Below are 70,177 nucleotides of genomic sequence, written 5' to 3'. Positions count from 1 at the left end.
TGCGTTTTCTTCCCTTTTGTGTGCAAACACACACGTACACACACATACACACACGCACACACACGCATGCATGCACCATCAACACTGAAATACGATATGCTTTTCACCGCACAGACAGTTTTCCATCTGGATAGAGAAACATTCAGTGCGCAGAGTCCTAAAACACCAGATTATGAACAGACAGGGGTCACGCAGCCCTTCCCAATTCCCAGCGCGGAAACCAGCCTCCCCCAGCTCGAGTGCAAGGCACGTGAGCTGGAGTCCGGGGCCACAGTCAGAGTGTGCGCCACCCGCGAGGACAGCTGCTGGGAGCCCAGCGATCCCGTCCAAACCCATGACCCTTGTGAAGTCACTGACGCGCGGCCACGTCGGAAACGCACTAAAAGCTCACACCGACCTTCGGAGAGAAGCAGGAGGCGTCAGGGTGCACATCCGCCCGCCCGCCCGCCAGGCCAGCTGCAGGGAGATGGCGGGACAGCTGCCAGAAACCGGGAGCACGGGACAGATCCGCGGGACAAAGTCCATCCCGAATCCACACGCACGTTTCCAAGTCCGGAAGGTGGCCCCCAAACCAGCTCAGAGAGAGGAGCCCTGAACCCGAGGGTCCGCCCAGCTGACAGCCTCAACAGGACACTTGCTCTTTCCAGAGTTTCGTGCTCCGTGAGCCAGCGCCCGCGGAGGGAGTCATCACCCCCTTGCTGGCGGCACCTCCCAGGAAGGCCACAGGGGCCAGAAGAGGCCAGGCGGGGGCACATCGCGCTCAGCGGCTCTCTGAGCCCGGCCGGACCGTGTGGGCCCACGCAGCAGAAGCCCACAGGCGGGGGCTGTGCACCAGACAGGAGCGGGTCTGGGCACAAGCACGCACACACACGCATACACCGCACAGGCACACATGTGCACGCACATCACACCGGTCACAGGCACACACGTCGCTCAGGCGCGCACACACTCCCTGCAGAGCCTGGAACCTTTCCCTCCACGCTCTCAGCAGCCAGGGCAAGGACAGGAGTGCACAGATCTTGGCTGTAAACACGCATCCGCCCGGGCCCTGGGGACCCCTGGGTCCTCCGAGTCGGACGACAACAATGAGCAGACCCTGTCCCGCCGCCACCGTCTTATCTGAGGCCGACTCCCTGGGGCCCCCGAAGGCTCAGTCTGCAGCACGGGGCATTTCCAGGCCCTCCAAGGTTCAACTCTCCTCCCTGTGGCCCCGAGTCTCTCTGAGTAACACCGAGCCTGTGCGGCAGGAGCAGCTCCCCAAAGTCCGCGGGAGATCACAGAAGGAGCACACTTTCCTTCAGCGCCTGAGGAGCTCGACTGGGGCCGCTCTCTGGCCGCTGTCTCTGCTGCGGGCCGTCCGTGTCTCACCTTCCGTTAGAAAGACAGCCGTCCTCTGGACACATCGGAGCCCTGAGTCCAACTTGCCGAGTCGCTCCTTTGCCACGTTCCTTGCCACCGTCGGTCCCCAGACCCACCACGGACCCTCCTGTCGGGCTCAGGAGCAGGTCACACGCTCGTCTGTGGAAATGTGAGTCATCCGCACACACGCATGTAGGACCCGGGAAGGAAAAGCTCCAGCCCCGAAGCCCAGGGTCTGCGAGCGCCCCCACCGCTGCACCAGCATGGGCCGCGCGCGCCCGTGGTGGACCGTGGAGGCTCCAGGCTCTGCACCGACCGACGGCGCCGGCCTTGGTTGTGCTGGGTCTCCCCGGCTTCAGAACCCAGCCTGAGGCTTTCCTCAGATTCTTACAGCCAGCTTATTAAAAGTCAGTTAATAATTAATACTCCCGACAATTATAATCTTATTGTCTAACTTATAAACCAGGAAGCATTGAATAGTTGGGGGAAAAGTATGTTTTTAAAATGTACCTGTGGGGTGCCTGGGTGGCTCAGTGGGTTAAAGCCTCTGCCTTCGGCTCAGGTCATGATCCCAGGGTCCTGGGATCGAGCCCCGCATCGGGCTCTCTGCTCAGCGGGGAGCCTGCTTCCTCCTCTCTCTCTGCCTGCCTCTCTGCCTGCTTGTGATCTCTGTCTGTTGAATAAATAAATAAAATCTTTAAAAAAACACAATATACCTGTGAAGGGTGAGGTGCGCATAAGCGACATGACACTGAGTGGCCACTGCTGGCTGCACGGTGGCCTCCCAGGACAGGAGGGGACCCTGAAGACACCTCGACCCCGCGGGTGTGGTTCTTCTCTACGTCCTGGTGTAAAAGGAGCGAGAGAAGTCCTCCCAAACCCACGTTTCCCCCAAAACTCTCCAGCAGCTCTGCCTTCGTGTGCCCCCAAAGGCGGCAGGAGTGGGGGACGGCCCCCCCCTGCACCCCAGAGGGCTGGTGCCCGAGGCGTCACGCGGACAGCCCACCATGATCGCCCCACGCCACAGACGACAGTGGCTGCCCGTTGTGGATGCGGACTTCGACGTAAATGACACAAAACATTCTGTGTCTTCCCTGGAGAAGGAAAAAAGAAGTCGCCCGTGTTACATTTATGCGTTCACAGACCTCTCCCCAGCTGTGCTCAGTCGGGAACGCAGTGTGGCCAGAGAGAAGCCTGAAATCGAAATAATTTGGTTCCCCAGCATTTACTCAGACATCCCTCAGAACTCCATGCGCCGGGGCCCGAGAGCTCGGATTCTAGGGCTCACGTTTCCTAAAGGGTGGTTTTCCTGTTCCAGGAAAGGAAGGAATTCCTGGTGAGAGCGGCCGCCGTCCACTCCACGGACAGGGAGGCGGGCGTGCAGGGACAGGGTCCGCATTGCCGCCGGACTCGGTATCCAGGTCCCGCGGACCTTCGGCCTCCGCCGATATTAACAAGTTAGTTTGACGTCATAAACCCCTTCCAGATCACATTTGGAAACTTATGCTAAAATGGCTGTTTTTATAAAACTCGTGAATGGCATTGCCGGTTTTATTTTGCAAATATATATGCTTCCTTCTGTTGCTTCCGTTTGTAAAGATGTACTCATTCTCGGTATATGAATTTATTTTGATCCGACCATTGCAAAAAGAAAGAAAGAAAGAAAGAAAGAAAGAAAGAAAGAAAGAAAGAAAGAAAGAAAGAAAGAAAGAAAGAAAGAAGGAAAGAAGGAAGGAAAGAAGGAAAGAAAAGGAACAAGAAGAGGCTGTTTCTAATACAAACAGAGCGTCATTCCATCCCCTCTGTGAGGTTCTGGACGCCTAAGGCCTTTCTGCAAACGACCTCCTCCTTCTTCACGCCATGCGACTCCGGAGCCCTGAGGACGGTCCGGCTGCCGTAAGGACAGAACGAGAGAGCGTCGTCTTTGGTTTAGAACTCTCCCAGAGTCTGTGGGCACGCCAGCCTCCCCGGGCCTGCGGGGCTCGCCTGGGTAAGCGAGGTCTGTCTGATGACGGGGCTGGGAAACCGTGGGACACCAGCAAGAGCAACGGCTCGGGTCGACCCAGAGGCCGCAGCGCCCCGCGGGGGAAGGGGAGCGCGCTGCGCGAAACACCATCGCCGTCGCCGTCGCCGGCTGGCACAGCCTCTGAGACCACTTCTGCCCCTCCGCTTCCAATAGAGCATGACGCCACATCCAAAACGTCTACATGAAAATTTTTTAATGTTTCAGGGTGTTCTCATTCTCTCGGGTTTTTTTAAAGGTTTTTTTTTTTTTAGATTTTTATTTACTATTTATTTGACATGGAGAGAGATCACAAGTCGGCAGAGAGAGGCAGAGAGAGGGGAGGAAGCAGGCTCCCCGCTGAGCAGAGAGCCCGATGCGGGGCTCCATCCCAGGACCTCAAGATCATGACCTGAGCTGAAGGCAGAGGCTTTAACCCACTGAGCCCCTCAGGCGCCCCTCATTCTCTCATTTTTAGCAGAATTAAGATCTACCTCTGTGATGTCTAAATATTCTGGACGCCCATGTCCCTCAGGGCCGTACTCTGCGCAGAGGCACGGGGACAACTTCGTTTGCTTACGTGTCTTCTCGCTGTAGTCTTGCCAGCTGCTTTGCTGCAGTGCATCTCCTGACACACCAATATCTACGGCCCTCTGATTGTTTTCTTAGGATCGAGACCTAGAGGTGGAATTATTAGGTCAAAATGTGGGATGTGGTTGGCATTTGAGACCATATGGCTCTAGTAAGTGAAAACCTAATCATCCCCTAATTCCTCAATGACCCAGCTTTTTCCTAGTGAGCCTAAAGCCTGGTGTCTGCGCTCCTTGCCCAGTGACCCTGGCTTGGCCGCGTCCCCACTTTGGAAGACTCCACCGGGACTTTGGTGGAAACCTGAGGGTTAGAGCTACTGGTGGTCCCTGAACCCGATTTCCCCATGACCCCTCACCCCCAGATGACAAGCCCATTAACTTCTACTAAAAGAAAATTTAATTTGTTCATGGCTGTTGACCTTAACATACGATAGGGTCTCTTAGTTCCCAAAGCAAAGGCCGGTGTTCAGAAAAGACCTGGAAACTCCGAATTGTCCCATGCCCCCAGGGACATAAGAGTCTCTGGACACTTTTTCCTATGTCTGTGTGGTTCATCTGTGCCTCACCAGGAGCCTGTAGCTTGAAGAAACCGTTCCCAGCTGAGGAGAGTGGACACGTTCTCACTCATGAGCCTCTGTCTTGCTAAAATCCTCAAAATACAGCTTCATGGGTCGACTCTGCTTGGGTGTCACAGAGACGCAACCCCCGCACCCCAGCGGTCCTGCCGAGTTTCCTCTGGTGTCTCCCTGTCTGTCCACCCCCTGTAAGACAGACACCGTAGTCACTTTCCATGCATCCGTCTCTCTGACTGGCACCAAATTCAACAGGGAACCGCAAGTAGCTAGGACATGACCAGGATAAGGATCGGGCCCTCTTTAAGATATCAGGGAGGGGCCAACTCGGAGGCTGGCTCTTCTCTCAACACCCATCCACGCGGCCCACACAGGCACAATTTCCAGGATTTGGACTTGCTGCATAGACAGGTCTGCCCGAAGAACGCTGTAGAGAGAAAGATTCAGCTGAAGGTTACACATCACTGTCGGGGAGCGGAAGAGAGAATCAAATGGAATAATGCCCCAAGAAGAAGGGACAGGACACCCAGTGACCGAACAGATTCAGAAGAAAAGTGTAGGGGCTCCTGCAGGGCTCAGTCAGGTAAGCGTCCAACTCTGGGTTTCGGCTCCGGTCATGATCTCAGGGACGTGGGATCGAGCCCCGCATTGGGCTCCGCACTGGCCTGGAGTCTGCTCGGGGCTCTCTTGACCTCCCTCTGCCCCTCCCCTCCCGTGGGTGAGCACCTCTCTCTCTCTGTCTTCCTCTCTCAAAAAAATAAATGAATGCATGAAAGAATAGACAAATAAATAAGAATACTGTAAAAAGCCACATTAGGTCCTCCCCAAAGGGCAAGCTAGCATCTTCTCAGATTCTCCAAGAAACCCCAGAAAATCGTGGGCCCTCCTCCCTGCCTCCCTGTGTTTCACATGAGCTGCTGCATCCGCTTGCTCGAGAGCCTGGTGAGCCTCGAGGGTCGAGGGCAGCCAGAGAGCCGTCGCGTCCTCAGGCGTGGGCTTCGCAAGCCACAGTGCCGAGAACCCTAGAGGACCGGGCAAGGAAGGGCGGCCGTGGCGGCCGGAGGAAGCGCGGGCTGTAAACAGAATTTCGGGAATGGACTGCTCCCCTTCAGAGCTTTGGGAAGGAAAATCTCTGCATCTTACAGCCTCGGTTTTGACAGTTTGTGTCGTTCACACGTCAAGGGGAACGCAGGAAATCTCAAGTACGACCAAGGCCTGCAGGGACCCACCACCGCTAGACCCCGCACACTCGTCATCGCCGAGAGAAGCTTTCGCCCCAAACTGCAATCCGCAGGACAAGGAGAGTGACGGCAGCGGCCGGCGCGGGACGTGGGAGCTGCGGGGCTTCTAGGCGGCGACTGGGTCCCTGGGTCCCGTGCGTCGTGCGCCCGCTGGAGGGGGTCGCTCGCCCCACGGGCAGCCCAGCTGGACGTGCTCGCTTTCCCTGCGCCCTGGGCCGCCAGCTTCCCGGACGGAGATGCCTACGACATTCTCTTCTCGGTTCAATCTGTTTTACCCTCTTGTCTGGTATTTTCCAGGCCTTTTAATCACAGGGCCAACGGATTGATCAGTGACGGATATGAGCAACGACTTTTGCATGCTAACAGTGCTGGATTTTTTATCTGAGATAATATTTCTCTCTTAAAAAGCCTCTGCACGGCTATGTATTAATTAAAATCTAAATACTAAATATTGATTGATGCGTTATCAGGCCATAGCAGTTGGGCCCTGCCACATTGATTTTTTGCTGTGATTTATTATCATATTTAAGAAAAATCATTTTGTGTGATTATACGAGGAAATAGACTTTAGCGAGGGTGTAATTCTTTTGTATCACTGCTGTTGTGGGGGTCGGACCAGCCCCTCAGTGCGGCTGTGATAGCTGATATCCTCCACCGCTCGCCGCGCGGCCTCCGCCGGCTAATGCTTTAAGCCTGCTTGGTCTTGTCATTAGAAATAATGGGTATTAGGATTTCCTCCTTAATCACAACCGAGATTAACAGACGGATGAACCCACGTTCTTGAAATTATCTGGTTATTAACAAGTATTTCTTTTTATCACATTAATAACATTGTTGCAGAGGGTTTTTCTTTAACAAGTAGAACGAAGCAGAGCCGCAGAGCAGTGTTCAGCCTGGCCCGACGGGGAGCCGTCCGCCGCTCCGTCTCTCCTCTCAGTGCAGAAGCCAGGGGTGTGGGACGACCCCCAGCCATGAAGAAGAACGGAGCGTGTGTCTGGGGCGGACGAGGGCTGTCTCTTACAGAGCACGCCTGCCGTCCCTCGGCCCCTCGTACAGGAGCGACACGGACGACTCCGGGGGCCTCTGGCCGCCTCGGGCGCCGACTGTTTGCATGATTCCCAAACAGCAAAGGCAGAGACGCAAAATTGACCATATGAGAATATTTGCACTTCAAATCACAGACTAAAGTATTGATGGAAATATAATCACTCTGGGTCATTGGAATTATTGAGTCTAAATGTTCCTCATATTTTATTTTCTTCACATTTATTTGTATATTCATCTTGGGAGAATAAAATTACTTTTGTATTCACTGAAACCAAAGACCACTCATTGTTTTCTCACTCACCATCTCTTACCGAGGGGTAAAAACTAAAGAAAACAAACATGTTGCCTTTAACTTTGTGCTGGTGATTTTTTTTATTATATTCAGTGATCCTTACATTATACAGAATTTCAGCAGTAAGGAAGGACACACAGAGAGGGACAGAGGAAGGACAGGGAGAGGCGAGGAGAGGGCAGGAGAGAGGCGGGAGGAGGCCGGCGCTGGCAGTGAGGGTTCGTGTCAGGGCTGTGCACTGCCAGCCTCCAAGCCCGAGGCCGGACCCAGAAATGGGCCCAACACCAGCCCCCGAGCTGCCCGCCGCGTCGTGAGGGGCCGTCCTGCGGACAACCCGAGGCCCCCACGCACGCTACGGGGACACGGACAGTTGCCATCACAGCCACGGCAGCCGGCGTCCCCGTGATGAAAAGGCACTTGAGCGGCGTGTGGAAGAAGTGGTGGAGGGGAGGCCGCTGGGCAGGGGCCGCCGAGCGCAGGGCTGGAACCTCGCTAGGGGCGTTTTGTGGGTCATGAGGCGTGTGCGTTCCACGGAGTCCAAAAATGTATTCGGGATCCGGCCTCCTACATCAGAGAAGGGAGCCTGAAGCTAAATCTGTGGAAATTATTTTATAGGAAAAGCACTAAATTCAGTCCCACCTATAAAACCCTGTTTTCATCCCTTGGCGTCTGTGGCTGAATTATGAGACAGGAAGTAACAGTCGGTGACCCGCCCGTCGACTCGTCAGCTCCGCACACGCCCGAGGACGGAAGGCACAACGTGAGGAGTGGCCTTTAGTGGCCTTTAGTGGCCTTACGGGCCTCTCACGATGCTCACGCCTTTTCCCGGACAAAACCCGGAAAAGCGGCTTCACCGCACGACTGCCTGGCCCTCGAGCTCACATAGCCTCTGCCAGGAGGTGCGTTTGCCTTCGGTCGCCTTCCTCATACTTGGGCAAACACCGTCATCTGTGCCGTGTGGCAGGAACGGTTTGGCTGCGAACGTCCCCACTTGGGGGACGGCCGGTACCTGCAGTGCAGGACGAACGGACGGATCGCGCGCCCCCCCACCCCGCGGAGGTCAGTGACCTCACACGCAGAGGCAGGGGTCACCCTGAAGGACAGGTGACGGGTCTGGGCCCCGGGACTCGAGGTGAAGAAAGATGGGGACTGAGAGGAAGAGGCTGGCTCTGACTCAGCCTGGACTTCATTCTGCTCCGCGGCCACAGGGCCGGGCACCGGCGTCACACACGCAGCGCTCCCAGTGGAGGGCCACTCGAGCCACAGCTGACCTGACGGTGGGGAAGAGGCGCTGCCTACAGCAGGGCCGGGTGGGCGGAGATCCCACCGATTCTCGGAATCACGGCCGCTGCCACGGATGGCGCAGAGACCCGCGTCGGGACATTGCCGCGCAGGAGTCACCATGCCACCCGTGAGACGCACGGTCTCACAGGGTCATGCGACACGCGTATGGGACCAGCCCCGTGTAAACGGCTTTGCGGAAAGTCAGCTCTGCGGATACGGGAACTTACTACGACGTGACGCCTGCCCCGTCGCATATCCCATTGCCACGTGAACGTGGCAGAACGTCGCGTGGGCGAATCCTCATGTCACAGGAACAAGCAGGACGCACCTTCGTGGCTCCCTGCCCGCGCCAGCCAGCTTCACCCCTGCACAGACACAGGTTCCTGTGCGGGGCGGTTTCCGCTCCCCCCGATCGACATCGGCCCCAGTATTGTTTGTTACTTTCTCCGTCTTTGTGAGTCACGGTCACCACCCCTTGCTGATCCAGTTTTCCAGTCACCCGGAGGGACCGCACGCAGCCCCGGCACCCTCAACGCCCAGCCTGGTGGCTGCCCAGTAATAGCCTGGTGACCGGCGTCCCCCGCTGTGCGGGACCGACAGTCCCGGCAGGAACAGGTGGTGCCCATGAGAGTTGCACGACATGGTCACTCATGACCGCGGGTCCCTGCGTGCACATTATCTTCCCGTTATTGAAAAATTTTGCCCCCAAGTGAGAAATCGCTGATTTCCTCAACCGCAGCTCAGCGTTACATACAGAATCCTGCGTTTGCACATCCAAACCGACTCGTGGGCTCACAAGCGTGAGTACGTGTGTCATGTTCTTTCTTTTTCTTGGGGTGCGGGCATGATCACAGTGGGCTGAACGGTGACCCCCAGAAAGATCTAGTGAAGCCCTAAACCCCGCTCACCGTGAATGCAATCTCCAGAGGCAGGGTCTGCAGGTGGGCAAATTGGGAGGAGGTGACTGGGAGGCCCATTCCGTACGGCCAAGACCCTCGGAAGGAGAGGAGTCAGACGTGCAGGGGAAAGACAGGAACACGGGCCAAACACAGATCGCCACGGACCGCTAGCCACCACCAGAAGCGGGGAGCAGGGCGAGATCCCAACAGGTCTCTATGAGAGGCGGTCCCACACACACGTGGATCCTGGACTTGTCCTGCAGAACCTGGCAGGGGAAATGCGGTGTTCCACTGGGGGTCTCAGGAAATAACCTCGGGGCACAGGTCTGCCACAGGGATGCTGAGGGGAGACCCAAGGCCATCCTGTGAAATGCCTGCACCCTCAGCCGAGCCTTTCCTCTCTCCTGCTAGGACCGCCTTCTTCTTGTCAAAGTCTGCTCTGAAGCAGACTTTCACCTTGCTTTTGTATTTTTGTATTAAAGACTTTATTTATTTATTGGGCAGAGAGAGAGAGATCACAAGTAGGCAGAGAGGCAGGCAGAGAGAGAGAGAGGAGGAAGCAGGCTCCCCGCTGAGCAGAGAGCCTGATGCGGGACTCAGTCCCAGGACCCTGGGATCATGACCTGAGCCGAAGGCAGAGGCTCAACCCACTGAGCCACCCAGGCGCCCTTGTTTTTGTTTTTAAGTAGGGCTCCATGTCCAGTGCAAAGCCCAGGGTGGGAACTCATAACCCTGAGATCCTGACCTGAGCTGAGAACAAGAGGTGAGTGGCCAGGTGACTGAGCCACCCAGGTGCCCTTGGAGCCGACCTTCCAAGCCTGTCATCATCACCGTCCACAGCAGCAAAAGGACGACACTAATTGCCACCGTGAGCAGACACCCTCTCTGGTTTCCTGGTGAGCACAGGAGGCTGGCGTGTTCTTCATTACTGGTGGCCCCTGAGATCTGCTCTCTACGTGGTCAGTTCTGAATTGGGTATGAGAGTCCAAATTATGTCCTCCATTCCACTAAGTCACGATTTTAGTGGGGACCACGTAGCGTGGAGCTAACCTGTTAACAGGCAGAACAGAAGTGGCGAGTGTGTGGGTTTGCAGGTGCTGCAGCGCCCACACGGACTGGACCCGTCACACAGTGCGGCTTGCCTGTCCCATCTGCCCTTGTGTGTCCCAGGCGGACAAAATCGGGCTGTGAGCCGGCAAGGTAGATTAGAATTGCACTCTGAAAAGTTTCCCACGTTTGCAGGATTTAAAACATCAGCTGCAAAGTAAAGATAAAACATCATCATTACTTTGACTTCCCAAAGAAACCGGACAAGGTCCTCACTCAGACAGAAAGATTCCAGTGTGGGGGACCAGTTCTGTCCCAGCGTCCGTCCCTGCCGCTCACTGAGTTACGCTGACATCCCCAGTGCCACGGCACTGCTGATCAAGGGCAGCCAAGGTCAGCGGACATGGCATTCTGAGAACGGGCTCACCGTTTTTGTCCCTTCCCTTTGCTGCCCTGAGATGGGGAGGCGGTGTGGCATATCTGACGGATCCTCCCGTCTATGGCGACATCTGTAATGTATCGACCCGCTGCCACGCCCCCAAACTGTCCTCTAAGCACGTCCCGTCTGCTGTTCTCCGGCCTCAGCTAAGTGCAGAATTCCTATGCTGCGCGCATGGAAAGGAAGACCGTCCATCTGTATGGACGGTCCCCGTGAGCCCGAATCTCATCACGGATTTTTCCACTATAGCGGAGCAATGGTGACCCGGCTCAGACCCCGTGGACACGCCCGCGAAGAGCAAACAAAACCACACGGCTGCCGTGGACCCACAGTCCTGACTTCGTCACCTGCCACGGTTCCACGTTGCCCAGCGTGGCTGAGTCTTGCACACTTCATTGCGTAGCCGCTAAGAACACCCACCCAGTACGGGTGTCACGGGCTTCAATTCACACATCGAACACCCCCCGACAGAGAAGGCTGCCTGTCCCCCAGGTCCACGTCACTGAACGCAGAATCCCGTGGGACATCTAACAGACAGGTCCCACAGAAAAGCCGTCACTCTGAGAACCCAGGGCTTGCGTGGGCTCTCCCTCCTCACCCAAATCAAGAAAGCTCTGCCTTCACACTTCCCTTCTGACCCTGCCAGGCCAGGAGCCAAAGGACACACACCTCCGTCCACAGCGCCCAGCCTCCCTAGCTGGCGTGCTGGTGCCACCGCCAGCAGGCACGGGGGGCGGGTCCAGCCATGCGGAGAACCCGGAGAGGGGCAGTGGCCATATCGGCCTCTAGTACGGGGTCCACAGGGAGCTCCTGCTGTGACACGAACCGTGCCAAGGAAGGAAACCCATGCGCGGAGAGCCGGGAACACAAACACCCCATTACACGAGGTCCCCCCCCCAAAGACCGGCTTGCTCTGGAAAAAGATGCCTTTCTTGGAATAATGACCAAACTAACAGACATAGGAAAAGTCTTAAAAACTGCTAAGATGAGAAAAAGTTACAAGCTATAGCATTTTCAAACACCCTGACCCACAGATCCCGGACAAGGCCACGTGAGAACAGCTCTCCAGACGTGGAAAGTGCAAAGTGTCTCTGTGGCATGACTGTCCCTAAAGTGTCTGTGTCCAGAGAGACGACCCTGCACCCACCCCCGCCGCCGCCCTGCCTGTCCCCGCCAGCATGTGGTTTCCCAATTCACCAGGGCACCGTCCTCCGCTTGCTGTGGAGGAGAGACAGGGCGGAAGACCAGGCACACGGCCCCCCACTCCCACGTTCACTAGACGTTCTTCCCGTGGCCGGCGTCCCCGATCAGCCCCCGCAGACCTCTCCCCAGGATTTCATGTCCTTAGACTGCGGGACGCACGGCTGTGAAACCCTGGCCGTGCAAAACACAGAGGAACTTCGCTAACTGAGAAGAGCACAGCAAAGTCTTTGTGACCAGGTGGGAATCTGATCATGTTGTTTTTTCCTATTAAACACAAAGAAAGAAAAGAAGAGAAAAAGATAGAAGAAAGCTCTGTAGCATTCCCAAATACAGTACGACCGGAAACGTGATGTCTACGCGCGGTGGTAGCTGACATCTGGCTACTCCCTCCCCAGTGTCCCGGAACTTGTATCCAGTGAAACACTAAGACGTGTGTGACCTTCTCAAGCCTACAAGGAAATGACCAAGTTGGAAAAGAAAATATGTTTTTTGAAAAAACGTAAATACTTACTGCTTCCAGGAATTTCTCCTAAAATTGGTGCCTACGTGTGCCACGCAGCAGGGCCCCAGCCGCTCGGTCTCCGGGCTTCTGGGTGGGCTGGGCCCCGGGTACCGAGCTGCCCCGAAGCCCCGGAAGAACCCCACCATGTGCTCACAGACCTGCGCGCCTCACGGGCGAGTTACGACACCATCATCGCTGTAACCGTGAGCTCAGGGGGACGAGAACGTCATTCCCCCCAACCCCACCCCCCGCCGCCATGTAAGCCCCCAGCGAGCAGGTGCCGCCTCTCAGCCTGGAGGAACACGCCCAGCCATGGCGCAGCCCACTTACCCAAACCAGTGACCAGAAATCCCAGGGGAGAAGCTGTTTAGTTAGGAGTCAAGTCGACACTTACGGTGCGTGCTCCACGCTTCCGCGGCAACCTGGGAGGTGCGGTTGCCCGGCTTGGTTCTTCCACACACCACAGCCCCAAGACGCCAGCACCAGAGAGACCGGAGCTGTGTGCTTGCGGGGAACACCTGCTGTAGCAGAAGACATAGAGCAGACAAGACGAGAGGCTGCAGACGTAGCTCGCTCGCCGGGCAGCATTGAATTTGGTAAATCTGGAGGCCCGACCCCTTCCTCTGAGTGGCCAGTGTCCTGGGGACACGCTGCGGGTCGGGTGCTGCCTGGGTCCCCTAAAGGATCCGATTGTCACCGTAAAACATCCTGGGCCATTGGGCTCGCTCTGTGGTCACGGTTTTGCTGTTACTCCCTAAAAGTAACACGTTGGCGTCGGACGTCTCCAGCCGCCTGTGGGTGACGAAGCGCTCCTGGCACAGAGACCTGGTGAGGTTTGCGAGCCGTCGCCAAGGGGAGACGCCCGTGACGGCAACTCCAGACCTTGGCGTGGGGCCTGCCCAGCAACAGAGGCAACATGGCCTGGCGACAGCAAGCTCGGGCCACACTGTGGACCTAAAAAGAGACAAAAAGGCCATGGCTGTGGGCAATGTGGGGTCATGTTTCTTCTGCTCACCGGCTGCCCTCACTCCTCCCCGCTTCTTCGGGACAATGCCTGTTTCCTCCCAACCCGGGGGCCAGCAGTGGGCGCGACGGGCTCAGTCAGAACACCAACACACTGTCAGCAGCTGGACATCCTTCTGTGAATGTCGGGGCGGGGGGTCTGGCCCAGAGGGCTGGGGTCCAGCAGGACGGACAGCTGGAGCCTCGAACAGCGTGTGTCCATGAGCGCATGGGAGGAGCTCCCAGGAAGGGGACCAGCACTCGGACCAGCACTCGGGACCAGCACTCGGGACCAGCGCTCGCGACCAGCCCTCGGGACCAGCGCTCGCGACCAGCCCTCGGGACCAGCGCTCGCGACCAGCGCTCGGGACCAGCACTCGCGACCAGCACTCGGGACCAGCACTCGGGACCAGCACTCGCGACCAGCACTCGCGACCAGCACTCGGACCAGCACTCGCGACCAGCACTCAGAGCTCTCTCCAAGCTGCAGCAGAGCTCCCAGCTCGGGGCCGGCATCGCTGTCCTCACCACACACCGTGTTCAGTCTGACTTAGAAAAAGCGTCGCCGGCACTCAGGTGCCCTTTGGCTGGGATGTCTGGCCCGGCACATGTGCTCATAGAAGGACCAGTCAGGCAGGAACAAGCCCCCCCGGGGACTGCCCACAGGGGCCGCCTAAGGCCTGTGCTGGGCAAGTAACCTGCCTGGGCCCCAGCACTTCCACTTCCAAGGGCACAGCCTTCAGCCGGGGACAATCCAGGAGCACTGTCCCCGCTCCGTTCAGTAGGCCGGCACAGCAAGGAACGCGCTCGTCCAGGCCACAGGCTCCTCTGGGCTTACTGACGCCCCACATTAAATCACAGTAATTCCACTCACCTCCAGCTGAAGCCCCAGCCCCAAGTCTCACATTGGGCCACCATCGGCTGAGCACAGAGCAGCAGGGGACACTCGGAACCCACCCCCCACTCAGGCTTGCTTTTCTGCAGATGACAGAGGCCAGTGACCCACAAAGGAAAAGTTTAAACAAAATTTCCGCTGGTGAATTCAGGTCACCCTCCCTGGACGGGGAGACACGCAGGGCAGACTTCGCACCTGTTACCCCCAAGCGGGGAGTCCTGACCTGACAGGGGGTCAGAAAAGAAGCACCCGTGTGCACCTGTGGTCATTGCAGACCCTGACAGACCCTGGAAAGTGGGGCCGTTTGCTGTATGTCCATGTCCACTCAGCACACCTGAAGGCAGAAAAGTCAGCCAGGTTGACCCCGTTCACTCTCATAAGTGACATTTGTGTCACATGTGGCAATGCACACCTCAGCCTTTTCCGGTAATGTGAAGGTCGTATATTCACTCTACAATGAGCTCATGACAACCAAGGATAAACGTGCTTTCGACCTTTCAAGAAAGTCAGAGTATAGAATAAAACCAGCTTTGTCCAATTAGCTCCAAACAGACCAACAGCTTGTGTTCCGATCAGCAGGGCTGCCGTTTACCTTCGCGGCTTGTTCCTCCATCTCGGGGCCCTCTAGGAGGCAACTCTCTGGCCGTGGCCACACGCACTGTCCCAGGGACCAGGAGACCAGGGCCACTTCCAAGGCCGGCAAACCCTGGGAGCCTAGTGATGTTGACATGTGACTCAAGGCAACCCAGATTCTCAGGACGCGCCTCACAGAAAGCAAAGCCCCCGCGTGTCAACCTTTCTCTCCGGATTTTGGGAAGATTTCTCCCGCAACGGAAGCGTGCCGTGAGGGTTATGAGAAAGACATCTGGCCCGGGACCTTTGAACTCTCGGAGGGGGTTTATGATATGAAAGGCACACACGTCCTGCTCTACCCCGAGTGCAGGAAACACGGCCATCCAGCGAGAAGAAAGCTCTAGACGTCATCTCCCCTTGGTTGCTGCGTCCTGGCCCTTTGGGGGAGCATCTCCGGGGCACACCCAGGCCAGGCCACGGGGAGTCAAGTGCTCCCTCCATGAATGTGGCCCAGCGATTAACACCGGCTCCCCGAAAGTAAGACGCGGGAGAGAGAAAGCGGGACTGTTAGCAAAACAAGCCCAGAAGCAGCCGTTCAAAAAATGCCCTGGCTGATTCTTTGCACAAACACATTTAAGGTTTGGTGGAGTTTTTTAAAAATCACAATGTGATATCGCGTTAATTCTCCTTGAAATTGGTGCATTGTGACAAAATAATAGCAACTAAATTATCTCTCTGCGTTGATATGACTACAATGTGTGTTTAACGGGGAATATGAGGGGCTGATACACTCCAGAGCCACGTGACCCGGAGGAGAACAATCCCAACTAATTCCGGGATGAATTATAATGACGGTTCCCAGCAAGAAGCTGGAATTTGCAGGCATGTGTGCGGAGCCACGCACGCGGACCGTGGGCGCACTGCACAGGCGACCCTGCGGATCGAGCCCCGGAAAGGGCCCCGCGAGGGGGAGCGATTAGTTACTTTCACAGCAATTACAGCACGTTTTTAGATGGTTCCGCTCTTAATCAAACACAAAAATGCAGAGAACGCCCGAAACACGTGTGTACGTTACGTACCTCACACTACGGGCGTTTCGTATCACACTTTCCACACTGAGGTTTCCAGCCACGATCTGATGCAGAGGAAATGGTCAAAGCCAACGGAGACAGCAAAAGCCATCAACAAAGTGGAAGACAGACCGCGCGCGCTGACGTCTCCGGTGGCGACGGGAGGCGCGTGTCTGTCAGGCAAGCAATGGCCTCTGACGTGACTTGGTGCACGCATGTGGGCCCGACCGGCTCTCTGCGCACCGCGCGGCGGCAGGGTCAGAAGCACGCTGGGGACGGAGGCGTGTCGGCGAGCCTGTCCACCAACCACCAACGCCGCGTGCAGCCGCGTCAGCATCTGCCTGTGTGGGAGAAACCAGTTTCCTGCCTCTGAAAAGTTCGAAGACTAAAGAAACGGACCAAAAACTGAATTACAAGGGCTTATCCTCTGCAGAAAACGCTGGTATATGAAATTAGCTTTTCATAAGAACATGCCAAATTGGCCAAATTTCTAAAAATATATATACCAATGTCATAAGAAATGTGGTTAGGCCAACGGAAAAAAGACGTGGAAAGTTGAGCCCACGTGAAAGGCGTGCAGGATTCTGCTGGCTTGTCGCGCCACACTCAGCCACTCGACCCCTGTTGGCGCCTCACGCACCCGCCCGCCCTCCCCTGCCGACTCCCAAGCAGGCAGCGTGGGGGTATTGGGCGAGTTCTTACGAATGTGACAATATCTGGTTTTCTGGCATAATTCTAAATCCATCCGTCCTTTTAATAGTTTACGGTTCCCCACATGTTGTTTGATAACTGCTGAACTCGGGGACTTGGTCCCAATGCTGGGGAACAAGCTCCTACAACGTAAGACACTTGGGTTCACAATATTAGATGAGTATGTTGTGTGTTAACAGAAGGACACACCAGCTCAGACAAAGGTCGGACAACAGGAACCTTATTTCTCCATCGGAAAGCTAATCTGGAGTTTGAATACGGGTGAGAAGACACTTACTGTCGTGTGAAAGTAAAACATGACATGGATTCGAGTTGTAGTCTTAATTTTAAGAAACCATATCATTTGGGGTGGCCACTATACAAATAGTATGGAGAAGCCTCAAAAAATTAAATGGACCCACCATGCGACCCAGCAATCCCACTTCTGGGAATCTATCCGACGGAAACAGAGACTCCTGCCGCCGTGCGCGATGCACGTCATGCAGTAGCCTCAGCATGGGAACGTCACGCGTGTCTGTCGACGGACGGAGAGGGGAAGAAATGTGATCTCCTGCGGTATTATTTAGGCATAGAAACGGAGCACAGTCCAGGGAGCACAGGACCCTTGATCTCGGGGTTATGGGCTCGAGCCCCCATCAGATGTAGAAACTACTTAAAGACAAAATATTAAAAAAAAAAAAGAAAGAAAGAAAGAAAAGGAAATCCTGCTATTTTTGTTTAAAGATTTTATTTATTTATTTGTCAGAGAGAGAGAGAACAAGCAGGGGGAGTGGCAGAGGGAGACGCTCCCCTCGAGCAGGGAGTCCCACACGGCGGGACTCGAATCACGACCCGAGCCAAAGGTAGACGCTTCACCGACGGAGTCACCTGGACATCCTGGAAATCTTGCCATCTGGGACTTGGGTAAACCCAAGGGCATTCTGTGTGACATTAAATACATTGGACAGAAAAAGACAAATACTGTATAGCCTCACTTACATATGGAATCTTAAAAAAAAAAAAAAGTCTGACTCAGTGGAAACACAGCAGAATGGTGGCTGCAAGGGGCCAGTGGTGACGGGGAGATGGCGGCTGCAGGGTACCAACCCCCCATCAGAAGACAAATAAGTTCTGGGGGGGTCACGTCAAGCATGGTGAATAACGTCTCATAACTGTATTTTCTAAAACAGGAACCAAGCAGCCTCCTCCGTGAGGCTGGTATCGTGCTCCCCGAACAGTGAACACGGACTTGCACTGCCCCGCTTCGACGCTGGGCGCACCTCGGAGGCCACCCACGGCAGGACCCACGTGTCCCGGGTGGGGAGCTTCTCCTTTAACCGAGATTTGGCTGTTACACAGATTCCAGGATTGCTTTAAGTCGAGTCCTCGAAATTCAGTTTTCAAATGGTGCACATTTTAATGAATTATAATTTTTAAAAACTTCCGAACTCTGGGATACATCATAACAAATGTCATTCCCGATCACTGGTGCTCGGGCATAGCGCCATGCGCCATCCCTGCCGACCACTGCTGACGGGCCTGGGCCTCCCGTCCTGGGCCTTCCGTCACTGCTGTGTCTACCTACAGACTTTCCCAAGTCAGCTATGAAAACAAGGTATTGGTTATTTCCACCCTCAAAAGCACCCGTGAGACTGGAGAACAAAATAATATTTGGTCGGATGCCTCAAGTGCGCTATAATTGAAGAGGGGAAGGGTGACCGCAGGCACCGAATTGTGGAGCAGAAAACCACGCCCAGATGCAAGGGCTTGGCCAGAGACACAGTCTGTCAGAGCAGAAGTTGAGCTGCTCCAACTGCAGTGTGGGCCCTGGCCACAGAGCTTCCCAGCCACGGAGAGTCCCGGCCACAGAGCGTCCTGGTCACGGAGTATCCCTGCCACAGAGCGTCCCCGCCAGTTCTCAAGGGAGACACGCCACAGGTTGGCCAGGTCTGCTTGTCCATTCATCTGCCATCTAATCCACCTCCTCACCCCTGGGGCCACCAGGCATCTTTGAAGGGCACCTGCAGACCCCAGCGGCCAGCCCCGTCAGCTGGTTCATCATGGCACCTCGCCATCTCTCCTGGCACAGACGCCCCAAACGAATGTGTCCTGCACCGCACACCTGTTCACAGCTTGGGCCAGTGCTGCCGAGCCCACGAGGCAGAGTCCCACGGGCCCCAGCCCTCGCCTCCCGTGCCCGCCCTGGACAGCATCCGAGGGGCCCCTCCACGCGAAGTAGCAACGTCACCACGGCAGCTTCCTCTCAGTTCAAAAAACCAAAACAAAACTGTTTTTCAAGAGTTACACAGAGACACCATCCGTCCCCAAGGTCCCTTTATTCCGCCTCCGGAATGTCCCTGGGTTCTGGAGCGCAGCCCCGCGGACGGTGTTTCTCCTGATGCTTCCCCGTTGCTCTCATCTACCCAGACCGTAACCCTCTTCGCGCTGTGAGTTTTAGAGATCGGTATCTTCACCTGGACACCAGGCGTGAGGCCTGCGGGTGGGCGATGGCCTCCTGGTCTGGATCCTCGGCTCCCATGTCAGCTTGTGGAGCCGGGTCCTGCACACGCGTCCCCTCAGGAAAGGACAGCCCCCCCCCAACCAGGGCGCTGCTCTGCGGGAGCCCTGAAGCCAGGCCCTGGCACAGCTCCAACCTACCAGGCCACCCCCTCTCAGGCTCCTTCAGCCCCGCCAGGCCCCCCAGGCCACCTTCCTTCTGCGCTGACTCGCCCTGGGCACGTGAAGTCCAAGTCGGCCAGCTCCCAGGGCCTCGGACACCTGCCTCTGCCTCCCGGGCTGTCCTGCTGTGCTCAGCCTGCCCTCCACATGCTGCCTTCCTCCTCACTCAGCCCACCTCTGCGGTGCCCACCCGAGTCTTTACCCACATAATGTCCCCTGGACGCCCCCTCCAGCCAGGATCTTCAGTCCTGGAGGGACCCCCGCCCTGGGAAAGGGGCCCCCCACGGGCAGAAGCCAGGGCCCTGCCAACACCCAGGATGCATAGGAGGGTCCACGGTCAGCAGGGCGAGGAGAGAGCCCAGCACTCAGGGCCTGTTGGGGCCATTGCCGGGGGCCAGCAGGGATTTTCTGCAGATACATTCAAGAGGCTCTTCCACAACCACAGAAATGCTCCTCAGCCCAAACTTTCTGCAGGATTTGGAAGGAACAAGCTCAGCCGGCAGAACAAAGCAGCTTGCCTGACAACGCTGCCGAAGCCAGACGTCCTGGGAAAATACGGAGTCACACTCACGAGAGGCTTCCTGAACAGCAGGACTTATCAGGGCTTTAGAACGCTATACTACGGTGTGGGAATTCTCAGAGAGGTAGAGAACAGGCAGAACTCCAGCTTCTCTCCCTGACCCTGAGTGCCCTGTGTTTCAGATCTGTGGGCAGCACTGTGGCCCGTGGCTGGAGGTCAGCAGGTGGTCGGCTGCCACACTCCGGGCATCAAGACCATCACTGCTGGACATGTTCACTCGGTCCCGCAGCCCTCACCACACCCACAATTTGTCTTCAATCATTTCCTCAAAAATACTCATATGAGGGTAAGAAATGAACTGAACTGAGTCTCGTCCCCCGTCCTAGGTCGTGAGGGAAGCTGGTGGGCTTCTCCAGAAATACAGAAACGACACGCAGACACAAGCACGCGGATGGATGGGGGAGGGGTGGCCGCAGCTCACAAGCCCTTTCCCGCGCGAACAGAAGCCAGAGGCACCGAGGGGCTCCGGACGCCAGACGGCCACAGTGACACAAAGACGGAGCCGGGATGTCCCGGGCACCTCTTTTCTGGGCCCTGTCTGGTTCTCCTAGCAGTCCCTCTGTCCCTACAGGCCGCACGCGGGCTGGGTCTCCACCAGCCCCGGGAGCCAGCCGGTTCAGCGAGAAACGCACCCACAGCGGTTCCTCCGGCCCCTGGGTAAAACCGTGGGCGGCCTCCAGGCCCCCTGGGAGCGAACCTCCACGAGTGGTGGTCAGCCAGGCGAGCGCCTCCAGCCGACCCCCTACTGGCTGACAAGTGCATTCAGACTCCCCCAACAGTGGCCCTTTCAAATACATATTTGTGTCGTGAAAGCTTTCTCCTTAGATAAAGTGACGCCTGTTTCTAGAAACAACGGTCACGAAACGTCATTCCGCCTACACTCCGCAGCGTCTCTGCCTCTGACAAAGCCGCCGGGGGAAGTCGCAGCCGACACCCGCCATCCCGCACGGTGCAGGAGTACTGGGGGACATCGATGTGCACGTCACGACGCACCCGTCAGCGGAGAAGACAGGCCTTCCCGGAACAGGGACGCGGAGGCTCCCCGTAAACCGCACGCGGCTCCGGCCAGCAGAGCTCCTTCCTGCGTCGTCCCCGTGGAGGACCCTCTCGGCCCAGGCTGTGCATCTGCTTCCACGTGCGTCTGCCACTACGGCCCCCACCTCCACACACGTTGCTTCTGCACTAACCCTTCCTTTGAAACGTGTATCTCCTCTGATTCAGCACGGAGAAGGGAAGGCTCTAATGACCAGACGAGAGTTCTTATATAAGTGGAGGCAATTTTCTTAATTCGAAATCCTGCAAAGGTTCAGAGACTAAGGAAGGAGCTTGGTCCTTGGAGATGCCTGGGTGTGGCCTGTGTGAGCTCAAAGAAGGGGCTGAGCTCATGGCCACAGGTGCGTCTTTGTCCATGGTGACCCCTCCATCCACAGAACTCTAGCACTGTGGCCCTGGACAAGGGACAAGAGCTCAGGGGCCTCAAGCCCCTCCCTGTAGAGTGGGGAGACAGAAAGTACCTACTGTGAGGACCCAAGCATACAATGAAAACCCTTAGCACAGAACGGTAGATTATATAGTGCATGATCTTACTTAAGGACACACATGACTGAATCACGTAGTATCCATGATGGCTAAAAAATACACAAAAGCAGGGGCACCTGGGTGACTCAGTGGGTTAAGCTCTGCCATCGGCTCAGGTCATGATCTCAGGATCCTGGGATCGAGCCCCGCATCGGGCTCTCTGCTCAGCGGGGAGCCTGCTTCTCCCTCTCCTTCTGCCTCTCTGCCTGCTTGTGATCTCTCTCTCTCTCTCTGACAAATGAATAAATAAAATATTTTAAAAAGAAAAGAAAAGAAAAGCAGAACCAGAGAGTGAAATACATGTAATCTTGAAACACTTCCTCAAAGGAAAATGTCAAATTGGATCCAAAAGTGAGTTAAGAAAATGAAAGCAGAGATATTTCAGATATGTTAGATGTTCGAAGAACGGAAGGTAAGCGGGAGCCAACAGGGAAGTTGGCTTAGGTGGGACAGAGCAAGAGGGAGGGTAAGAACTGAGCTCATCAGCTCATCTGAACAAATCCATCCGCAGAAGAAAATGATACACTCTGCCCCCCAAACCCAACCAAACAATAGCAACCATGACAGGAAGGACGAGCGCAAAGTGCTTCCGGGGAGGGCGACATGCTGCTTACAGAGACGGATCGCCAAGAAAGCTACACCGCACAGACTGTGAATGTCAGCCTTGCCAGAGAAGACATCAGCAGTAAAAGGAACTTTGCACCATCATCAGGACAGGCGACGCTCACTGGTGATTGTTTCCAAGGAAGACCAAAGTGTGGGCAGCTTCCGCTACTAACGTGGACCCTTGGGATGTCCTAAATATCAGTGAACTGACATCAATGCATCTGTAAAGTGGGTTAATGAGCAAAACAGGTGGAGAAACCAAGGAGCTTCCAACAAGACGCCTGGCCCCATGGATGTTGGGCAAAGGTGCCTTGGTGTTGAGGCACTCTGAGAAACCACAGAACACATTCTTCCCTCGAATTAGCTTAGGAAACCTGACAGGGAGCAAAGTGAGAACTTTACCCCGGGGGCACGTGGATGTGTTCGTGCACGTCAGAGAACCCCTTCCCCTTCAGCTGCCGCAGAAGCACTCACGGGGCTGAAGTTCTGGAGAGGACGGACGCAGAAGCTGGCTCTGAAATGAATTTGAGAACAACATAAAATGAAGTCTAACCAGAGCTCGATTCTACGGGAAGGACCGTAATCTTTCAGAGTGAGTCCCGAGAAGATGGGATGAAATCTGAGCTCGGAAGCTAGCACAATTTCTTGTTCTCCAATTCGCCGTAACAAATAAGCGGCTCCCACCGCGTTCCCGTTTACCAAACGGAGGCGCGCTGTGCTCTCAACGCCGTGGAACGCCTTCGAGCAGAGGACAGGTGTGCCAGAGGGACTCGGTAATGGAGGTGCCATCAGTAGCTTGAACACTCGTAGTGTGGATGCCGTGGGGACAGGCGCATGGGAGACCCATCCTGTCACATGTGACTCTGAGTGCTGACATGCAACTCTCCAACCTCAGCTGTCCCTCCAGGCTCCGGGCAAGCTCACTGCTCTGAGCCCCGATGCCAACCACCTTCTCTCCTGGCTCTGCCCTTGCTCCTTCTGAGACCACAGGCCCTCCAGGCCTGCACCCTCACACCCCCTTCTCTGGTTTTGGGATCAAAGATCACAGCCGTCCCTTCTCTTCTTGCTTTCCTGGGCCTCCGATTTCTCTTGCCCTCTGCTGCCATAAAAGTGCCCCCACACGCAGGTAAACACGCCCTCTTTATTAGTGTCTGATTTTCTCTCCTGCCTGGACCCCTTCTTTCAGCCTAACATTTTCTCTCTCAGCCTCAGAGCACGCTTTTCCTTCCATGTGCTGTGACCAGGCCTGGTGCCTTTGCTGCCCAAGGGGCCAGGTCAGAGCTGACGTGGGTGAGCAAAGCTGTCCTTTCGGCGAGCAGAGCGGAGTAATGAAACATACGGCAGCACGGGCACATCCAGCTGAAGGACACCGTTCGGAAACTTCCCGGTGCTGAAGTTACCTTCAGTGATGCAGTGAGCCTGGACTCTGAAATCAGTGTGCCCCCATAGACACGGGCTAATTTACAGTATTACTGTGGCACTGCCTCCTTAAAAGGAATCTGCGTTGAATTCTGAAAAGTGAAAAACTACCTGTAAGGCAAATTATGACCCTTTGCACCCTCAATCCTACAAATCCAGTCCAATAGGTTTTCTTAAAGCGGAGCACGCATGTGGAGAAGCCGACATTTCCAGACTTTGGGCAAAGCCACTTTGTACCCAGTGATCAAATTGTTATTAAGGCTTTTTTTTTTTAACTTTCCAATTCCAAGAAAATCCATGTCTTTGGGGGACGGAGTATCCCCGTCTCTGGAGAACAGGGACCCGTCCTTTCGTGCAGGAGCTCTGCAGCACCTCCTGCATTCTGACTGCAAACAGAAAAGTCTGGAAGAATCAAACACATACAGTTGAAGGCCCAAAAGACAGTCAGTGCCGATGGCCAGCATGCCGGTCTGACACCGTTGCGGCGCATATAAGCTCCTGAATCCAGAGTGCTGTCCTTCTTTCCCCAACGGGGTCTCACTACGGCAGAGGGATCACCTCCCCCTCAGCAATCCTGCCCGGGAGGCCAGGCCGCGGGCCCAAGTGTGGGACATCCCTGCTTATCTATTTAGCTCATCAAATCAGGCTGCAGGTTTGAGTAGGAGAATGTTCCTTCTGCTGTCCAGATGTTTTCCTTTTCCTTTTTTTTTTTTTCCTGGGGAATGAAAACTGACTCTACTCCGTGTGATACTTGTTCCTCCTCTGGGGCGGCCCGCCTGCCAGGACGGCCTGAAAGATCTGTTCTGCTAATAGCCCAGCGCGTCGGCGCACAGTGAAGACATTTATCCCGGAGCAAGAGCAGGACCCCAGCACCTGACCACCTTTGTCCCCATCCCAGTGGTTCAAGACCCGGAGTGAGCGCCTGTCCCCAGGCAGGTCTTCTGCAGAATGTCAGTCCTGCGCTTTCACAGAGCTCGAAGCCAAAGCAAATGACATTTGTGATAATGAGAAAGCCAAAACTACTGGGAACCGTCACATCAAAGTTGTGCCCACTTTTTAAAAACTTCTTTGAACATGTTAGGAAGAGCGGGTGTGCACTCCAGCCAGGGACGTGGGGAGGGGGTGCCCCACGCAGTCAGGGCGCCAGACGCACAGCCCCCCCCCCCCAGCAGGGTTGTCCCGCAGCTCTCACGCCCCAGCAGTTCGGCCGCCCGCAGCCCCCAGCGAGCAGGAAAGCAGGAGGAGGAGACTGCTTGGAGCTGCTCCGGGTGTGACACCCGCAACCCCCCACCCCCCGCCCGCCCCTGGCCTGGCCAGCACTCCTCTCAGGGACCCAGGACGACTGTGGGGCGGCGCGAGGTCACGAAATCACTCGTGGGGTTTCATCCAAGAGGCCCCCAGACAGCGATCAAGCAAAGTGGCCCACGTGGAGGGGTGGGCGCCAAAGGGGGCGGTGGGAGACGCCCCTGAGCCTGGGCCTCTGGGGTCCATGAGAAGGCGGGCGGCGCGCGCCCAGGGGAGTGAGCCGGGACCGCCCCCAGCTAGACGCCGAAGGCGCCCCGCCCCACCTGGCGGGACCCCCGCCCCGCCCGCGCCGCCTCCCCCCACCCCCGCCCCACCCCGCGCCTACCCTCGGGACCTCCCCCGGGCCGGCTAGCGCGGGAGGGGCCGCAGCGTGGCTTTGTCCTACAGTCAGGGTGGAATCCAGGCCCGAGGGTCCCCCTCGGCCCCCAGCCCCCTTGGCCTTAATTAGGAGGCAGCGGAGGATGGGGAGGGGAGGCCGCGCTCTGTGGCCATGTCCTTCTCACCCCCACAGGCTGTGGCAGAGCGCTGCAGGGATGCGGGAGGGAGGTGATGGGGCGGGGGCGTTCCGCGGAGGGAGGTCTGAAGACAGCCGCCCCCCCCCCACCCCAGACCCGACTCGAAGCCTGTAGGTGCGGACACCCGGCCCCGAGGAGGTTCCCGGACTCGGAAGTTGTGGGGTCCTGCCTGCGTCCCTCCTTGCCCGCACCCCCACGCCCCCCCCAAAAGGCGCCGGAAACTCGCCGGGGGAGGGGCCCGAGCATGCAGCGGCGCCTGCGGGGACACACGCGCGCTCGCGGGGCCCGCTTGTCCCTGCTCCGGGGCTGCCCGGCCGGCGCGGGGGCGGGGCGGCGGGGGGAGGGGGCAGGAAATGCCATTAATTGGGGGAAATGCACACCAATTGCGAGGCGGTCTTTGATGTGCGCCTCCAAGCGCGGCCCCTCCACGCCCAGCCCACCCGGCATGCGCCCCACTCCCCGCGCTCCCGCGAGCGCAGCCGGCCGAGCGCCAAGGACAGGACGTGTGACATTGGTTTGAAAAAGCAGGAGGCCCTGGGTCTCCTTCGGTCTCTAAGGTCAGACAGCTCGCCTGGAGCCCCCTCCGTCTCTCCCCGAGGGCCCGATTCCTGGGGGTGGGTGGGGAGGCCGAGCCCTGGCGAGGCTGGCCACGCTGACTGCGGGTGCCGACGAGGAGCGGCCGCCGCGTGTCGGCCCGGCGTAGGGACACGTACAAATACAGTGTTCGTCCGAACGACATCCCGCTCACTCTCCTCTCGCCTCCCCTTTTTCTTTTCATCATCAGCAAATAAAGATTAGCTGGTAAGATTATAAAAAGCGTTTTCAGGCTGGTGCTGATCTTTATTCCAGAGGCTTTGTGACGATATTGATGATGATGATGGTCAAGTGGACAGTTTGATTTTTGTGTTTGGAGCTAGTTATAAAGAATCAATATTATATCAAGGGGTAACTTTCGTGATAAAGGACTTTAACCACTCTGGCTATTCATCATAAGTCTGTAGCAAGCAGATAGGTCAAAAGAAATTATATTGCACTAAAGACTGAGTCTTCTTATCTCTCCCATACCAGGGGAATAGGGACAAGCCGATCGATACAGTAGCTGCTGTATACTTCTTGCAATTATCAATAGCTGATTTCGCCTTTTGAGGCCTGCATCTAATAATGCAAGCTAATAATAATCGTTTGAGCTTCCCCATAAGCAGGGGAGTCAAAGTTTTAGCTGGCCAGCATTATTTTTGTCACCATACACACTGAGGTGCCCCTCCTGAGGCTATCCGCAGCCCAGATACACAGGTCAACGCCTGCAAGAGAAGGACTTTCGTATCCTTTGCATCCCTGAGTGTGAAGATGGGTGGCCATGCGCTGCTGTTTCTCTGCGAGACATGAAAAGCCCCAAAATGTTTGCCTGGGAGCCTACTGCTGACGTGGTAAGCCATCCTGTAACGTACAAGACGCTGGGACGCGCACAGACCTAGACGGATTCATATACTATTCTCTTGGCTCCCATCTATCGAAAATTGCAACACAGTTACCTCAATAGCTTGGACAGGCAAGCCGGTGACAGCAGGAGCTGAGCGGGAATGTGGGCGGGGCATTAGTCCTGTATGGGTTTATTTAAGGAAAACATTTTTTTTAAGAGGGTAGAGTTATCTTCAAGTGGGTGAGCAAGAAGCTTGGGAAAAGGCATTTTCAAAAAGTCATAGACATAATTTGGGGCTACACGTTTCCTGGCGCCCCCGCAATGTCACAGAAAAGCAACATTTATAATTGGCACTTGACATGCTGTTTGCGTTGGGCTGTGGTACACCAGGCACAGATTTCCTGTTGATGGAAACATTTATCATTGTGACTGCCCCAGAGTGGCAGGTGGTGTTATCAATTACCTCTTCTTACCAATAATAATATTAGTATGGTAATATCTTTGCTCAAGTGAGAACCAATTAGCGGTCACTTGTCACAGCATTAAAGACACAAAATCATGCTGGATTTAAAGGCAAGGACCTAAAACAAAAGTTGGGGGTGGGGGAGGAACCAGAGAGAAAGGAGTGAAGGCCAGTGACAAGAGAACTTTGATTTGGGGGAGGGGGGAGCATGAAAGGAAACAGACAATAAAGCTGTAATCCTTTAATACTTTTTCTGTATCAACTGGCTAGGGAACAAGCGCAGGACAGAGTATCAAATGTGCACCGCAGGTAAAGGTCGCTCTGGGGACGGAGGGCCAGGTAGCTTCCCTAAGCTGGGATGTGGAAATAGAACCGACTCTTCAACCTCCCCTTGTCAAATCCATCTTGCAGATAGGCTTTCTGTCTTATTTGAATAAATGATACAAATTAAAATCAAACATCTAATTATATGCTCCACTAATGTAAAATCTACAGTATTAATTTGTAAATAATATTATTAAGCAGACAAAATAATAACGTGTCGCCTCATAAGATGAAAACAACATCGCAAGAGGAAAGACAATTAACAAATTAGATTTAATTATAGAGAAGAAAAGCAACTTTTGTTTTTGCAATAGTATTTAGGTATTACAATATTTTAATAGGCAGTGGTCACGTGACGGTGAGTCTGAGTTCTGCATGCAGGAGTCCGTGTCTGCACCTCAGGCGCACATTCCGGTGCTTGCCCTTAATCTAGGCACGACTGGAGGATAATCCTGTCCCTCATCTGTGAAAATATGCTGTTGACACGCCGTCACCTCACAATAAATCTGTTGTTGTGACTCAAGCTTAAAATATGTACGCTTTCATCAAAACTGGCCGCACTGCGTTAAAACAATTAAAGAAAAGTTTCATATCTCTGTTGGGAGCCAAGAAAGGCAGAACAGGTAAGGGAGGAGGTAATGCGCCTTTTGCTTTCGACCTTTTAAATATATACATATTGATCGTGTTTACCCCAGTCGATTTTTTAAAGGGGTGCACCTCAGATTCACCGATCCGCACCATCAGAGCCCTGGCGGGGAATCTGCAAAGGTTCTCGTTTCATATTCTCCCTGACCCTTTCCTCCATATCTGCTCGATTTTCTCAACGAAATCCCAGCTCAGTGCGCTCAGAGGGCGGTGTGGAGCCTGCCACTTCCCCCAGCTCACTCCACCCTGCATGCCTGGGTGGGGACCAGTGCTCACACAGGGCAATGCGGGCCGGGGCAGCTGCCAGTCCGGCGTTCGCGCCCGCTCGCCGTGAGCCACTGTCCACCACAGCGCCAAGCAGAGCCCGCTGCACCTTCCCTTATGAAACTCGGCACGCCTTGTGTGACACCTCTGCAGTCGGAGGGCTTGCTGTTACAGATACTGGGCCGGTGTCTCAGACTGACCTCCGCAGGAGGAACCTCAGAGAGCCTCTCCAAGACTGTACCTCGTAGAAAAGGCAAACCAAGTTGACATAAATTAAAACAGTTGCGTTTGGAAGTCCCATAAAGACCTAGGAAAATCGTCCCGGTGTGTTGGAGAGAGGCTGGGGACAGGGGGAGACGGACGAATGGCCTTAAGAACAAAAAAGGTGGGGGTCGGCACTCACAGAGTAACCGAGGAGGAGGAGTCGGTGCTGTGGGGGCCAGGAGGCTGCGGGGGAGCCGGGCTCGGCTTCCTCTGAAAGGCTTCGGAAGCTGCGGGAACCTACATTTGCTTCTTACTCGTCTTAAAGTGTGGATTTAAAAAAAAGAAGAAGGGGAAAAAAGAAAATTAACCAGGTCCCCAAAAACAGTGCACCTTTAACCTGGGGTCTAACCCGCCGATGAGGGCTTTTGCATTCTTTCTCTTCTAGAAAGACGTCAGGGAAATCTACCTTTCTGCAGCGACTCTGCGACTTCCCCCAACTCTGGCCGGTCCTGTAAATTCTGCAAGAAACTTCCATCCGCCACCACCGCCCCTCCTCACGCAGACACGTTCCCTTCCTCCCTACTCCCGCTTCTCCTCGCCCCTTTCTCCGCTGGGAAGTTCCTGGCCCCGCTTGCCCCAAAGCCCCGGCTGCAGCCTGCAAACTTTTCACTGCAGCTCCGTGCGGGGTGCAGGAGCGTCCCCAAATGCTCGCGACATTCGCGGAAGTTCACAGGGTAATGGCAGTATAAGGAAGCCCCCCGCCCCTCCCCCGGCTTCACCATAAAAGGGTGGTGTGGGGCGAACAACTCTAGACTTCAAACATCTTTTATTTGTCTTTTTTCCCTTTTCAAAACCAAAATCGCCCAAATGAATACGCCCGCCACTAAAAAGCAAAACAAAACCAACCTTAAGGGTTTTGTTGTTGTTGTTTTGAGGGGGGACAAATGTGGCAGCGGGGGTGGTCTTTGGAGGCGATGCCGACCTGCGCGCTTCCTTCCTCTCTGATTTTCCTGCGCTTTCCTGGAGCCCAAAGCTGTTGCTTCGTGAAACTTACACAATTAGAGTCGGGCGAGAGAACGCAGGCTGGGAATCGAGAAGATTCTAGAACGGAAAAGAAACCCGCGGAGAGGCGGGCGAGCAGCTCAGGGTCGCGGTCCATCCCGTGGGGGGGGGGCGGGGCGGGGACCCGAAGCCGGGCAGAGTCCCACCCCCGGCCACTCGAGGAACTCGCAGCCCTCCGTGCGCTCGGGGCTGGCGAGTCGCCGCCCGCATCCCCCCAGCGCACGACCCTGGGGAGGCCATCTGTGCCAAAGCTTCGTACCACACAGGGCCACTTGTAAGGACAAAAATAAGAAATTTAGGAAATGAAAAAAGAGAAACTGGGACAAGGGGCGCACAGCGGCGGGCGCGGCGGTGCCAGGGCCTGGGGCACATCCTGGTGGCCGCTCGGGGACCGAGGACACGCGCGAGAGTGTGCACGGGGGCGGCGGGGTGCGCGCGCGGTGCGAAGGCGCGTGCGTGAGCGCGGGCGAAGGGTGGGTGGAGGTGCGGGAGCGCGCCGCACGGGCCGCCCGAGGGTGCGGGGCCGGGTCAGACGCACGCGACCTCCTTACCTACCACCCCCTCCCCCAGTCACTCCCGAAAGTCCTAGAACGCGGCGGGCCGCGCGCGAGACTTTCGTGGACTTGGAACTTTGAGCCGCGTGGCCTCGGGGCACCTTGCGCCCCCTGCCCACTCCGCATACGCCCCGGCCCTGCCCCCGTCGGGAAGGGGAGCTGGTGTGTGTGTTGGGGGGAGACACCGGAGCCCCGCCGTCCCCTCCCTCCCGTTGGCTTTAAGGAGCCGCTGGCGGCGGGGAGGCCCGGCGGGCGGGGCGGGCGCTCCGAGTCGGAGGGGCCCGGGGGGGGGGGGGGGGGAGACAGGGGGACGGAGGGGAGGGGTCCGCGGGGAGGGGAGGGGAGGAGCCGCGCGGCCCGCGCCGCTTCCGAACCGGAAAGTTGGTCTTGCCGAAGTCCCGCCACCCCGGCGTGCGCACTCCGCTCCGCTCCGGCCGCGAGCCTCGGAGCCGGCCGGTCGCCGGCGGAGCCCGCGGAGGGGACGCGAGCCCGGAGAAGAGAGACGGTCCGCGGGCAGGGGCACCTGAGCCCGAGCGCGGCCGGCGCGCCGAGCCAGACCCGCCGCGGAGGAGCCGAGCCGGCCCGCCGCCCGGCCCTGCGCGCCCGGAGCGCAGGCGGCGCGGCGCCCGAGCGGGCCGGCGAGACAAAGGCGCCGGGCCGGAGCCCTGCCCGCGGCCGCTCGCTCCGGGAGGGGCGGCCGGGCGGCGGGGGGGCGCGCGCGGGGCGCGGGCGGCGGCGCAGACTCTCTATAAAGGGGCGAGCCCGGCGCGCCGGCGGAGACGGCGCCGCGCGGACGCCGCCAAAGTTTGCCGCCTGCGCCCTGGGCAGCGCGGCCGCCGCGCCCCGCGCCCGCCGCCCCGGGCCCGGAGGAGCGCCCGCGCCGAGCCGCCGGGCCGCCTGGGCCGAGATGTGAGCGCCGCCGCGCCGGGTCCCGCAGGCGCCCCTCGCCCCGCGCGGCCGCTAATTGCGAGCGCGGCCTCATTTGCATAGGCCGCCGAGTCCGCTGGAGACCGGCCAATCGGCGCGGCCCGCCGCTAATGGCCATGCATTATTCACCAGCCTAATTGCTCAGCCCCATGCGCGGCCCGCGCAGCCGCCGCCGCCGCCCGCGCCCCGCGCCCCGCGCCCCGTGTCGTCCCCGCCGGCCGCCCCGCTGATGCCGATGTCCCGCTCGGGGCCCGCGCGCCGCTAGCAGCATGTCTCGGCGCAAGCAGGCCAAGCCCCAGCACCTCAAGTCGGACGAAGAGCTGCCGCCGCCGGACGGGGCTCCCGAGCACGGTGAGGGGCCGCGGGGGTCGGGTCGGCGGGGGTCGGGCGCGGGGCGCCGCGGGCTGGGGGGAAACTGCTGGTCCCAGAGCCGGAGCGCGGCGCCCGGCCCCGGCAGGCCAGCCGGAGGGACCCCGGTCCTCCCCGGAGCGCGTGGCGCGGAGTTGCGGGCAAGTAAACTTGGTTCGGTTGCTCGGAGTTGGGGCGCAGCGCGCGGACGCGCCGGGGCTCGGGCCGACTGGGGGCCGGAGCTGCCGGGGCAGGCGGTGGGGGTCGGGGGGGAGGGCGCAGGGGGCCGCGCCGCCGACTCCGCGCTGGCCTTCCGGGACCCCGCGCACGGACCCTGGGCCGGGCCTCGGCGACCGCGCGACCCCCGGGCCGGCGCGGCAGCGGGGAAGTGTCCGGTGCTCACCGACCGCCGGACGCGGGCCGGGGAGGCCGCCGCCCGGCAGCTTTGTTCCGAGCCGGGCCCCGGGGCGGTGCGCGCTCGGAGCGGGGCCGCTGCCCTGACCCCCGGCCTGCCCCCCACCCTGGCCGGCTGTCGGCCGCCTCGTGTGCCCCGAGGGCCGTGCAGCCTGCGAGGTCCCGGCGTGCCGACGAGCCCGGATCCCGTTCCGCGGCGACTAGGAAGTCAGTGTCGCCTGGCCTTTCTAATGGCCGCCTTGGGAATTAAGCCGGGTGAGCCCCGCCGCGGCGTGGGGGTGGTCCTTGCACGCGGTAGGACCCGGCACGTTCCTGGTGGCTCCAAGTTTCCTCGGGCCTTTCCTGTTCTCTCGGATGCGCCCCGGCACCTCTGCAGCCGGTCGGCTGCCTGGAGCTCCCTCCGCGTCCCGAAGGGAAGGTAGGCGCCGCGGAAGTGGGAGGCGGGCGAGTAGGGGACCGGCCGGGGCTGCGCTTTGCCGCCCGCGCGTCTGCGGGTCCCCAGGGTGCGCCGGGGGCGGCCGGGGGCGGCCGGGGGCGGCCGGGACGGGGGCCGCCCGCGCCGCGCCGAGCTCCGACCGCAGCTGCCGGAGAACGCAGGCCGCCCAACTTTGTGGACGAGCCGGCTGTAAGTTGTGGCGGGGCAGGGACGCGTCTTTGCTCCGTGAGACTCGAGCAAAAAAGCGAAAACACAAACAGAAGGAGTGTAAGAGCTTATCACACGGTGTCGCAAAGTTTGGCGAAGCAGGTATGTGTGCGCGTCGGCTTCGGCAAGGGGAAAACGTTTATCGCGCGGTGGGAGTTAGTGAATTAAAGAAAACGAGCGAAGTCCTCCGTCCTTTTTGTCGCTGAGGAGGTGGGGAGTCTTATCTGTAGCCCTAGTCACCCGAGATTAGAACAGCAGATATGCTAAAAAGAAACGCTTGCATATGGTGGGTAGATTAAGGACAAAGAATCTTTTTGTCATGGAAATGGATTTTTTTTTGTTTTGTTTACTTCATCACATAGAATTTCTCACACTTGGTTTGTTTTGTATTGCCCTCAATGACTACATGATCAAATGAATGGATTTATTTCTGCCGAATGAGAAAGACAGTCTTCCCTTCAAAAGAACTACATTGCATCCCAGTGAGGAATTTTAAAGCTTTATTATTGTGGCTTCTGAATAGCTTAAAATCGGCTTTCACAGCCGCCCCAAAATGCAACAATGTAAATACTTCTCAGCTTTGTAGGGTCCTTATCAAAATGTGCAATGTCTCCCTTTATTAAAGCATATTTTAATTAATAGAGTAAAACCCCTCGTATTTAACAATTAACTAGCGGAGGCCCTGCTATTCATTTTTAATTTCACGTCAGAAATGCGAGCGTGGGGAGCCTAATCGTGTAAACATGTTGAGGGATATGTAGCCTATATTTGAAAACCTAGATGGAGTAAATTATTTACAAGTTCTCCTTTGAATTCCTCTTGTTACTGAATTTACTTAGAGGTGAAGCATATTCAGGGTGTGTGTTTTGTTTTGTTTTGTTTTGTTACCCATCGTAGGATTAAAGTTTGTCAAGCTTGGGTTTTTCGCAGTCGTTGGGAATTGTAATCAAGATATTGCCACAGTTCCTGGTCAAATTTTGCAACAGGCCAGAAATAGCCTGTCTGGGGCTGAGCCGTAGTCAAGTAGTATGTTTCCTGGATCGTTTTAAAGGTACTTTGAGCAAACTATTTTAAAAATAGTTCTTTCTGATTTAATTATTCTGAAGCTGATTGTTCATGGAGTATAAAAGATACTCTGTTCTCTGTTCAGTCAAGGAATGCTTGTGGATCTATGGTCGTGCTGATCGTCATTAGGAAGATAACTAAAATATTTTTTTAAGAGAAAGGGTTCTGAAAACTCCCTGACTCCAGCATGAATCAGATATTCTGAAAATGGTAATTTTGTTAAATGCAATGGAAGGAAACAGACTGTGCATGAAGTTCTAAGAGGGCTAAGTTAGTTTACAGTGTTTTAGAGACAAAGTAAATAGTTCTTTTGTATCAGTTTGGGCGTGACATATTAATTAAAGCAGTGGATGCATGGAGTAAAATTGAAGGCTATTGATAATGCCATGAAACACAAACACATGTACAATTTTTAGTACAATGTGAGGAAAGGCAGCAATGCACAGTCACATTAATTTACAGAATTACAAAAGAGATCAGTTCTTAAAAATATAGAAATGACTATTTCTCAGGCTTTGGTTTTTAGGCAGGCCATGAAATCGTGACTATCCAAAAAACAGCGCCAGCATTACCCAGACCTTCTCATGGCAGAAATGAAACATGATGACGTAGCTACAATGAGAAAAAGGAATAATGGGTTGTGTTTAAGTTCTGAAGTTATCCTGTTGTATAATTTTATTTGAAGGATGCCTGAGACTTACTTTCTCTCTAGGAACCATCATTTAAAATTATAAATTATTTCATTCTTGTCTGAAAATTTAGAAATAAATGTGATGCAGCTTAAGAATTCAGTTAAATGCACGCCACGGGATAATGAAATTTTTTGAGCCATCTGAGTATTTTTGTCCTAAGAAAAATTAATTAAAACTTCTGACAGAACAGCACTTGTACTCCTACTAAGAACTTTAAAATAGTGTGCTACTGCTGCCCTTTGTTGTCTAAAGTACAACTTAATAAAGATGTATTTTATTGTCATTACAAAGAATATTTAAGGAAGAACAAAAAGACACTATAACTTAAAACAATTTGCCATCCTGTGTTTTGTTTGTTAGCACTAATTGTTTCAAAGTGTGTTTTTATTTTCTGCCAACTTACAGTCGTAGGGCTCTCTTAAAAATCCTTTTAGATGTGGTATGCATGTGATTTAAGAATTTACCAGTGGTCTTCACAGACTGTGTTTAAATTAAGGGAAAGAAGGCCACCAGCCCTCGGTGAAGAGATCTTTCTTCTTTTATCTGTATATGCATGGTTTGCCTTGAGTACTCCCCCCTCTCCCAGCCCACACTACACACATTTACAATTCAGCATTCCAAAAGCAAACAATACAGAAGCCACTTTCTACCATTGGTAGGCAGATTGTTTTCTCTGAAACATGAAAGGTGAAAAGTAACTAAGGGGGTGGGGGGGTGGGGGGAGAAGAATTTGCAAATATTTATTTTGAAAATAACATTTTAGAAACGTAACCTATTTAAAGATGCATCCGTTGGTGGGCACCAAGAAGCATGCCAATTCCCACCTTACAGAGAAAGACTGGTTCTGTAACAGTTGGGGTTTATGTACATTTTAAACTTCCACAACACATGCATAATCCAATATTTTTAGATCTGTTCAGAGCCAGAAAAAGAAGAAGGCATGTACCAACAGCAGGAATTACTTAGCAAGCTGATTATTTTTTGTACACAAGATGATGGCAAAAGTGGGTCAGATTTCATTTTCAACCGCAATCTCTAAGAGGCTTTCCCATTCATCTCAAGGTAGCTCTGAGAGCCCCGGGAGGGAATGCAGCCAGGATGCAGCCAGGGTGTCCGCTGAGGCTGCTGGACATTAGCTGGAATTTAGCATTCTTAAGTGTGAGAATCGACATGGGGTGTTTTGGTGTGTTTTTGTGTTGGTGGTTCTGTGCCCCCCCCCCCAAGTGAAACAAGTCTTCACTGCTCCTGCCATTCGGCACTTTTAATGTTGCAGAATTGTTTCAAGGGGATACTTTGTGCACAACATTTATAACAGGAAGGGTGTTTTGTTTTGTTAGTTTTTATTTTCCTACATGATTTCTTGACTAGTTGCCAGAATAAGACTAAAGTATCTGACTTAGTCTCCTGGAGACAAGATCTGATTCTGCTGCTCCTGGGACAGGTCTGTGAGGACAGCCTGCGCCAAGTTGTTTCCCAGTCCATCCGAAATCAGAAGTCAAATCTATGTAAAATGGTTTCCCTAGTACTTTAAATAAACTTGTGTATTTAAAAAAGCAGCCCTGACCTTAGATTTTTCTCTTGTCGTTGGAACACTTTCATGCTTTAAAATGCAATTTAACTGTCAGTGTGATTTCCACGCAAACAAATAGGTCAAGTCACGTTACCGAAAGTGTAAAATATTAATTGAAATAATGAAATAATGTAATGGGTTCTATTTATGTGAGAGATTAAGATTGATTTGTTTGTTAATTAAAGGGGACCCTCTTGCGGCGGCAGAAACGTCCACCAGAGACCTGCCGGGCACCAGCCTGGTGGCTGCCTCCTGTCGTCCATGGGCCTGTCTTTCTCGGTCAGCCCGGGTCGGGCCAGGCCAGCCATGCGGCTCCCTGGCCCCCTGCGTTGCCAGAAAGCAGCGGCCCAAGGCCTGGAAGGTAGGGCTGCAGAGCGAGGGAGCTTCCGCCTGGCTCTCCCTGAAGGTGGGTCGTTAGAGGCGCCGTGACAGGCCTTAGCTGATTTAACCTTTGCCTGCTTTGCCCTGCCAGGGGTGGCCACTAGATGTCAAGCTCATAATACAATTAGTGCATCTGTGCTGTTGACCTTGGCAACACGACTCAACACGGTTCTATTAAGTGTTAACACTGAATCTGTTAACGGGAGACCCGCGTCGGCTCCGAGCTGCGCTGCGTATCCGATGCCCATCTCGCTCCGCACAAGTGTTTGCAGTTCTTCAAGAAGAGAGAACGGGGTGCCTTTGTGCAGCTCTTAAACTGCACAAATTAAACTGTTAAATTAACCCCGCAGGTGCCGTGGCCGTTGGTCTGCGTTCCCGGCCTCCCCGGTCCTCCCTCCGAGAGTGACCGCTCCCCAGCACGGATGGGCAGCCCCGCCGTGGACTCCCATCCGTGCTCGGGCAGCCCGGGCAGCGGCTCCGGCCAGACGATTCTGTGCATGTGTGTAAACTTCGCGGACGGGCGCTGAGAAATGAAAAACGGAGATGATTCCATGCCCGGAGCCCGCGCGAGGCGGCTACACCTCGTCAGAGCCTCGCCGCTGGGCGCTTCTCTGGCTGTTCGGGCCCAGGTGTGTTTGGACGTGTAAGTGGCCGTGCTTATTTGTGTATTTTTATGTTCCGTGAATTTGAAAACTGGCTGGCAGGAGCGACAGTTGGAGCGCAGGCACCTTCGAGGAGGCGCGCGGGGGGCCGGCGTGTGGCCGATGGGACTCAGCCCAACCTCGTCTTAAGCCAGAGTGGCCCCGTGCAGGCTTTGTTTCCGTCTCCCCAAACCTGGGTGGGAACGGTTGGCATGGCCCACCTGCTTCGGGGTGCTTCCGCGTGTGGACGGCGATGCGTGTGCGTTCCTCCCGGGTGTGCCTGCCACACGGCATCCAAACGTAGGAGCTGCTTTGGACCGCAAGTGTAGCAAACATCTTACCGTGGGAGGCGGCGCCGAGGCGGCGTTCACACCCGTGGGTGTCGTGGCTGCTCTCCGTCTGCGTGTGTCCGCGCAGGAAACCGCGCTTTCCTCCCCGGTGCTTCAGCACGCAGAGTAGAAACTGCCACTGCTCTCAGCAGAAGACACTTGGTGACTGTGCCACAGGTGGTCGTTACTTAACAAATTTGAGATGTGGGCCGCCGAGCCGCCGGAAGCCGAGTGCGGGTCAGTGCGGGCGTTCCGCATAGCAAGAGTGCCCTCCACTGTTCGCTGCCGCGCGCAGGCCTGGAGGTCTGCGGGGAGGACAAAATTTTTCTATTGCGTCTGGAATTTCTTCTACATTGTTAAACACAGTAGGGGTCTCTATTTGTCCCCTCCTGTTTCACAGCTTGGGTTCAGTGTGTGATAATTCATCTTTCTTTATGGGATTCAGAGCTATCATAAGGAGTTAAAAAGAATTAATTTGCAAGAAAATAAGTGTCTCCGCACAATTTAGGACGACTTGAAAAATGCTCCCTAGATTTTGAAGGGATGGTAAAGGCCAAGCACCAAGTACCTTTTCCTTTCCCACAGACCCACGTGGCATTTTATAGTTACTAATTAAAGTGGAAACTTAACATCCCTTTTCCCATACGGAGCAAGTTTCACTTCTCCTTTTATTCATTGCAGAGAATTAACAAATAGGTAGCAAAAGTGTAGGGGAGTCCCCGTGGGCATTGGGCTTGCTCCGCAGAATGATAAAACCATCTCCTGTGTGTGGAATCGCTTAGCTTCTTTCCGCGGGCGCCCGCCCCCTCGAGGGGAAATCGAAAACGAGCCGCAGCCGGAAATGTTGAGGGGAGCCCTTAGGTCTCCGATGTTCTCAACTGCATTCCAACAGTGCCCTTCTCTGTGGCCTTAGGCAGGTCGCCGCGCGCGAATTTCCCTCCTGTCCTCTGCCACGTCAGTCTTGGAGACGGTACGGTGCGTTGCCAGCGAGAACATGATCCCTGCTCGTTATGTAACAGACCAGGAATCAAAACAGAGAAAAAGGAAACCGTTTGGGGGCTCCTCTCACACTGAGGGATTTGTTCCTAAGAACAGAAACATTTTTCGTAGACGTTCTCTGTGCGTTTTATTAGTGAGAAGAAAAAGAAATCCATCCATTTTGAAGACTGCCCTCGAAGGTATCCTTTTGTTCGAGGCTTTCTCCAGAAGGCTGTGGGGCCCGTTTTCCTTCTGTAGAACCTGCTCTAGAATTTCGGGGGAGTGATAGAAGGCCTGAAAGCCTTCAGTATAAATAGCAAGTGTGGGATCGCCGTGAACTAATTACACATTTCCTCTCGTAAACTGAAACAGCTTTATCTCCCAGCCTCTCTTCCCTCCTCCTGACCGCGTTCAGGAGAACAATTTAGCTCCGCGCAGCAGCGCCCAGCTTGAAGCCCGGCTGGGCCACGGAGGACACGAGCCAAGGAGAGGTCCTCCCCGAGCCGCTGCCGCTCACGTGGACCCGCAGCAGCTCCGATCTGCAGGGCACTGGCGGGGGGGGGGGGGGTGTCCCCCAGACGTGCCTGTGAACAGGAAGAGAAGGTCCTGCCTGCACGCCGCCGCGGGTGAGGTGCTGGCAGGCCCATGGCTTGCGCTGGTGACGCCGGGCCCTGTAAATTCCTGCCTCATCCCTGGCCTGTTTACAACCCCAAGTCTCTCCGTCCTGTCCTTGAACGGTCAGAATGCAGAAAATAAATTACCTTGACAATAATGATAATGATTCTAATGCTGGTTTTCCAGCCCCCTCCCTTAAGACGGAGAGAATTTCCCACCGCTGCTGGAGAAATAAATTCCTCTCCCCTGTGGGGTTGTCCTGTTACCTTGGCTCACCGACTGGCGTGGTTTTACCTTGAGATACAAACTGTAAGCCACGTCAGCTAATGGATGTGATAACTTCTAACTACAAAGGCCAAGTTGAAAAATGTAAATTTCCCGAAAGGATGCCACAAGCATGTGCGTCCGGAGAAATGCGTCCGACAACGCGGAACTAAAGGGCCTTCGAAGTTCTCTGAACCGCAGAGTTTTCCAGCATGGGCTTCCCTGTCGTAGAAAGCAGTTTTATAAAAAGAAAAAACCATCCACATGGGTGCTGGTATTTCAGCACGTACTCACTGAATCGTGGTAACGAGAGGCGCTGTCTCAGCCAGTTAGAACAACTTTCTGTATGTCCCCCTCTGTTCTGACCACGCGTTCCCCACGCTTTCCCACCACGCTTTCCCCTGGACTTCCGCAGTCTTCCTCCTTCTAGGAGCTCTGGGAAGAGGGACTCATCCGTGTTATTTCCTCCCAGGCAAGTCAGGTGAAGTCATGCTTGTTGTTCAAGGCCGTTCTCAAAACATGCAACCAGAATTACGATTCCATAATGCAATATTAGGGGTTTTACTCGTACACATCATTTTCAACACCATCTCATGAAACGTGCGGTTCTCTCTCTCTTTCGTGGGATGCGAATCACCTGCACATTTTGGTAGTGAAATACTCTTACCTTACCTGGTAGTGAATGATCTTAGCAAGTGAGTGCGACTGTGTTTGCACAGATCCTAATTAAACAAAAGAAAAAGTGGTGATTCTGAATTATTTGCCCCAAGTAAGAAATCTAAATTGTATGTGAAGAATTTTTTCCTTCATTCATTGTACTTTTTAAACTATGCTTTAGCTTTAAAAGGCAAATTTATTATGAAACTTTGCTTATAAGATCCAATGATTGATTGTCTTGTTAGTTTCATTAACATAAATGAACTGTTAACAGGTCCAATGGCCAGAATGCCATTTTTACACAATTTCCTCTGCAGGTTTGCTTTCCTGCTTCAATTTTAAAGGAATATGAGTGGAAGGGTATTCTGCTTTGACAAGAATATCTTCATTACGTTTAGGTAATTATCATTTATAACTGCATTAAACAGAATTGCTCATTATTTGGTAGGAAGGGCTGAGAAGCTCAGTGCTCAGTTTCTGCAGGTCAGGAGTAGCTGTGTGTTTGCAGACCCGCCCGTGGGAGACAGAAAGTACCTGGGAGGAAGCTTCCATAAATTTGGATGCAAACCCGAAAAGTCCTAGCGCACAAAGAACCAGTGGAAACGTCAAAAGTTATCTTGAAAGTAAATAGACGTTTGTTTGGGTCACTTAAGCTCTGAGAAAAACATGGCAAAAAAAAAAAAGTATTTCTGTGTTTCACGTATTTGTTACACAGCATATCTGGGAAATGTTCGTTTGTAAGGTATCATTTATTTATAATTAAGTTAATTTTTCAAACACCGAAGGCACTTTCAGTCTGCCTTATTGTAAGCGTTTATTCAGTGAATTGTCCCTAACACATAATCCACATAAAGAAAAAGCAGTCTTTGAATGAGATCCACATAGTGTTTACTTGCATAAAATTTTAAATGTTTACACCATGTGAATGCTTCTGGGTGCCCTGTGACGACACATTTTATCTCTGAGGAGTTAAAGGTAGAAAATAATTCAACAAATTAGCAATATTTAATTTCTTGGTATTTTACTCTTTGAAAAGTATTAAAATAACAATCTTTAGAAGATGAGGGCAAGCCTTTAATATCATTTCTTTAAATATTGGGAAAGAACTTTAAGAAATACTTTGTTCTGTTTAGTTAGAATAGTTATGATACAGTGTAACATTGATTCCAACTTGATTACTTACTATATCAGAAGCTGTTTACCTGAAGATTTTAGGGGTGGGGTTTTCTTTTGTTTTGCTTTTTTGGGGTGTGTGTGTGTGTTTGTCCTGTTCTATAACCTTAGCATGTTTAAAATTAGATTTTGCATACATTGAGCAAAGTTAAGAACTACAAGTATTTATTTTGTTAATGTTCCTATCTGCAGTATAAATCAGCTGTGTCTTTGCTTCCAGCTATATTCAACCTCATTATAGACACCTATTACATTCCTTCCTTATACAGTAATGAGACTTCATACAGTCTGATCTTCAGCACTGAATTTAGTTTAAGAGTCTAGCATGTCTTTATGGGCCGCAAGCTCTAACTTCTTTTCCCCCCTTCAGATGGTTTAGCCAGTTAAGAAAATGCTAATTGAACACTGCTAATAATTTTTTTAAAGGCACGTATAAATTACCTGGAAATAATGGCCTCGTGGAGAGCAGCTGACTAGCCTCGAAAAATATTTTTATTTTCTTTCCCAGTAGAGGGACTAAGTGATTTTGCAGTTTATTTTTTAAAAATCAGATTTCTCTACTAAAACCGGTGCCAAGTTGTTCTTTTTCCAACCCCCCCCCCCCCGCAAAAAAAAAAAAAGAGAAGAAGAAATATGGAGACTTTTTAACAAATACATTTGTTGATGTTACAGCAGCAAATTATTTGCGGGGACACAGACTTGAGGGTGTTTTGTTCTCACACTCAACAGTGCAGGATAACAAAAAGCTGATTTGCAGCTGTCATTTGTCTCTGTTCAAACTGATTTGTTGCCGTCACTCTTTCTGTAAGTTGACGAAAAGCAGTTACGAGCCAGGAATACGTACGGCAGCACATCGAGCCCGAGTAATTACCAGGCATTACCTTTCATCCCAGCTCCCAAAAAATAGGAGCTAGGAATGTGCCCATGTGCTGATGCCTCGCTCCTGGATGGCCATTTATTTGATCAGGTGTGAATTAGAATTGTTCATTAAACATGGTTGTTATTCGGCACAAGAGGGTACGGGAAGTCAGGAAGTAGCTGCCTACAACAGTAATTAAACATGTGTAACCAATTAGAGGGCTTTCCACTATGGCACAAGCATATAATTTGCCAAGTCTTTCTATGAGAATAGATGAAAATAGGTACAAAAAGTGTGTCTGACTACAACATTCTCATGTTAAACATGTCAACATAAATGAACTTTAAATATATAATTTCTAGTTTGTTAACAAACTGCCGAACTCTATTGGCTAATCACAACAACATATAATTTTGGTTCATTTCGCCAAGAAATATTGCATCTGACAGAGCCAATTAATTGTATTAAACATGATTAATTTTCGGCCCAGACTATATTGATGATATTCATTTCGCAGATCCTAAAATGTAGAAACGTGCCCTGTCCGTGAGGAGAGTCAAAGGGCTCGCTGAGAACATTCAGGATTGATTGGTTGATCGAACTAGGAGTCAGGGAGATGATTTTTTTGAGCAGGGACATAAGAAGCGCTTATATTCTCTTTGTTACATTTACAGATGAAAGTATTTAGATGAGGTTTCATACGTGAAATAAATGCCCATTGATCTGGAAGGTTCTATAGAATTACATTAAATGCGTAATGTCTCTGCGCCGCGCAAAGACAATAAATCTCATGGTCCAACCCTGCGAGAGTCACGGCGGCCGGCTCCCCTGTCAGGTGCTGACGTGAGTTTGAAAGGTTACAGATTAGTTTAGCGATGTTAAGTGAACTGGCAAAGGCATCTCTAATTTTGCTGGAAATGAGGAAGCCCGATGGTAGGGGGAATCCTAATGAGCCCGTCGAAAGCTGCCTTTGTGCCCAACAGACAGGGTGGCTGCAGATTGTATGAAAATATTGGAAATCAATGGCTTCTATGGAATTTCATTAAGAAGCCGTATCCACAATTGATAGAGCCTCATAATTTGATGGATTGTGTGGGAAAATGATTAGCCGGCTAGAAGGAGTCATAGAATACACACTCTGGGACGTCAGGAGCGTTGAAGTGGGGTAATTTGTACAAAATAAAAAATATTGATTTTACTTATGTGCGAAATTTTGAAATGGAGGTGGTTGTCTCAGGCGCCTCTGGCTGACGTAATCTCTTGGTTTTTGTAGCCGTCCGCGGGGACGGGGCCGCCGGGGACAGCGGGAGCGAGGCCCGGAGCGTGAGCGAGGACACGAGCGTGTGCGAGGACACGAGCGTGTGCGAGAAGTGCTGCGCCGCGTTCTTCAAGTGGGCCGACTTCCTGGAGCACAAGAAGGGCTGCACGAAAAACCCGCCGGTGCTGATCGTGGGCGAAGATGAGCCGGCCCCTCCGTCCGAGCACTTTCCAGAACCTTCCCCGGCCAGCTCCCCCAGCGAGCGGACAGAGAGCGAGGCGGCCGAGGAGGCGGCGCCCGCAGACGGCGGCGAAGGCGGTGAGGCAAGGGCCCCGGAGAAAGAGGAGGAGCCCATGGAGGCCGAGCCCGCTGGGGACGAGAGCTTCCAGACCCCCGGGCCCTCGCACGCGGGGAAGCCGCCTCTACCTCAGATCCCCGAGCCAGCGCCCGTGGCCGCCTACAGCATGCCAAACACCAACGTGACCTTGGAGACCCTCCTGAGCACCAAGGTGGCCGTGGCACAGTTCTCCCAGAACGCGAGGGCTGCGGGCAGCGCGGGATCCGGCGGCGGGGTCACGGCGGTGGCCGTCCCCATGATCCTGGAGCAGCTCATGGCCCTGCAGCAGCAGCAGATTCACCAGCTGCAGCTCATCGAGCAGATCCGCAGCCAGGTGGCCATGATGAACCGCCAGCCCCTGCGGCCGCCCCTGAACCCCGGGGCGGCCACGGCGGCCCCGAACGCCCCGGTGCCGGCCTCCAGCCAGCTGCAGGGGCTGGCCACCCACTCCGCCCTGCAGCTCTCGGCCGGGGCCCCCCCCACGCCCACGGCTCCTGGCCCCGCTACCCAGCCGGCCACCTACGAGGGCCCCCAGCCCCTGTCCCAGCCGGCCTCTGGGGCAAACACCCCGCACGTCCCCGGTGGGGGCCCCTCCATCCCCACCGAGGCGAGCGGGCCGGCGTCCTCCGGCACGGCCCCGGCCTCCACCGTCCCAGCCTTGGCGGCCGGCCCCTCCAGCAGCAGCTCCCAGCCGCAGAACGCCTCGACGCCCCCCACCCTGGGGCCGGGGCCCCTCCTCAGCTCAGCCCCCAGCCTGCCAACCCCACTTCTACCTCAGACCTCCGCCAGCAGCGTCATCTTCCCCAACCCGCTGGTCAGCATCGCGGCCACCGCCAACGCGCTGGACCCGCTGTCGGCCCTCCTGAAGCACCGCAAGGGCAAGCCCCCAAACGTGTCGGTGTTCGAGCCCAAGGCCAGCGCCGAGGACCCCTTCTTCAAGCACAAGTGCCGATTCTGTGCGAAGGTGTTCGGCAGCGACAGCGCCCTGCAGATCCACCTGCGCTCCCACACCGGCGAGAGGCCCTTCAAGTGCAACGTCTGCGGGAACCGCTTCTCCACCAAGGGCAACCTCAAGGTCCACTTTCAGAGGCACAAGGAGAAGTACCCCCACATCCAGATGAACCCCTATCCCGTCCCGGAGTATCTGGACAACGTGCCCACCTGTTCCGGCATCCCCTACGGGATGTCGCTGCCTCCGGAGAAGCCAGTGACCACCTGGCTGGACAGCAAGCCCGTGTTGCCCACGGTGTCCACATCGGTCGGGCTGCAGCTCCCGCCCACCATCCCTGGCGTCGGCAGCTACGCAGACTCCCCCAGCCTCACCCCCGCAAGCCGCTCCCCGCAGCGGCCCTCGCCCGCATCTAGCGAGTGCACCTCCCTGTCCCCCGGCCTCAACAGCTCTGAGTCCGGTGTCCCGGGGGCAGCCGAGTCCCCCCAGCCAGGGCTCAGCGGCTCTTCTCAGACCAAAACTGAGCCCGTGAGCCTCCCCTGCGCGAACCCCAGGCCAGGGGAGGCCCCCGGGAGCGGGCAGGTCTCTGCCACGTCTGCGGCGGCCATCCTGACGGATAGCAGCGCCTCCACGGGCCTGTGCAGCCCGGTCCTTCCCTCCGGCTCGGACCAGTTCAAGGCCAAGTTCCCCTTCGGGGGCCTGCTGGACTCCATGCAGACGTCTGAGACGTCCAAGCTGCAGCAGCTGGTGGAGAACATTGACAAGAAGATGACGGACCCCAACCAGTGCGTCATCTGCCACCGCGTCCTGAGCTGCCAGAGCGCCCTCAAGATGCACTACCGGACGCACACGGGGGAGAGGCCCTTCAAGTGCAAGATCTGCGGGCGCGCCTTTACCACCAAGGGCAACCTGAAGACGCACTTCGGGGTTCACCGGGCCAAGCCGCCTCTGCGCGTGCAGCACTCGTGCCCCATCTGCCAGAAGAAGTTCACCAACGCCGTGGTCCTGCAGCAGCACATCCGCATGCACATGGGGGGGCAGATCCCCAACACGCCGCTGCCCGAGGGCTTCCAGGACGCCATGGACGCCGAGCTCCCCTACGATGACAAGGCCGCGGAGGTCCTCAGCGGCTACGACGACGACGCGGATGAGAACTCCATGGAGGACGACGCCGAGCTGCGGGAGCCCGCCGGCGACCCACCCAAGCCGCTGCTGTCCTACGCGGGGTCCTGCCCACCCTCGCCGCCCTCGGTCATCTCCAGCATCGCCGCCCTGGAGAACCAGATGAAGATGATGGACTCGGTCATGAGCTGCCCGCAGCTGACTGCCCTGAAGTCCCTGGAGAACGGGTCCGGGGACAGCGACCGCCTGAGCAACGACTCATCGTCAGCCGTGGGCGACCTGGAGAGCCGGAGCGCGGGCAGCCCGGCCCTGTCCGAGTCCTCGTCCTCCACACGTGCCCTGTCACCCATGAACAGCAACAGCGAGAGCTTGCCCTCCAAGTCCCCGGGCCTCAGCGCCCAGGAGGAGCCCCAGGAGATGCCACTAAAGACCGAGAGGCCGGACAGCCCGCCCCCTGCCCCCGAAAACGGAGGCGCGCTGGACCTCACGGCGGCCCCGCCCGGCCGGCCGGCCATCAAGGAGGAGGCCCCCTTTAGCCTGCTGTTCCTGAGCAGAGAACGGGGTAAGTGTGCGGGCACTGTGTGTCGTGTCTGTGGCAAGCCCTTTGCTTGCAGGAGCGCGTTGGAAATCCACCACCGCAGCCACACTAAGGAGCGCCCGTTTCTCTGTGCGGTCTGCGGGCGCGGGTGCTCCACTATGGGTAATTTAAAACAGCACTTACTGACGCACACGTTGAGCGAGCCGCGTTCTCAGTTCTGTGACCCCGACTTTGCCCTAGGTCCCAGCCAAAGCACTCCTAGCCTGGTCGCCGGCCCCGCGCCCGCCATGATCAAAATGGAAGTGAACGGGCACAGCAAAGCCATCCCGCTGGGCGAGGGCGCGCCGCTGCCGGCCGCGGTCCAGGTGCCCCCGGGGCCCCAGGCGGTGATGAGCCCCGGCCTCACGCCCATGCTGGCCCCCCCGCCGCGCCGCACCCCCAAACAGCACAACTGTCAGTCGTGCGGGAAGACCTTCTCCTCGGCCAGCGCCCTGCAGATCCACGAGCGCACGCACACGGGAGAGAAGCCCTTCGGCTGCACCATCTGCGGGAGGGCCTTCACCACGAAGGGCAACCTCAAGGTAAGGCCCAAGGAGTCAGGGGTCGTGGCCGGGGTGGACACGCCAGGTGCCCACCCACCGTGTCACGTGTGCACCTGCTCAGCAGGGAGCACGTGCTGTGTGGCGGTAGCAACGGGCTCACCTGCCCGAGCGGGCCGGGCCTCCCTGTGGGAGGCTTGTGCCACCTGTTGGGGGCTGACCGCGCAGGCTCTGCTCCCGGGCAGCCGGTCGCAGAACCCCGTGCCGTCTTGAGTCCGGAGGAACCAGGACAACGAGATAAGCTGGGCTTTTAAACACTCGCACAAGATACAAATACTGTGCATCCTGGGCCGGGGCCAGAGCTTGGTTCTGCCTTTGTCCACATGGTGGCCAGCAGAGGCCGGCAGGCATCTGGTGAGGAGCTTCCCAGCGTGAGGGCCAGTGTAGGATTCCTATCTAAGATGACGACCACACTGCCCATTCTCCCTAGAAGGTGGGGTGTGCACGACACACTCAAGGAGCACTCTTGCCCCCATCTGTCCACGCCACACGCCTGCCCGGGTCTCGGTGCACTCTTCCAAGACTGTGAACAGCTTGAAACCAGTGGCGGCTCCTTCCTGTAGGACAGGAGCCGGCTACACGTGCCCCAGGGGATGCTTCCGTGTGGGGGGAGAGCGACCACGGGGCCCAGCAAAGCTGGGAGTTCAAGTACACGGCCGTCCTGTGGAGCAGGGAGAGGCAGAAGGGGCAAAATGCTCTGTGCCCTCTGAGCTTTGCACCCCCTCCCAGCCCCCTGTGGCCTGTGGGCTTTCCACCATGTGGGGGAACCTTATTGTGTCGAGGTCATCAAGTGAGAGAAACGTGCACGAAGATATTGACTGATTTTGCTTTTTGTGTGAGGAGAACTATTGCATGTGTAAACATGAGACCCTGAGAACGGGGACCGAAACCGACTCCGACACCGCGGCGCTGGGTTTCCGACGGCACGTGGGCCGCGTGGAGACAGATACACCCCGCGCCCGGAGCTGGGCCGGCTCACCTGTGCCTTGTGTCTCCCTGTCTCTCGCGCAGGTGCACATGGGCACGCACATGTGGAACAACGCCCCCGCGAGGCGCGGCCGCCGCCTGTCCGTGGAAAACCCCATGGCTCTGCTGGGGGGCGACGCCCTGAAGTTCTCAGAAATGTTCCAGAAGGATCTGGCTGCGCGAGCAATGAACGTTGACCCGAGTTTCTGGAACCAGTACGCGGCAGCCATCACCAATGGTCTCGCCATGAAGAACAACGAGATCTCCGTCATCCAGAACGGGGGCATCCCCCAGCTCCCCGTAAGTCTTGGGGGAAGCGCCCTCCCCCCCTTGGGTTCTCTGGCCGCCGGGATGGACAAAGTGCGCAGCGGCGGCAGTCCGCCCATCGTGGGTTTGGACAAAGCCAGCTCCGAGACAGGAGCCAGCCGTCCGTTCACGAGGTTTATCGAGGATAACAAAGAGATCGGTATTAACTAGCTGAGGTCGGCTCCGTTCCGCGCGCACCGTCAAGGGCGGCCATCAGGCTGCGTGGCCTTGGGCCCCGGTTCCCCTGAAAATGGTCCCCATAGCAGAAGCCACGTTCCCTGTGCGGCTGCTGGAAGGCTGTCCTGGACACATGTACTCTTCCCACGCGAGCCTGACTGCTCTGGGGACTCGGCCGGCTGCTCGTAAATTGAGATCAAAAAGAGGAGTCCTGTAGGACCGCCCTGGGAACGCAAAGGGCTCACACCCCATCCACTCGTTCCTCCCAAAACCTGATAACCCCCCGCGAGGGGGGGAGGGGTCCCCTGCGTGTCCCAGCGACACTCACTTGAAGGTTTTGTTCGAGTTAGTTAGAAACTTGAACTCGACTTTTAGACTGTTGAGGATGTGGTCGGGTTCTCCCAGCGCCGTCTTCTGGCCGCCCCTTTGTCTGTAGTATTTATGATGTTAAGATTATGCGGGTAACAGATAATGCAGCCCCACCTTTAGAGGAAGCTTTTGTACCGCAGAATACAACTGGCTATGTGATTTTTTTCTTTTAAAGCAGAATTTGTTTTACTATAAATAAGTGAGTTTTTTCAATGCAGGCAGACTGTGAAGTCCCCCTGCGGAAGACCGCATGCTTTCGTGTGCAAGTGCCCGTCAGTGACAAGCCTTTTTTTTGTTGTTCTTTTTTGTTCTTTTTTTTTTTTTTTCTTTTTTAATTTAAATGTTTGTAGCTGCTATCTGGACAGTTGTTCCCTAGTGTGGTCTGTAGCCCAGCGATTGGGAGCAAGTTACAGACAAAATGTCACCGTAAATTATTCACAACATTATAAGTGGTTGTGAGGACATGCTTCACGTTATCAAAGTTGTACAATAAAAAGGTAATGTTTGTATACTGTGGTTGCAAACTCTTAATTTATACTATTGCACTTTTAGGATTTTGTATTAGGGAGGTTTGTCTATAATTTGAAAACTTAAAAAGATGTAAAGTATTTTATAAATAGTACTTTGGTTTAAGGAAAATGAAAAAAAAAGCTGTCACAGTTTCTTATTTTGTCTTAAGGTCAAACACTATGAGAAATCCTTACCACCTACACAGAAAAGCCACCAAGACTTGTCTGTTCCTCAATAAATGAGGGCCTGCCATTTCTTAAATTAAAATGATTTATTTAACTTTTCTACAAAGCCCATGTAAAACCTGACCGCCCCTAGCACGAGTCTGATGAATTAACCCAAGGACCGTGAGCCAGCGGCGGGCGGGGCCCGGAGACGGTGGCAGGCGCGCAGACGGTGGCGGGGGTCTGGTGTGCGGTGACCGCCCGGCCCTCGCTCGTGCAGGCGGGACTCCCGTCCAGGCCCTAGTTCTCGTGTACAGTTAGCTGCAGAGGAAGAGCAACATCGGGCAGTAGAATCCGTCACCACCGGGACGTTTTCTGATTTATTTATTATCTTCTCAGATGAAAACGAAGCACAATGTCGCCTGACCGTGGAAATACGGTCCGGAGCTGCTGACCTTGTTTAGACGGCTTGGCCCGAGCTGGGGACCGCGGGTGGGGTGGCCCGCGGGCAGGGGTGTGTGCGCTACCTCATTTTGTGCGGTGCAGGCCTGCTGGCGTCTGGGACGGCTCGCCTCCTCCGACCGTGGCGTCCAGAGATGCGGTTCCACGTGTGTACCCTGAAGCAGGAGCTGGACAGCGATGTCTTCTTGGCTAGGACAGGAACACGGGACGATCTTTCCTGCGCCTCCACAGCCGCAGCGAGGCCATGTCGTATCCTGGAGCAAACCAGTCCCGAAGGCTCCTCACTCTACCAGCCTCGCCGTCTCCTGCTGTTGGAGCGGAGCACCGAGCCCGTGGGCGCTGCTGGGCGGCGGCAGTGGAATGTCTTTATTATTTATGTGTCCTTTTGGTGTGGTTTTTTTTTGTTGTTTTTTGGGTTTTTTTGTTAGTATTTGGTACCATGTAGTGTTCTCTCTTCTCCCGGAAGGATGTGTATATTACTTAAAAAAAGAAATGTAAAGTGTTGTAAATAAGATGGCTCATGAAGGGCCGGCGAGGCGTGCCCCCTTCTGTATTCAGGACCAGGCCGTCCCTCCCTGCGTGGTGAAGAGAGACACTATTTTTCTACTGCAGCACCATGTAGGGCTGGACCCCGAGCCAGCCGGCGTTCTTACCGAGATCCAATATTTTTTATGACAAATCTGTGGCTCGACACATCTACTGATGGAAATGGATGTCTTAGACTAGGTTACTATTTTTGTCATACGGAAATGAATAAAATGCAGGATGTAACATGACTTCTGAATTGCGTTCCTTGATTATTCGAGTGGAAACTGTGGAATTTGAGGTTCTGGTCGTTGATGGTGGATGTCCTGTCTGTGGTGTTTCTCCGAGGAAAGTCAATAAGGGTTGACAGCTTAGACGTAAGCAATATCTACATGTATCTTGATTGGTCTTGAAATTTTTATTTTTCACTTTTTTCCTAAAATAAAAATGCAGCCTCCTAATTGTGGATTTTTTTTTTACATCTGTGATGGACGAAGATGTAGAAATTGCCTCCTCGTTAGAGACTGCCTGCCGTGCCCAAAAATGGCCACTCTGAATTGCTTTCCCATCGTCAACCTTAAGTGAACGTATTGGCTCTTGGGATCGCTTGAGATAAATCGCTGAGCGTCAAGCTGGTTCCAGGTGGGACGTGGTCAGGGAGGGGCTGCCCGCACCTCTGTCCCCTCTCCCAGAGGGAGGATCTCTTTCCTTCACCAGTAACGCTTTATAGGACTTAAAACTTCAAAAAATGTGGTAACTCCTGGAATTCAGTATTCATTCAACCCATTCCTTTTTTCCGATAGCTACAGACACTTAGAAGCCACAGTGATTTTTGCCTGGGGAGTGTGGGGCGAGCTACCTGCCGGGGCCAGCCTTCCAGCACAGATCCTAAACCTTAGGGGCTAAACCATGTTGGTTTCCGGGCTAGAATGGAAATTAGCAAACATGAGCGGGTTCAATAAGACCGTAAATTCGTCTGTTTCTTAAAATGATAAGGAAATACAGCCCTTACCATTTGAAATAATATTAATTAAAATGCAGGAAAAACAAGATCTACTTACTTCGAAAGCATTTCCAGTGTAAAAATCTAAGGCTGTTGCCGCTTAACAAGCCCGGATATTTACTTCCTGACGTCAACTCTCGAGTGCTGAGACCGTGCATCAGAGAACCATCAATGCCAACAGTCCCTAAAAATTATTTATTTAAGTATATTTCTATTCTAAGTTCATTACAGGAACCATTCACATTTAAAACTAATTAAAAAGTATCGCTGAAGGGCTGAAAAGCAATTGTTCTCAAACTCTGCACAGTGTCATTTTCTCCGCGTGGGCGCGGGAAGGCGGCGGTCCCCCTGCCTGCCGCCGCTCTGAGTTGGCAGCCTCTGCCGCCCCGACCGGAGCCACACGAGGCCACCGGCGACGACAGGCCGGTCCTTTGTCTCCCGTTGGCGCAAGCGTTTCCAGCCCAACCCTCCACGGGGCTGGATTTATCTTGTCTGATATCACGGAAGCCCAGACCCCTCGCCTGGGTCCTCGCATGCATGCTGGTGGCTCAGGGATAACGTCCCACGCGTGGAGCCCCCAGCCTCGCCTGCCACCCCACCCGTGGGCCTCGGGTCTCAGCCTGTGGTGCTCGTTCGCGAATTGCCGGCGGCCGGGGAAGGTGCAGGACCCATGTGTGCCTTCGGAAGGGCTTCTGATGGCGCCTCGCGAGGAAACAGGCTGTGATGCATTTGGACGTGCAGGTCTGTTGGCTGACTTTTCAGCTACATTAAATTCGATCTACAGAATATTCTAGACACAACAAGGGAAAAAATTATGTTCTCGCTTCTTTTCCCAGCTACTGGGAACTCCTGGTGTTCAGCACCCGTCGCGGAGGGAGCTTCTGCTGTTCTGCCCACACTTCTGTCCCCCGGGTGCAGGTTGGGGTGTGGGCGTGCCCTACGCTATCTGGGCCGGCGAGCTCCTTGGGGCATGGCAAAGGGCACCAGAGGCACCGGCCGAGCTGGCCTCACTGTGCTCCCTTACGTGGTGGAAGAGAAGTGGCATTAAAACTCCTTCCAATTCTAAAATGCAGGGTGGGGTGTGTGCGTGTGGTCTGTTTGTTTGTTTGTTATTTTGAAAGACCTACCACTAATGTATACCTTCCTTTTTCCTCCTAAAATTCATGAGACAAATTGACAGTGTTTATACAGAGAAAATACAAATGATTACCTATGAATATAAATACGAAAATTCTATTACAAATGACTTCGCTAAGGAAAATCTGTGCAATCATTTTTGGACCATGAAAACGTGTTCGTGTCTCTGCTTATTCTAAATCTGAGTTTATTAGGGCTTTTTAAAATGAAACTATAATTAAGGTAAAATAAAGGAAGTTCTGTAAACCTTATGCTTACTGCATTTTCTATCAGAAAAGAGTCTTCAAAATGCTGCTCTTCCCATCCGTGTGCAGCACCCGAGGCACACGTACAGTCCCTCGTCATGACCACACGCACGCACACATGCACACACGCGTGTGCACATATTAAGAGGAAGATGCCATCTAAAGCGCGATGCTTATTTCTTACTGTCCTTTTCAGTAAGATAGTAGAGGACACGAACTATTAACGGGGGTTTTCCTGCCCTAATTTATTACCTAACTTAGTATGTCTGCGTTTTCTGGCCTGGCTTCGGAAGTGCGGCAGATTGGATTTGGACGGCTCTGCCTCTAAGTCCCCCACTTCCGAGTGAATTCCGTGTTTCCCCGAGCCCTGGACTAACCCGGGGGAGATCACGAGGGTGGCAGGGGCAGGGCCGGGAGCGTGCCATGCTGTCCCCAGCCAGAGCCCCCGGCGTCCCCGAGGGGAAGCCTGCGGCTCCGAGCCCTGCCCTGGAGAGGAGCCGGCCTCCTGCATCCAGATGGGTCACTCTGAGTGATTCAAAGGTGGAAATACATGTCTGCTTTCAGCTCTTCCAAATGGGATTATTTGAGAACACGAGGATTTTATAAAGCCCCAAACACCTTCTAGGTTGGTATGATACACATATTTTTAGATTCTAGAATGGCCCCTAAACTGGAGTTTATAGGTGGACGTGAGGGTCCTTTCCCTCAGCGGCCATCCTGGTGCTCGAGGCGCTTTGTCTCCTTTCTAGCTCAACTTAAAGGACGCCTGAATTTTAATAGCTTTTTACAATCAGGGATATAATATCCAAGACAAAAGTCTTACATTTATTTTACAACTAGACTTTTATTATGTGCAGAACATATAATGTTATTTGCTGTAGGAAGGACAATCTAAGAGCAGCTCCTGTTCTGACCTAGAATCACCCAGAAGAAACCGGACACGCCCTCCCAGGAACACGGCCGCTGACGAAGAGCCAGCAGCTTCGGGAACTGTTTTCCACACTTCAGATGGCAAAAGCTGTAGCGATCCACGAGGGGGAAATGTGTAGAAGCCTCTCCATACGTTTAAATACTTTAAAGATAAATTAGATTCTGAATTTAAGTCCGCTTTCCTTTGCCAGTCAGCCGGGAGCCGCCGTGCTTTCCCGCAGGGAGTCCTAGGTGGCGGCGAGCGCGGAGACCCAGCATGTCCCCCTCGCCCCCCTCTAGTCAGTGTCTGTGGTTTCAGTGGGCGCCGGCACGTGGCGCGGCCGTCAGGGGCCCCCGGTAGCAGGTGAGCTCCACCCAGGGACCCCTCGAAGGGCTGGGTCCGGGCCCACAAGAAGAGAATCCTCTGGCCCTGCTGTTTCTTCTTCCGTGCTTTAAAAGATTTCACGGACCCTCCGAAGAAGTAGGCATCGCGAAGGTGCCTCTCGGGGGCCCTGGCCGTCGGGCGGTCCGGCACCGTCTGCGGACACGCGCAGAAAGTGCGTCGAGCCGGCGGCCGAGCTCACCCGAGCCGCAGCTCCATCTTCCCCGGCTGCGCTGGTGGCCGCCGGCTCGTCTGAGAGCCCGGCCTGGAAGCCACCAGCCTAGGAAACGAGCAACTGCAGCGCAAACCCGAAGAAGTCCCCCACCTCGGTCCCAGCTCCGGCATCCGCCGCCTAGACTCAGTCAGGACCTACAGCAATCTGGGGAAATGAACTTTCTCCATGAATATCTGTAAATGATTCGTTTTTCCTCAGGAAAACGCCAGGCGTATTTTTCGTGGTCTCAGTGCCTCTTACGGGGCCTGAAGAAGCTGGGCGTGCTGCTGAAGCTGGTGGCTCCCGCAAGACCTCTGTCCCCGATCACGGCTTGCCTGGGGAGGGACCATTGAGATGGACCCGCGTTCAGGCTGCCCTCTCTCATCCAGAACGTGTCTGCCAGGGCAGGGCCTCTGGGTCTTTGGTGTCTATTCGGTCTCGATCCTGGCACCTGGTGGGCCGGTGCGCCGGGCAGGACCTACCTCAGAGAGCATATTGGAAGCCACAGTCCTCCTCTGGTTCTTGTAGGGCTGGTCCCTCAGGCCGAGCCCTGCGTCCCGCAGTCTCCGGGTCCTGAATTAGATGCTCGGTTTTAGAAACGGTGTGAGATCTGCCTGGCTCTGGAAAAGGCTCTCACAAATATCCTTAAACCCCAATCTGTGTCTTTCCACAGTCAGTGCAAAGAACTCACTGAAATTGTTTTGATCTTTGCTTCAATGTCAGAAAAACATGTACGTTGTCGATAAGCTCTGTGTGCCTGAAAGAGGGACTCCTCAAAGAACTTTCTGCGGAGATGTGATGAATCCGCTCCGTGAATATCTGCTTGTCCAGAATAACAAGGAAAGCTTCTTGAGCAGAAAATAATGCTGCATTAATTATTGTATTAATGCATACTCCCTGAGGTAAGGAAATGCTAGTTTTTCTAAACTTTGTAGGCACAGATAAGACAGTTGGCATTTGTTTGCAAGCCTAGCTTGATTGTTAGAAGAGAAAATATTCAATATTTTACATGCATTTAAAAATTGCATATTCAATTGCAATCATTTGTATTCTCTCTACTTTTGTAATTAAAGAGATTGGAGTTTTGCCCTTGATGTGTTGGAACTCCATTAGCAGAATGGCTACTGGCTTAGAGGTAATCCTGGAATGTTGGACTCACTAATGTGAGTCTGGCCAGTCCTCGCGCACCTCAGCATGAGGGCCAGCTGCACCAGCTGTGGGAGCCGTCCTCGTCCCCAGCGATGGGCCTCCCCATGGGCTTTGCTCTGAGCTGCTGACGGCTCACTTCTCTTGCCTGCACCTACTGGAACCTTTGATATTTAAGTTAGGGTGAGTTTCCTTTAGAAATGTGAAAACCATCTTAAAACATTCCCATCTTTCCAGACATAAAAAATGTTTTCCAAATGAAAAATAAAATGTATTAAACGAGCTCTCCAGCATTTGAGTGCCTAAAGCTATGGGTGAGGAGTGCGGGGTCTGTGTTCCACCTCCTACCCCTCCCCCACACCCCGCTTGGATGGTGGCTTCCCTCCTGCTCTCTGTCGCCGCCCCCACCCCCGACTGGCCGCAGAAGCCAAGCTATGACTCCGGGACAGCTGGAAGACGCTGGTGGGCTCTTAAACCGTTCTTCCTCCAAACCAAAACCCCTTGGCGTCGGGTCTTGAAAACAGAGTGTCTTCGCAGGCGTGGATGAGACTGGGCCTCCTGGAGGCGGGAGAGCCGAGGGCAGCCCTGTGCATCCCCAGGGCTGAGTATCTAATCCAGGCTGTGAGGCCAGAGAGCCCACGTAGGAGACCACCCACGTGGGCCTTTAGGGTGTCTGCCAACCCCCAACCCCTCCCTGGGCACAGCTCTGGAGGGAGCACAGGTGTGGCCAGAGCAGCAGGGTTCAGGATCTCAGGACACGGGCTTCCTGGGGAAGGCAGCCCTGAGCACACTGGACGTGTCAGCCCATCCACTGCCTGAAGGTACACTGGGCCCGGACTGGCTTGCCCGCGCCCACATGCAGCCCCAGGGCCCCATGGACGGTCATCCCGGCCGGTGGAGGGCACACCTAGCCCTCCCAGGAGCAGCGGAATGGTGTCACACAAGTAGACACAAAGACAGTTGACCTTGTCCCCACAGGCCCCTCTGACCTTCAACCAGCCCCTGAGGTGAGGTGTGTTTGAGCCTGGGGGCTGCCAGAAGAGTCCCAGATGGAGGCTCTGCCTCAGGCTGGTACGTGGGCTCATGGCCCAAAGGCTGTTCACCATCTCCTGGCCACAGAACACTGATCGTGAGGGGCACCAGGTGCCTGGGGAGTTCTAGGGTGTCTCGGGCTGTCCGAGGGCCAAACTGTCCCCGTGGTCCTTCCCTTTGAGCTCGCCTAGAGACAAGGTGTCTCCTATACCTCAGCCCATGGTCACTGTCTGCTCTGCCCATGATGTACCTGAGGCCCTAGGTGGCGTGGATGTGTTTGAGGAGGTGAGTATCAACACTGCTTTCTCCAGTTACATCACACTTTTATTTTAAGTGCACTGCGTGTCGGTTCCTGCTCTGAGCGCCGAGACCAGCCGTGTCCCCAGCAGGCAGTCTGCATTGTCAGTGCCTGCATTTTTCCAAGGTGCAGAAAATCTGTAACAGGACAGTTGAATCTGGACTGTCCACCCACTGAGGGGCCAGACTAGTTAGCTCTGTTACTAGTCAGCATGCGTCCCCGTAGTGGGGAGAGAGAGGCTCAAACAACAGAGGTCTGTCCCAGGGACGTGTAAGGGCGACCAATGTGAGCAAAGACTCTTGTTCAACGTCTCTGACCTTGCTGACTTCCTTGACTAGATGACTGGGCGACGGTGGGGAGACGGAGAGATGGACCAGTGATGGGCGGTGGGTGATAAATGGTGGTTGCTGGGTCGATGGCAGAGGGATGATGGGTAGAGGATAGACAGGTAGGCGGATAGACAGATGATCGGTGGGTGGTGGGGATGACGGAGAGATGGGTTATAGGACGGACGGACGGACAGACGGACCGACGGATGATGAGTAGATGATAGACGGTTCCCGCACTCTCAGAAGGAGTAGAAATTTCACTGAAGTGCCACACTTGCCCTCAGGAAACCTTGCTTAGCTAGGCTCTATCCCTGTGCTGAGGCCACAGGAGGCTCGGTTGCTTCGCCTCTAGCACACACACCTCCCTCCCCCTTCGCAGTGGGTCTCCTGTTGAGCCGCTGCCGGTCCCACAGCTGTGTGCTTCAGAACCGCCTGGGCTGCTTCCACTGTAGATGCCCGGGCACACCGCAGAAGCCGGAAGCTCAGGGTCAGGTTTGAGGTTTTGGGGTCCAGGATGATTTGTGTTCCTCTGGCATAGGGACCAGAGCAGGGGTTGCAGTCCTGGCCACTCCTTGGAGTCCCCTGCAGAGATGCTCTCATTCCCAAGCTCGGCTGGCCTCCCTCCAGACCAGGCGAACCAGGGACTGTGGTGTTCAGCATTCTGGACACACCAGGGCTTTGCACAACAGTGACATTCATCCAGACCCCCTGGAGCTCTTGTTAAAATGCAGATTCTGGTTCCACAGCTCTGAGGTGGGGCCTGGGATTCTGCATGTCTAGCAGGATGTGACGTGGCTAGATCGGAAGAGCGCTAAACACAGTGAAGACACGGGGAGCCTTGGGGACTACTCAAGGACAGGATCGAACACGCTGCTGTGAACAGGAGACGCTCAGCTTCGACACGGCCAGAGGCTCCCGGTCTGACGCCCTTCCCTTTCCCCAGGCCCTTCTTCTGCAGTTAAGTTTGCAGTCGGCTGCAAATAACAGAAAGTCCATCTAATGACTTAAATGGAGGGTTATTTTCGTCATGAACAGTCCAGGGTTTGATAGCTGCTGGGGCTGATTCGATTGTCGCCAGGGGCATTACTATGTTGTTTTGTCCTCATGCTGCTCCCTCGTGAGCCCAGAGTAGCTGCTGCCGTCCCAGGGATTGCACTCACGCTCCGCTCAGACGAAAGAAGGGAAGAGGACATGTGGCCTGAAGCCAATGACCTGTCTCTTTACCAGGAAAGCAAAAGCTTGTTTACAAAGAGCACCTGGCCGACTTCTGCCGTCCTTTCTCGGACCAGCACTGTGTCACATGCCCACCCCCCACCCCCACCCCGTGCTGGAAGAGGCTAAGAAAGTAGGTGTGTATAAGAGACGGTCAGCAAAAACCAGCGCCTCTGATGGTTTCTCACTGACACCTGCTGGAGGAGTCTTCCAGAAGGCCTCCGTTCTGCCTGCCGTACACTCTCTGCTACCCAGGGGGTATACAGGTTAGGATACGGTGCCATCCTGTTGAGAATGAGCTTTCAGACCAGAGAGACCTGCGCCAACACTCAGCTCTGACGGTGGCCATGACCCATGCTCTCCAGGTCTTAATTTCAGGGTCGGCGCACAGGGCCTAGGGTACCACCTCACTGTGCTTCCTCGGGCTCAGGTCCACAGCACCCCCAGCATGAGAACCACTGTTACTGGGCAGCTCCCTCTATCCAGAACGCCTTCCCAGGCCCTTCCCAGGGTGGCTTACTCATGGCCTCAAGACCCATCCCTCTCGGGGCGCCTGGGTGGCTCAGTGGGTTAAAGCCTCTGCCTTCGGCTCAGGTTGTGATCCCAGGGTCCTGGGATCGAGCCCCGCATAGGGCTCTCTGCTCGGGGGGGAGCCTGCTTCCCCCTCTCTCTCTGCCTGCCTCTCTGCCTGCTTGTGATCTCTGTCAAATAAATAAATAAAATCTTAAAAAAAAAAAAAAGACCCATTCCTCCCAAAGAGGGGCCATTATCTACAAGCAGAGCAAGGATGAGGCCTCTGATGGGGCTGCCTTCTGAAAGCACTGGAGGGGAGCCTGGCAGGGGCACTGCACCAGTCCAGGCCCAGTGGATGCAGGCCCAGTGGATGATCTATCCCCTAGCAACTTCTGCTGAGAGTGGGCACAGCAGGTGTGGGGCATACTGCCCCAAGGACTCAAGGACCCATGCATCTGAACATTGGAGGTGAGGCTCAGCCAGCCCTGAGCTCTGACACAGTGAAAGCAGACAAAGCAGGCCTCTGGCTAGAGGTGTAACAAAGTCCATGCCTGCCCCCCACCCCCACACATCTGGCCACCGAGCGGAACCATTGCAGTGGCCACCTGCAGTGGGTCCCTCCCCCTCACTCTCCTCCGTGTCCACTGTATGGTACCCACTGCTAGTGACACAGCCCGGCTCTGGACAGCCAGAGCTGTGTGGCGCTGAGGGGCACAGAAGGCAGGCCCTGCATGTTGACAACCCCACGGAAGGCCAGGGACCCTGGGATTAATCTTGTCGTCACCAGAGCAGCCGTCCTTCGCTCGGGCTCTCCCCTTCCTGGGCAAGCCCAAAGCCGGCACGTGGTCCATGTCTAACAAAACATGTTGATGGCCTGAAATCGGTGTTGCATATGCAGAAATATTCTCAGCACTTTAAAGAAGTGCGGGTAAACCGAGAGGAAAGCGAACACGCCAAAGAAGCTGGGCACTTTCCACCCGCCTTCTCATGCTTCAGTCGTGCTTGCTGACAGGGAATTCGGAGCCGTGTCCCTGCGGTCACATCTCTGTGTTCGGCTTAATGATGTGGGCAACTGCAGACGGAGGTGAGGATAACTTGAAAAGAAAAGGGTATTATTGGTAAATGCGCTAGAAGCCTTGCAAATTTGAGAGGATAAATTGAAATTTTACAGGACTAATGAGTTTTTGAAAACTGTTAGCCAGGCTTGTCCAAACAGTTCTCTCCCTATTTAAGATTTTCTAAATTAGAAACTCAGAAATTTCAGGAGCTGTTTTGGTCCTGGAATGAATAAACAGCCAAAGTAGATGGTGTGTTTCCATTCATTAAAGTTACATTGTATCTTGCTTCCATTATAATCATAGTGTATTATTCTTACTGTAATTGATGGTCTGTTCCAGCACCTGCTTTTCTGAGCCAAAGTCTAGATACTTTGTAACCATCTGTGGACTAAGCTGTCAAGAATATGTGAATTCTAGGCATTTACATATAATATTTTCATGTACTGTGGTATCCTGAAATATTTTCATTTAAACCTAAAATTAAATGTTGAGGTAAATGCAATATTTTTGAAACTGTTTATGGTTCAAAGAGCTTATAACCCAGGATTTATGAGAAGCTTGAATCTGATCTTGGGTTTAAGTCCTTTGAATATATAGTCATCATTGCACACTGCTCTGTGCCCGGAGCCACATTTGTGTATTTGACTCCAAAAGTCTTGCCTTGAGGGCTGAACTAGTCATACACTTGAATCACACAAGTGACCTTTATTCTTGCTACACTCACCAACAACTCCATCCAATACCCCCGTCAGCTTGTTAAACACCGTTTGCCTCCGCATACTTCACCTGCTGCCTCGGATCGGTCATGCCCGTCCGTCAGCGGAGCTGGCACTTCGCTTCACAATTGAGACTTCCACCATGTGACCTCATGTCGTGGCACGCGAGGGGTAAGCTAAGTACTCTGGCACACCATTTCCTTCTTGCACAGATCATGTGGGACTATCTTGTCTTTAGCCGAAACATTATCAGTAAAGGATTTTATCCCCACTGCCTAAAAACATTCTGAAACGTAACACAGACGCATCAAAACTAAGTTGGTTGCCATTTATATTGACAATGATGAGAAATAATTATAAATCCTAAATTTTGGTGTTTTGAATATTTGTTGCCCTCTAAATATTTAACATAAGAATTTTGTTAACATGGTAGAATTTTTCAGACTCCAGCTTTAACCCATGCCATTGGTTCACATGGACCTTAATGCTAGAATAACGGGTTCTGAAGGTTTTGCCCCTCCCTTTCAGAACGGGAATTCCGAATTTGTACAGATGTGTCTCCTCTTTAAATGAACCTATGCGTTCGTTGTGTCAGTGATAGTTTTCAAAGTGTGAGTCATAACCCATTTGTGGGTCATGAAATCAATTTAGTGGCTCTAAACCAGCATTTTTTCAGTGAAGGAAAGTAGAATAGAAAGTAGAAATAGAAAAAGGCTGCAGGCAAGTTGAACCAGCGAGTCCTACTTTGTATGCACGTGCACGGAGACGGCACCTGTATGTGGCATGGTCATGGTCAAAACGTTTGACAAACATGGCTAGCTTTATAGAGCTTTCTCTTTCTCTCTGCTTTCTCTTCTTTTGAGTCTTTGGGTTACTTAATAAGGAGTCAAGGCTAAGGCAGAAAATCCGAAGTCTGCCAAGATTCAGATTTGGGTCCTAGCATGTGCTCGCTGGCACACTGATGAAGCCGTGTGCCTCAGTCGTCTCCTCTGGAAAATGGGTGCTGTCCCAGCACCTGCTTCACAGGCTCGTTGGAAGTTCCATGAGTTCACTGGCGTAAAGGGTCTGGGCCGGTGCTTGGCAGGGAGTAGGTCCTTGGTAAGCATCAGCAAACGCTATTATCAACTCCTGACTGCTCACTTACCGTGTTACATCCCTGGTATTTATTCTTTCAACGTTTTATGTTTGGGGTTAAGTTTTAATTTTTAAATATATTTTTAGAAGATTTTATTTATTTATTTGACAGATCACAAGTAGGCAGAGAGGCAGGCAGAGAGGGGGGGCGGAAGCAGGCTCCCCACTGAGCAGAGAGCCCGATGCGGGGCTCTATCCCAGGACCCTGGGATCATGACCTGAGCCGAAGGCAGAGGCTTTAACCCACTGAGCCACCCAGGCGCCCCTTGGGGTTTAGTTTTAAATGAAGACATGCATTCCTTTATACTGGAATTATTCATACAATAATTAAATTTCTTGCAATTCCTGAGATGGAAGCTTTATTAGATATTAAAAAGAGTGATTCCCGTGTGAATTTAAATATATTGGAACAAACCTAATGAAGTTTCAGTTACAGGAACCGTTCCCCGAGTGCACGTACTTCTGATGTAACGGTGGAGGAGTTTCCTAACGCGGGTTTCGCACGATGAGATACATGGGGAAATGTCACCTGCTACTTGGCAGTGAAATGATGAAATGCAACAATTTTTAGGGGAAGACACGTTTAAGAGTAAACACCAAGATATATTCCTGGGGTTTTTGGAAGGTTATTTGTGATTTCTATGAGAAATTAAGGAGAGTGGGTCTAACTATACCGAAGCAATGGCAAGCTATACTCGTCCAACCAGAGCTAGTACGAGAGTCAGAAACAAATCATACTTGAGGAAGCTAAAATAAAAGAGAGGATTGTTACTTACAGTTCGATCCTACAAAAATGTTCAATTTTTAAGTAGAGAAAACCATCAGAACTGTAATTTTGTAGGTCTGGCAAAATCAGATTCTTGAAAGGCTACATTTAATATGAACAGGCAAGCATTCCATCCTAATGAGTGACCATCTGACTTCTGAAATTACATGTAATTCAGTGACCAAAGAATTATAAATAAGAGGTGCCTGGGGGCTCAGTCACTTAAGTGTCTGTCTTCGGCTCAGGTCATGATCACAGGGTCCTGGGATCGAGCCCCACATCAGGCTCCCTGCTCAGCACGATTCTCTCCCTCTCTCTGTCAAATAAATAAACCTTTTTTTTTTTTTTTAAGAAAAAGAATTATAAACAAAACTCAGAATGAGACATTTCATTGATCAAGCACCTTAACTTCACAAGGCATAGCCCCAAATCGAACAATTATCTGGGCAAACACTACTCTTTGTATTTTTCATGGTCTAAGAGAAACAGTAGCTTTTTGTGAATTATGAGAGAATGTATGTGCTGATGCTTGTACACATGGGATTTTCGACCCACGGCTTTCTTTCCTTTGGTGCAATAAATCTAGATTTCACTTACACGGAGACCCAGAAGTCTTTTTCCCCGGCAGAATGTGTATAATTGGTTGTTGAGGAAAATACATAATTAGTTTTGTAAACATTAGCGTGATGAAAGCATTTCGGCATATTCTAGATATTAGAAATAATGGCAGAAACAAAACCTTCTTCATGACAGGAAAACTTGTTTCAAACCCTGAAGAACACGGACGGGGCTGCAGCGGTCCGGCAGAGGTGAGGGGAGTCTCCCTGGGCTGTAGGGCCTGCGGCTGGGCTGGGGAGGAGCGGTTTGCACAGAGGAACACACACAGTCCTGTGTACACAAACCAGGAGCTTTGCACTGGAAACAATGATTCAAAGAAGCTCCAGGACAAAGTGTTCCAGACCTGACTTGTCTCAGAGGGGCTCTCCTGGAATGGGCCACGTGACAGGACTACCAAGTCAGGGATTATTTTGTTCAAAGACCACTTTAGACGCGTAGCTGAGCAGGAACTCTGCGAGCTGAGCGTGCTGTCAACACTCGGTTACCACTATTCACACTACTCGGGCCGTCACGTCTTGGGTCCTTCCAGACACAAACGCATATGAGAACCCTGTTGGCCGTGAGAACCCTGAGCTGTCCCGGTGCCTGCTTGCGGCACGTTCAGCGCCGCGGCTTCTCTGAGAAGAACCTTGTTCAAGGCTTGTCTTAGTACTGAAACTTCCTGACTCACACCGGGTTTCAGTCTACGCCGTAACTGGATTTACATGGGTCCAAAAGTGGCCTGGATACTTTTGTGTTGGATATTCCTTTAATTCTGGGGTAACATCAGGAAAACGGTATTTCCTTGGGGAGCCCGGTGGTGCAGTTGCTTGAGTGACCGACACTTGGTTTCTGCTCAGGTCCTGATCTCAGTTGTGAGACTGAGCCCCACATTGGGCTCTGCGCTCAACAGGGCGACCGCTTTTCTCCTGCTCCCTCTGCCCCTCCCCCCTCACACTCACATGTGCTCTCTATCTAAAATAAATAAAGAAACAAACAAAGAAACAAACAAATAAATAAGATCTTTAAAGGAAGAAAAAAGAAAATGGTATTTCCCGAAGCAATCCCTGACTAACTTTGAATTGTGATGTTGGCCGATTAATTTTTAGTCTGTTTTGGCTGGTAGTTACAACGTCCGCTGAAAAGCCCTCTGGCTTCAACGTCTGCTCCACTTGCTCCCCCAAATGATTTCCTCAGTGTCTGTAAACAGCTAGTCGGCAGAGTAGAAACTGCTGCACTGAGCAAGGGTGTGGCCTGGGAGCAAATCATCTTGGAAAACGCTTGGTGGAAAGGTTTAAGCATGTTTGCTTCGCTGCAGGACTTCTCAGAGCCTTAAGAAAGCTAAAAACCATCCTAAATCTCAAAGAAAGCAGTGCAGTATGCATGTATCCCGGATGTGGACCACAGAACCACGTTTGGGAAGCCTCGAGCTCCACGCTCTCACTCAGCTGCTACTCTGCTGTCCCCCGCCGTGGTTGGCCAACTGCTCTGCCCTAGATGCGGCCTTGTTCCTGCCAGGCTCTCTCCTCCTGGTACTACCTGACTGTGCTCTGTTCTCTAGGCCCACCTCCCTTCACACTGGCTCCTGGGGCTGCTGGAGCAAAGTCCTAGAGCGAGCCTGAAAGAATGGGTGCTTGTTCTCTCCAAGTACGAGGAGCCTGGCTCCCCAAATCCACATGTCGGCAGGGTCCAGCTTTTGGTGCTGCTGGCGGTCCTTAGTTTGCACAAGTGTCACTGACCTCTGCCTTTGTCTGTGCATGGTGGTCCTCCCCCTGTGTGTCTCCAGATTTCCCTCTTCTTACACGTTAGGGTCCAGACTAAGCCACACAACCTCGTGCCACCCAACTACCTGTGACTTTATTGACTCACGGCGAGCTTGTGGAGTAATGGGCGTTCCCCGTCTCTGTCCCGCTACACCGGCGGGGTTTAGCAAGCAAACGTGCACTTGTTCCAACCACCGTGTTTCATCATTGTTTTTATCTGGATTCATTGTGGAATTTTACCCCCAAGTCCAGATTTCTAGCTTGTATAAAATAGCCATGCCTGGAGATACCGGGCCTGCTTGTCTACACAGCCCCATCGCCCAGAGCTGGGGAACAGCTCTCCTGGAGACAAGACCTCAGAGGACATCAGATTTCCACCCAGCCATTTCCCCACATGCCCTGAGGCCACAAGCACCCCATCTGCCATCCTCATGTGGGACCAGGGTTTCCCTTTAACAGTGTTTGCACACCCGGCCCACTCATGGACCCACCTGCTCCGTAGACTTTGGCATGTGCACCCCTGCCCTGGGCGTTCAGGCTTGAGTTCTTGGTATGTCAATAGCTTGGCTGCTTCATTTCCTCCTTCCTCTTGCATGGTACAGACGAGTGTAATTCCCAAATTCTGCAAGAATGCCTCCCGCCCACAGCTGTGAACGTGGGCGGAAGAGTCTGGAAGCTGCCTGGGCCCCGGCGGCGTGGTCTCTTGGCTGAGGCCCCCTGGGAGGGCACCCACACTGGGGAGTCGGTCTCTATCCCTTCCCACAGGCACCGCCCGCATCTCTCCTGCAGCAGCAGGGTTTAAAAGCACGCGCTCATCTCGCGCTTGTGCTTGTTTGCTTCCGGTGCTTGGTTTCACTGTTGCCTTTTAGTGCTAGACGCAGGTGTCAAGCCGAAGCAGGCTGAAGAGATGAACCTCAAGGTTCTCCTTGACTTTGGTGTTTCCCCTGAGAGCACGGGTTCCACTGGAAACCAGAGTGAGAGGCGGAGCAGTCGCCAGGTGCCCCCGGCAATTTGGTGCAAACCGTGAGGGCCTGGCCTTCATGACCTGGAAACAGCACAGGCACCGCCAGGGTCCGGGAAGCTGCTCCTGGCACATCACCAGACATAGTTGCCCTAACCTGCTGGGGGGAGCGTGCAGGCTCCTCGCGGCCACGCCTCACAGCCCCTCGGAGAGGCCACAGACTGTCCTCCGTTCCTGTCCCCCAGACCTGAAACCTTCATGCCCCTTTATTTACATCTGTATTCCCTCTAACCCTCCAGACCCAGCCTGCCCACGAGATGCCGCAGGGGGAGGATGGGCGAGTCCACTCCCTTCCGTGCTTAAATAGCTTTGGAGAACCTCTGTGCCTTTGGACCTTCCCGGTAACTGTTATCACGCAGGTGATAAACAATATGGGGATATTTTGCAAGTTAAATCATTAACGTTTATACCTACGGTGGCAGGTCCTGTCACCAGCTTGAAGCATCTGAGCGCCTACTGTCTCCCCAGCTCACGAGCTGCCCAGCTGGTTCAGAGCGCTGGGGGGAGAGGCCAGGCCCCCGAGTCCAGATAAAGGACAGTTCGCTACCTTCCAGACTCTCAGCATTTCGCCCTGGGGGCCAGAGGGCGGCACCAGAACACAGAGCTGGTCACAGGAGGGGACTCTGAGTGGAGGGTCACCGATCCTTTCCTAACAGGCAGGAAGGGCCGGTCTCCTCCCCTGTTGCCACCCCCCAAAGCCAGAAGCCAGCCTGCTACTGCCCCCAAAGGAGACACACTCCTCATCTTCTCCTGCCGTTCATTGTGCCGACATCATGAGAAGGTGGTTTTGAACAAAGAGCCCTCGGTGCCTCCCTCATGGGCTGGGCAGGGATGGAAGAAGGCCATTTAAGAATTGTCTTCCAGCAGGAATTCAACCTGACCCCACAACAGCCTTCGGCTTACAGAAAATGCAACCATTTGTTAAAAATGTGTATTTAAGTGAACATACACTGTCAAGTCCTTTTTACATATGAACTCTGACTCTCATTAGGTGGAAAGGCATAGGACCTGGCTCTTATCTAAAAATCAGAATAAATGCCCAGACTTGGGACTCCTGTCCCCGACCCAGAAGCCAGATGTGGTTTTCAGACCCATCTTCTCCTTAGATGTCCCGTCCTGTCACGCAGCATAGAAGGCAGAGGAGAACCGCGGCCCGCAGCGCCGGCTAACAGCTGACGCCGCTATGACAGTGGTCCTGAAGGCGTCGATCGGCACTGTCGGCCGCTAATTCAGCTTCTCAGAACGGCGGTGATGGAAGGCTCCTTCCAAGTAGATGACTTTTTATGCTGAATCAATTTGGTTTGTAAGAAAAAGAAATGAAATCCGACAGCCGCATGAAGCAAGGAAGCATTTCCAATAGTGTCACTGTTTCGAGCATGTTTCTCCCTCTTGCTCTCATTCCCATTACTAAGAAAAATTTCTGCCCAAAGAGCTGTTGTTTTGTGAGTTATGGGGACTGGGTAAGTCCTAAGAAATAAACAGTCTGCCTCATCAGCGGCGCCCACAATACCGGCTCCCAGCCCTGGGGCCGGCGCCCGTCCCCAGGGCTCTCGCGGTCCCCCATCTCCGAACCATCGGGAACCTGCCACCATCTCCGTGTGCCTCAGGCCTTCCTTCAGCCTGACTTTGTCTCTTGATGTGGTCGCCCACCCCGCCCAGGGTCTCCACCGTCCCCACCAAGTTAAACAACTGGGCAGTTACCTGTTTGTATTGATCAACACGAGGTTCCGGGAAAAGCCGGTGTATTTACACCAAGCTCTCAGGCTCTGCCAACACCGGCATGCCGCATGCCCTGGGAAGCACGAGCTGGCCAGGGCTCCCGGTGTGTCCCCAGCACCCGGCCTCGCCACCGCCCCCCCAAGACACCAGCGTGGAGGTCTGGTGTGCACAGGCCAGTGTGCTGTAGGGCTGGACCAGATCTGAAGGTTGTGCTTTTCTCCTCCGGGAACAGGGGTGGACGCTCCTTGATAAAGGAGCTGGCATGGAGGATTCTCCAGGCCAAACACAATGACTGACAGGGTCGTCCTTCGCCAGGCGCTGTCAGGGATCCTGTGTGAGAAGGAAGGAAACACGCTTCTGGCTCCTCGAGCTTGCTGTCCCCAAGGAATGAGGAGAGAAGTACACACAGCGAATTGAGTCCCGGAGTGTCAGTGCCTCGCAGGATCCCGGTCTAATCTGACTTTTCTAATCACGGGTCCATATCACTGGGTCCTTATTTGAAAAGACAGACATGACCTTAAGCTGCTGGGTACTAGGAGCCCGGGAACGAAAGGAAGGGGACCACCTGTTTAACGACTCGCAGTAACTGGGTCCTACAGCAGGAAAAACTAAGGAGGTGATGAAGGTACGCACATGAGGGTACAACCATGTAGTGACATTGTCACATAATTGTATCAAATACACCATTCCAGTGTAAAATGTTAATAACAGAAACTAGATGTGGGGGTGTATGGAGGATGGTCTGAACTCTCTTTGCAATTTTTCTATAAATCTAAAACTCCTCTTGGGACGCCTGGGTGGCTCAGTTGGTTAAGCGGCTGCCTTCGGCTCAGGTCATGATCTCAGTGTCCTGGGATCGAGCCCCGCATCGGGCTTCTTGCTCGGCAGGGAGCCTGCTTCTCCCTCTGCCTCTGCCTGCCTCTCTCTCCGCCTGTGCTCACTAGCTCTCTCTCCCTCTATTCCTGACAAATAAATAAATAAAATCTTTAAAAATAAAAAATAAAAATAAATAAAATAAAACTCCTCTAAAATAAACCTTTATTTAAACTAATTTTTAAAAATGAACTGAACTGAGTCTCGTCCCCCGTCCTAGGTCGTGAGGGAAGCTGGTGGGCGTCTCCAGAAATACAGAAACGACACGCAGACACAAGCACGCGGATGGATGGGGGAGGGGTGGCCGCAGCTCACAAGCCCTTTCCCGCGCGAACAGAAGCCAGAGGCACCGAGGGGCTCCGGACGCCAGACGGCCACAGTGACACAAAGACGGAGCCGGGATGTCCCGGGCACCTCTTTTCTGGGCCCTGTCTGGTTCTCCTAGCAGTCCCTCTGTCCCTACAGGCCGCACGCGGGCTGGGTCTCCACCAGCCCCGGGAGCCAGCCGGTTCAGCGAGAAACGCACCCACAGCGGTTCCTCCGGCCCCTGGGTAAAACCGTGGGCGGCCTCCAGGCCCCCTGGGAGCGAACCTCCACGAGTGGTGGTCAGCCAGGCGAGCGCCTCCAGCCGACCCCCTACTGGCTGACAAGTGCATTCAGACTCCCCCAACAGTGGCCCTTTCAAATACATATTTGTGCCGTGAAAGCTTTCTCCTTAGATAAAGTGACGCCTGTTTCTAGAAACAACGGTCACGAAACGTCATTCCGCCTACACTCCGCAGCGTCTCTGCCTCTGACAAAGCCGCCGGGGGAAGTCGCAGCCGACACCCGCCATCCGGCACGGTGCAGGAGTACTGGGGGACACCGATGTGCACGTCACGACGCACCCGTCAGCGGAGAAGACAGGCCTTCCCGGAACAGGGACGCGGACGCTCCCTGTAAACCGCACGCGGCTCCGGCCAGCAGAGCGCGGTGGCCTGCAAGGCCGGCGCTTGGGAGCAGATCTGCGTCTGCAGAGCCGCGGACCCTCTTCCTCTGACCACGGCATCCACCAAGCCAGAGCGGTGCGGGTGACCGACCCCCGGGCCGCCGTCGTCATGGGGCGGAGACGTTGGTGGCACCGCACGTACCACAGCCTTGCGAGACGCCGGGCACGGCGACAGTCCAAAGGCTGACATGTACACACGCTGTCCGGGGAAAGCCACTCTGTATTCATTTCTGCGGCGGAAAAGCAACTGGCCGACGTGCGTGCTGCCGTCTCGCTGAAGTCGGAGTGAAAGGGCTGTCGGGGCTTAGAGCGCAGCCACGCTCCGTCCGCGGCCGCATCGTGAAATCCGCCGGCTTTCTGCAGAGCGAGACGCTGTTTCTTTTGCTACTGCCCACCTGCCAGTTTTTTTTTTTTTTTAAGATTTTATTTATTTATTTGACAGAGAGATCACAAGTAGATGGAGAGAGAGGCAGACAGAGAGAGAGAGGGAAGCAGGCTCCCTGCTGAGCAGAGAGCCCGATGCGGGACTGGATCCCAGGACCCCGAGATTGTGACCTGAGCCGAAGGCAGCAGCTTAACCCACTGAGCCACCCAGGCGCCCCCATCTGCCAGTTTTAAACCCAAATACCCCGGACAGCCCTGCGCGGCCGTCCCATGCTTGCATAAGCTCCCTGCAGCACACCCAGATTTTCACGAGCGGATGGGGGAAAACAACCTCATAGCAAGGTGTTGGTGATGCCTGGGAACTTGTCAGTACACATTCAGGATCAGCAAGGACACCATGGCCCTCTACGTGGCTCAAATTCTACTGTCCATCGATAACTTGGGCTATGCAGAGATGACTGAGTTCCATGTAAGTAACCGTGGACTCAGACTCAGCCTGTCCACCTCCCCCTCCCTGCCGGGGCGCCCCCCCTTCCAATACAGATGACGGCCGGTTTCCCGTACACCAGGCTCAG

General features: G+C 54.2%; 1 protein-coding gene and 1 long non-coding RNA gene across 3 annotated transcripts; one reads left to right on the top strand and one right to left on the bottom strand.

Annotated features, from left to right (window-relative positions):
• Positions 1–27,492: 27,492 nt before the first annotated feature.
• On the bottom strand, positions 27,493–30,943 carry LOC116572411. The gene is made up of 4 exons (XR_004278300.1): positions 30,700–30,943; positions 29,616–29,810; positions 28,909–29,027; positions 27,493–28,746 (listed from the first exon to the last, which is right to left on the bottom strand). It is a non-coding gene; the product is annotated as an uncharacterized LOC116572411 (long non-coding RNA).
• A 264-nt stretch (positions 30,944–31,207) lies between these two features.
• On the top strand, positions 31,208–50,414 carry SALL3 (spalt like transcription factor 3). 2 transcript variants are annotated; one of them, XM_032311060.1, is made up of 4 exons: positions 31,210–31,603; positions 43,155–46,109; positions 46,326–46,666; positions 47,696–50,414. In XM_032311060.1, the coding sequence occupies exons 1-4, from the start codon at positions 31,522–31,524 to the stop codon at positions 48,125–48,127; spliced, it is 3,810 nt and encodes a 1,269-aa protein (XP_032166951.1). In that variant the 5' UTR covers positions 31,210–31,521; the 3' UTR covers positions 48,128–50,414. The 2 variants fall into 2 exon arrangements, with proteins under 2 accessions (XP_032166950.1, XP_032166951.1); XM_032311059.1 differs by having other exon boundaries at positions 31,208–31,603; positions 43,155–46,666.
• The last annotated feature ends 19,763 nt before the right edge of the window (positions 50,415–70,177 follow it).

Source organism: Mustela erminea, chromosome 13 (assembly GCF_009829155.1).
Source record: "Mustela erminea isolate mMusErm1 chromosome 13, mMusErm1.Pri, whole genome shotgun sequence".
Classification (NCBI taxonomy): domain Eukaryota; kingdom Metazoa; phylum Chordata; class Mammalia; order Carnivora; family Mustelidae; genus Mustela; species Mustela erminea.
This window is presented reverse-complemented; position numbering and strand designations above follow the sequence as displayed.

What these genes read in the sequence shown, in the direction of transcription:
- SALL3 (XM_032311059.1), top strand. Translation starts at nt 31,522, where the DNA reads ATGTCTCGGCGCAAGCAGGCCAAGCCCCAGCACCTCAAGTCGGACGAA. An exon ending in GGACGGGGCTCCCGAGCACG is followed by an intron (nt 31,604 to 43,154) that starts GTGAGGGGCCGC and finishes TGGTTTTTGTAG; the next exon opens with CCGTCCGCGGGGACGGGGCC. An exon ending in CCACGAAGGGCAACCTCAAG is followed by an intron (nt 46,667 to 47,695) that starts GTAAGGCCCAAG and finishes TCTCTCGCGCAG; the next exon opens with GTGCACATGGGCACGCACAT.